The following is a 72,089-nucleotide window of genomic DNA, read 5'->3' as shown; positions in this document are numbered from 1 at the left end:
AGTCGGTTGAACTGGTTGTACCGGTTTCGAATAAGTAGCCGATATTTAGAGTCTGGTATTTTTAAGCGGTTTGCTAGAGCATCGAACCGTCTAAGCCCAATAGATTTTTAACATTTCATTGCAGCCTATATTTAAAAAAAAACTTTTAACCTAGTAGATAAAATTAAAATAAGTAAACCAATAAACGATATCATAAACCTATTCACACTTTTATTTTAAAAAAGACTTTGTTTGAAAATCAAATACTTTTACATTATTTTTTTATTATGAATTAACTTTTGAATTATTTTTATTATTGGGTCATGTACTTTTGGCCATTATTTGAGTTGAAAGTTGCTTTATATAAATATATAGGGTAAATTATTTAACCCGGTTGAATCTCTCAATACAATCGGTTGTGTCATTTTATAACCCAATCTAACATGAGTAAAATATCTGTTTTTAAACATTGAATGTAAACATCCTCGTATATATACGCGCACAAATCCTATGCGTGCACATGTTAGCATGTTTTTTTTAACCTTAACAGTTAATGTTTTTTTACCCCTATTTACTCTCTTGTTGGATTATTATATATTGAATTATTTAAACCTTTGTTGTTTTATTGAATAAATAAAACACATAATATATTTATTCTATTAATTCAAGCATCACATGTTAATGGGAAGTATGCTAGGCATTCACAATCCAATATTCGATCTCTGCCTCTATAATTAAATTAAAAAAAACTATTTTTTTCTTTTATTTTCTATTAAACAATATATTTTTTTATACTTTTATCATTATCATTTTTTTCTCCTTCACTTACAACCACTTACAATCACCTCTAAAATACAGAGAACCTCACTCACATAATTTAAAGAATGAATTGAAACTGCTCTAATGAGTAATATACACACACACACATATATATATATAAACAAAAATCAAAAATTCGAAATTGGTCGGATTTTCGGGTTTGAAAAGTAACGAATGTTACAGGATTAACAACTTTTTGAAATTTCGTCCTGAAATTAAAATAAAAATAAAATTCTAAAAGAAAACCTCTAATACGATTTAGTATTTTTAATAATTATATTTATATAATTTATTTTATTGTTCTGAATTAGTGAAATTAGTTATAATTTATTTGAGTTATCTAATGTTTTAGTTTTATTTGTGTTTTAAATATATAACTTTTTTAATATTAAAAAAAAAGAAAAAAAAAAGGTTTAGGTACGTACTTGAAAAGGTGGCACAGCTAAAGATAGGGTTTTAGGAAAATTCAAGATAGCTGATGGAGAAAATGAGATGGCAGTATATGATTTGTAGAGTTTCAGGGTAATTAATGAAAAACCCCTAGTGTCTTTAGAGATAGTTTGAAACATGAAACTGAAACTAGAAATTAAACTAATTTCATGACAAAACTAAGATATAAACTTGTTAAAAAGTGAGACAATTGAAGGTGAAGCACATACCTTGTAGCTTGCCACATGTAAGGTTAAGACTAATAACATCTCCGGTGAAGTTATTGCAAGTGATACCATTCCAACCACAACAATCTATATTTGTGTTCCAGTTTATCTTAATTTGATTATACATAGAATATCCACAATATCGACCTATATGATAATAGTCCACTTGTGATGTTTTATCGGAGGAAATGTTTTGTTTAAATACAAGTAAGGCATCCCTCTGTTCATCAGGGCATTTATGAATGCTACCGAAAGAAGATAAAGAAGAAGAAAAATTGATAGAAGAAATGGAAGAAAAAGGAGTAAACCAACTTTGAATTACACATTGTCTCTTACTATACTTGCTAGCTAGCTGCTATGAACATTCACATTTCATTTATAGACACAAACGCTTACAGTAGTATTTAAATTAGAATTTGGTTGAATACTTCAACCTGCAGCTTTCAAGCAACTATTGACTTTTGGAAACTTGGACCTCCTCCATAGGCCTCATTTGGTTGTGGTCCAATTTTAGTGTTGATTTTTGAACATATGAAATGGGTGACACTGTTATGGGATATACATTTATGCCCCCATCAACTTTATGTTGGTGACATATCACCAGACCATTTTATCCTTTTTTTTTTTACTCTAGCTCATCTAAAAAAAATAGTTTAACCTCTTTTAACCCCCACTAATTTAAATTAAAAATAATTCTTAAATTATTGTGTGTGAGTGTAGATGATTTTAAAGCCGTTAATTAATTAACATATGAAGTGAGTGGTGTCCCACTTGCTAACCTTTGACAAATCAGCTTTAACGTTCTGGACGTTAAAGTATATCCCGAGACCTTACGTAAAATTTCGAAATTATAATTGACAAATTAATAAACAAGAATCTTTTTATGGAACCTTTCCTAACTAACTTGAAACTATTAAATGCTTAGGGTCTTCTAATAACACGTTAGATTCTTTCTAACTGTGGTAAATTATATGAACTTTGTGTATGATTTTATCAGTATATTACATATACATATATTCAAAAACATTTACAGATTGTTTTCACTTTTTACGTTTACTTGTGCTTTTGATTCGTTGTTGGTTGAACTTAGCAGCTCAGCTGAATGGTCAGTTTTACCGTTTATATTTTGGTTTCTAATTGCTTACATGTTTATTTACTTTTACTATATTGAAACTTGAAAAAAATAGACAACTTCATTAATTATGCATATAACCAAACCGAACAACAAACCCGCCGATTCATAGTAGTATATTTGAAGGCCTAAAGTATATTTAAGTGATTAAAGAGCCACTCGTTAATCTATTGAACAATGAGTTTTGTTTTTGTTTGTTCATTTGTTATAAACGCTTCTGGTCCAAACGATTCATTAGCAGTTTGGCAAATAATAATAATAAACGTATCCAAAAAAAATATGTTTAATAAGCTAATTGAGCTGGAGCTAGATCGAGCTTCCCATACGTCCAAGCGGCAGCGTTCCGCCATCAGCACTTCCTATTACCGGATGGTCAACCAGTTGACCTCTAGATACAATCGTATCAGTTTTTGGTGCAGCAAGGACTGGCTCAACAGGGGTTGGAGCAAAGTGGGTTTCACCGTGTATTTTAGGCTAGGGATCAACTGTTGTTGTTTCGGCATGCTGGAATGAGTCAACGGTGGTGGCAACTCCAGTAAGGTGCACGGGGACACCGTGTTCGTCGGTGAGTTAAACTTGGCGGCTGTAGTCATCGAGGGTTGCCGTATTCATCACAAATCACAAATGTCTGCCATTTTAACGACTTGACGTAGTGAAACTGGGAAAGTAATAATTGGAAGAAATTTGAAATACGAAAGGGACAACGGCATATTTCCTCATAGAAACTTCTTTAATTTAAACTAGGATACAACCAATGTAATACACAGGTGGTTAAAAAAATAAAACAAAAAAGTTAAATTTAATAATATACATAATAACATATCTTATAGATTAGTAAGAATAATTAGTATTTGTATTTTAAAACAAGTTAAAATGAAAAGTTGTGAATCTATACCAATTAAGAAAAAGAGAAGGCTAACATTAATTTATCCTAGTTGAGTTGGTAAGTCATAAACATTTTAAAAGCAATGCATATTTTTTATTTTATCATTCATGTAGGGAAAATTGTAAAAATGGAAACACTTGACACTATATGAAGTGTCTAATTGAATAACATACAAAAATATTGTATTGCTTTAATAATATAGGTAAATGTATGTTTACCCAATCAAAAATTTTAATTGCATATTTACACGTCCTTAGCTAATAAATTGGCAAATTTACCCATGTCAATTTATTTTATTAAAAATGAATTATATAATGATTATTTTGCCCTTACTTTTACTAAAACTTAAAAATTGACATAGCTACCCCTTTTTAACTTACTTTCTTTTCGTGTGCTTTTACTCGTTCTTGCGATTTTGGTACAATAATATTTTATTTTACAGCTACATGCGTATTTACTCTTTAAGTCCTTAACGACCTTGTGCTTTAGTTGTGTATATGATATTTAACTAATTAGAAATTTAGACGGGTATGCATGAATTTCTTCCTAAAATTAATTTAACAACGTAAATTGTTACTATTGCGATTTTTAATAACCGACTATTTGTAGTTTTGTACCAGATTGTCCCCTTTTTAAAGTAATTTAAAAAAATATTGTCAGTACAACATTCAAACAAGGCAACTCATTACATATCCTTACTAAGGCTGAGGGGTGTGGGGGGCGCGAGAGGGGGCGTGAGTGGGGGCTCCAGCCAATAATATTGTGACGTGTGGCAGAGAGAGAAACTTGATAAGATGGGTGTTGGTTGTGGTGCTCGCGCCCCGGGCCCTGGTGTGGAGGGGCGCGAGAGGGGGCGCGAGCGGTTTTTTTTTTTATTTTTTTATAAATGTATTAAAAAAACGTATTATTAAAAAAACTCATAAATTATTTAAAAAAACACACATTAATTAAAAAAACACATTAATATCTAAAAAAAAATTAAAGTACTAAAAAAAAACATTATTCTTATTCTTCGGCTTGGTCTTCTTCGATCAACCTCTTCCGGATACGTTCCTTTTGTTTTTCCATCAGCATTTGGTCGACCGGATTTAGGTTACTGAAGTCTCTTGTAAGGAAGTCCAAATCTCTCATTCTTTTTTTTTCCTTTTTGTCATTAGAGACCACCTCCATGGTTTTGTTGAATTTATTGAGGGATTCAACAAGATCGGCGATATTTACGGCTTCTCCCTCAGCCGGTTTTTTCCCCCTGGCGTCCCTTCCCAATGGCCGCCTCCTCGGCGGTGAAGACGTTTCCTCCCCCGCAACGTTTAGGTCGAATCCAACCCGGCAATCCGACCCGGCGGAAGTGCTATACGCTCCAGACGAACTAGTTTTAGTCCGTTTCGGCCCTACTTCCGCATCAAGGTCCGGCGCCACCAGCTCAACCCACTTAGAACACCTTCTCAACCTCTCCCACACCTTTACATCGTCCCACGTCTTCACCGTCCCATACCTCCGCAGGCACTCCCGCTTCCACTCTTCGACAGTGAAATTATAAACCGCCAAATCGTCACTGCCACTTGGTCTCATACGACCGGCGTTCCTGTTGAACAGATTAGTAAACAAGCTGACAAATTTTCTGATTTCGGTCCACCGACCCGAAATCATATCGGCGTTCCGCTCTGTACTCCCAACGAGGGAATAGAACGTCTCCCTAACCTTTGTCCAAAAGACCTTGCTCTTTTGGTAGTCGGCTGCAAAATGCATAAATAAATTTGTAAGTCATTTAACTTTTTTATTTAACTTTTTAATTAAAAATCATTTTTAAACACGTTAAAACAATTACCGCAACGCCGATCCTCAGAAATGACTATCCAAGCCCGACACAGGGCTTCCTTCTCATCCGATGACCACGGAGTGATTTTCCGTTTCGTCCTTCCAGTCGAAGCCGAACCCGACCCGTCCGTTGCAACTTGTTTTTTCCGGTGGACGCGTCTTCTTTGTCCCGCAGCTTCACCTTCTGGTTCTTGTGTCTCCGGAACAACAAAGTTAGGAGACGGTTGTATGTTGGATGGTTGAAAGCCGGATGATTGTTGCGACCCCGAATAAAACATCGCTTGGTCCGGTGCCGACCATAAATCGTCGTAACTGTAATCTGAATCTAGGTTTGGGTACCAATTTCCAGCCATGTTTTTAAAAAAAGGTTTGGAAGATGGGGTGATTTTGGGTTTTTTTTGAGGTTGTGGTAAGTATTTTATGTGATTTTGGGTGTGGTATGTGATATTGGGTTGATATTGGTTTATATAGAGAAAAAAAAATTTTTTTAATAAACATAAAGAGCCCAACGGCTCTATTTACGCATTCCCAGGCTCCCTCACGCGCAACCTCTCCCGCGAGACCCCTTGCGCCCGCCTGGATTTCCGCGCTCGCGCCCCTCTCGCGCCTCGGTGGTGTGGTGCTCTCGCCCCGGGGCGCGAGCGGATGGGCTCACGCGCCCCCTCTCGCGCTCCACACCCCTCAGCCTAAGCCAGTTGACAATATTTATTTTAAGAACAAATTTGATGTGGTTTGAATTAGGGAACAAGGATATATATTTTATGCCAAAAGGGGACCTGATGAGAAACCGAGAAAGTAGCCAAGTGTGATTGTGGGGGTCCTAACATGATCTTATGTGAACAATAGGAAATGGTCGTAGAAAGATACGATTACAAATGTTATGAGAAAAATAGGGAATGATGTAACATAGTAGAAAGATACAAATAACCAGAATTATCGAGTTCCATAAATGGCGGCTTAATGTCATCAAAATACTATTTTTTTATTGTTGAGTTTTTACTTTTAGTAATATGTATAATACTATATACAAGTCCTATGAGTAGCGGGTTCCATCAAAAGATTGTTTATTATTATTTTTTTTTTCAATTTCAATGTGGAAATATACATAATCAGACAACAAACTCTGTGTCAGCAATTCGAACGTTCAAAACCAGAATAAATGTTGACCACATCTTGAGGCGAGCGGTGTCCATACTATTGACAAATTCTAATTTTGATTTATATTATACTAGATTTTATCTCCATATTACGGAGGTTGTTTACATTATTTGTTTTTAATATTTATATATGTATATTTGGATTTTAATTTTATTTATTGTAAAAAAGTTAATAATTAATATACTCGTTTAAAAGCTATCTGGGTTTGGTGAGACCTTTACCCGTGAATTCGGGTCAAATGCGTGAGAAGCCTTCATTTACAAATAAAGTAATCTAATGGCTTGAGAGAATGGTTGTTTTACATTTTTCGTTTTTTAATATTTATTTTTTGGATTTTAATTTTCTTTATTGTAAGAAAGTTAATAATATACTTAGCGTTTGATGATGAAAGGGTTTCATAAATAAATGATATGTTATAACTCGTTCAAAAACTATCTAGATTTAGTGACCCATGACCCGCTTATATTTTTCACTATAAAATTTTTTATTTTTTAATATTTATTTTTTGGATTTTAATTTTCTTTATTGTAAGAAAGTTAATAATATACTTAGGGTTTGATGATGAAAGGGTTTCATAAATAGATGATATGTTATAACCTGTTTAAAAGCTATCTGGATTTGGTGACCCATGACCCGCTTATGTTTTTTACTATAAAATTGTTTATTAATTATAAATAATATTTTTTTCTTTTTAAATTGGATATTAAATTTTAGTATATTCCTATTTTGTAGGATTTTCATATCAAATAGTTGGTAAGATTAATTTTTAATTTAATGAGATGTTATAACCCGTTTAAGAGCTATCTGGTTTTGGTAAGACCCATACCTATGAATTTGGGTTAAATCAATGAGATGCCTCAATTTAAAAATCAGGAAATCTAGTGGCTTCCATAAAAGGGGGGAGCGGCCACATCGCGACACATAGGATTTTAAGGTTTTTATTTATATATATTATTATAGATGCATATGCATCTAGCAAGTAGAAAGAGAGAATGGGTGATTCAAAGCTGGTATCTCCATTTTCTTTTGAGTTAATGTCCATTTTCGTCCATGTAGTTTGCTACTTTTGTCACTTCACTCTAAAGTTTGAAATTTTGTCAATTTAGTTCTTATAGTTTTAAACATTAGCCAATTACGTCCTCTCGTCTAACGGCATCCAACTATGCCATTAGTTTTAGGGATATTTTTGTCTTTCTCATGTTTATTTTTTGTTAATGGTCAGTTTTGTCCCTGTGGTTTGATACTTTTGTTACTTTAGTCCAAAGTTTGAAATTTTGTCAATTTTATGTTTAATTTATTCAGTTTTTTTTTTTTTTTTGTGTATAGTCCTTAAGAGCATAATTCAAGCCCAAAACCATCGAGTATCGACCAAAACAGGTTTACGTTTACTCTGTCGATAACAATAATCATACCCCCTTGTATTTAGTTTCTAGACATTTTCTAAACTCTCCCCCATAGTGGAATTCATTGGTAAAGTGGTCAAGGTAATTTCCTAAACCGTACTATACCGATAAAACTAAAAGTCGTTTTTTTGGTTAATGCATAATAGTTATGGTTTAGAGATTAACATATCGTAGCAAACATCTTGGTCGAAATCAACATTAGGAGGTCGAATATCCCGCATTTCCATGTTTGCTCAAGAAATCGATACACTAGATCGCATGTATGTGTTCTTCAAATTGTGTTGTTGTTCTTGAATTCTTCATATCGACTACAATTCTAGTGTTGAATTCGACGAATTCAAGAGCAATACCACGATTTGAAGAACACACATGTGATTTAGTGCATCAATTTCTTGAGCAAACGTGGAAATGCGGGATATTCAACCTTCTGATGTTGATTTCGACCCAGATGTTTGCTACGATATGTTAATCTCTAAACCCTAACTATTATGCATTAATCAGAGAAACGATTTTAGTTTTTTTGATATAATTTGGTTTTAGGGAATTACCCTGACCACTTTACCAATGAATTCCATCATGGCCTGAAGTAGCAAAAAAAATGAATAAATTAAACATAAAATTGACAAAATTTCAAACTTTGGACTGAAGTAGCAAAAGTATCAAACCACGGGGATGAAACTGACCATTAACTAAAAATAAACAGGATAAAGACAAAAATACCCCAAAAACTAACGGCATAGTTGGATGTCGTTAGACGGGGGACGTAATTGGCTAACGTATAAAACTAAAAGGACTAAATTGACAAAATTTCAAACTTTGGATTGAAGTGGCGAAAGTAGCAAACCACAGGGACGAAAATGGCCGTTAACTCTTTTCTTTTTCTTCTTCTTTCTGTAGCAATTATAAATGCCCTAATGAACAGAGGGAAGTGTTGTATTTTCACAAAACATTACCTTCACTAATCGACCACATCGGTACCATCAATTATGGGCATGTTTGGCAAAAAGCTTTTAGGAGTTCTAGCTTCAAGTTTTTAAGAAAAAACTCATACTCAATATAAAACTTTGTTTGGTTGAAGAAGCTTCAAGCTTTTAAGTTTGGAGAAAAATCTCCATATTAAAACGCTACTACTAGTAACGCTTGAGAAAAAGTTAGAAGCTTTTACATTTGAATTTACAAGTTTGTTACTTTAACTGTAATCAACTTCTGTTTATTTTTATAATAGTTACATATTTAACCTTATTCAAAACTAACTACCCCCATTATTTTTAAAAGACCATAACTTTTTCACATGTTAATATTTTTTTTAAACAAATTACATCATAAAATTCTCTTTAATTTGAGTATAATATTGCTATGCTTCTTTAACTTAAAAAATTGGTATACTACGTGATTACCGGTTAGGATTGGCAACAAGTCGAGTCAGACGAGCTCGGGTCATGTGTAAGACCAAATTAGGGTCGGAACGAATCGATATAAAAAGGGTCAATTTAGTTCAGTTCGTGTCGGTACGGTTTTGAGTCAAAAGGGGCCAGGTCAAAACATGCTTCAGATTAAAACGGTGCCGGGTCAGATAGGGTTTTAGATAAAAGAGGTTGGTTTAAAAAATTATCTATTTGAAATTACTGTATATTTCAGCCTTGTTTCTTGATTTTCATCACCGGTTACACGCTTACTACCTTTGCACGAATTACACGTTTGCATTTGGGTTATGTGTGCACTATTATCAAATGAATCACATACCGACACTGATTATGCGGTTGATGTTAAGTTGCGAGCGCACCGCGCGCGCACCCAACTAGTTTTATTAAAAGCTCCAGCTACTCTGCCAAACACCTAAATATATCTAAAAAGTTACAGCTAACAAGCTACCAGCTTCTAGCTACCAGCCACCAGCTTTTAGCTAACAGTCACTAGCTAGTTTTGCTAAACATACCCTATATACAGAGTATAGAGATATGATCAAATAGGAAACGTATTTTTTGTGAGAATGATATATACAATTAGAATTCAGTTAATACATTAATTAAAAAGGGTATCATAGTAATTGTGATCTAAATTCTATTTTCATGGAAGACCTTAGGAAATGTTTGGTATGCGGTAATGGAATGAGCAAGAGAATGGAATAGATGATGGAATGTAATGGACATAGGAATGAAATGAATCATTACCATTCTGTTGTCCTGTTTGGTTACGCTATGAGAATGAATGAGTTATTAATTTTGTGTTGTTTGGTACATAGGAAACAACAAAGGAATGGAATAATTTTCATTAAATTTGACAAAAATAACCTTGCTTCTAAATAAAGAAATTTTTTTAACTTTTATAACATTATCCATTTAAAATTTATAATACCCTTTAGTATAAAAAAAACACTTTTAACTAATACAATTTTATAATCATTCAAAATTTCTCAACAAAATTAAAATCATTCACCAAATGGTTTCCATCCATTAAAAAAACGTAATCAAAAATATGCCAAGCTAAGAAAAATAAAAACAATCTAAAAGTACTGATATCATGTCAAGCAGTATCTTCAAGCATGTCCCTTACCCATTCAAGTTTGCGTTCTTCATCAACCTTAAAAAAGATAACCATCAACTCCTCATTCTGTGTGAGCCTACATACAACCTTGTTATACTGGCGAGTAGTCAAACCCACAAATTTGTTCATCTCTGCCCAAAGTTTGTTAAATAGTTCCTCTCTATTGCTTTATGTTCCAAAAACTCTATTGAATGTATCTGTAGCCCCCTAATCTTCGAACCAATTATTTCCACCGACTCTTTCAAACTGTTCATTAAAGGATCCCAAATGTTGCGCCTTTTTCTCTTACGCTGTACACTTGATTCTTCTCCAGATGCAACATATGAAGGATTGTTTGGCGGCTGGTCAACACATATATCATCTAAGCCATCCCCAGTTGCATTTTGTTCTTCTATATTTATGTCAGATATAATATCAACAGCAGTTTGCGCATCTCTACCAGTTGCTCGATCCTTTCCAAATACAACACACAAGTCCTAGTAGTGAGGAAATTTCTTTCTTCTCCATTTTGATGCATTTTTATGCACCTAACAGCACACATCATCATGATTAGAGACTCAGAGTTAAGAAAATATATAAATAATAATGTAAAAGAAAATACTACATAAAACAACAAACATATTCACACATTACCTTTATATAAGCTTGCCAAACAGGTTGGGGAGTGTCGAGCATGTCGTTATTGTAAACCCAACCAAAACCACTTGTATTATTCCATGCCAGCATATCATGAACGGTAGACCAATCACTCTTCATTGTCTTTATACGCGATTCTATATGTGGCTTTGCTTTTATGCCAGCTCCAAGTAGTAAGTTTGCAAGTTGTAGCTCCACTACATTATAGAATCCAGGTTTAAACCCGTTATCGGATTTGTAATTGGATCCTGCATTAAGCACATCAAGCATGGCTGCAACAAGCTTTTCATCTTCATTTTCATTTCATTTTCTTTTATTTTTTCCTGGATCCCTTTCAGAAAAAAGTTGTAATTCCATACCGTCACATCAAAAATTAATGTTGTATAAATAAACAAAAAAAAAACATTTCAATGTTGTGTAAATAACAACATAAGATGACAAACACACAAAAACATCAAATTTATTATAAGAAAACCTCCATATAACAAACAGTACCAAAATAACATAACTAAAAACACACTAATCTAGAGAATCATTGATGTCTAGATGTATTAAACATAGATATTGCAAAATTTTTCTTGAAGTTTGTCCATTCATTCGAGGTCCCAATTGTTGTAATATGTTCCACATGTGAGCCAAGATCTTCGTCATCCGCGTCATTATTTCTGTCAATAAATTCATCATCATCAAGAGGATCATATGCCATTTCTCTTCGAATAAAGTTATGCATAAGACAACATGCAAGTATAATTTTATTTTGTGTTCTGATTGGATAGAAAGAGGGACTTCTAAGTATAGCCCATCTTTTCTTCAAAACGCCAAAACATCGTTCTATAATGTATCTTGCTGCTGAGTGCTTCGTGTTGAAATACTCTTCAGGCTTTTCCGGTTTTCATCCATTTAGCCAAGTATTCAGATGATATCTTTGACCTCGGAATGGTGCAAGGAATCCCTTTCCATTGGTGTACCTGGCATCAACAAGATAGTAGTTATTTTTAGGAACTTGCTATCCGTTCTCTTGGATCATAGCACTACGAAGTATTCTGCAATCAGCAGCAGACCCTTCCCAGCATGGTAGTATATAAATGAACTGCATGTCAGGGGTGCAAGTAGCAAGTACATTAGTTGATTTATCTCCTTTTCGATTACGATATCTTGGCTTGTCTTCCGCTGGTACTTGTACACTTATATGTGTCACGTCTATTGCTCTTAAACATCCCTTGAATCATTTCCATCTTTCATCTGTTGAAGTTTCTAATATTGGCTCCAGCTTCTTAAAAAATTCACTTTCAAATCGTATAACATTTAACACATTGTTGAAATGTTTACTAAAAGTCTCTCCATATGCGCGAAACTGAAACTTCGCCACTCGATTCTTCACATGGTGTGCCAAAACGTATAGGAAAATTGCAACTTGTTCATCTACTTGGAGATACTTAGACGCCTTCAACATTCCATCCCTCTCCAACATATTACAAAGTGTCACGAAAGTTGCCCTATTCATTCTTAGTTGATGAATACATATGCTATTTTCATACACCAAGCTATGCATATATTCTTTTCTCTCAGGGTAGAACATCTTGTAGCGATTTCTAGTTGGACATATATCCAAACGAATATTAATAACTGTTTGAACAGCTTGAATATACCAACAAACCATGTCTAGTATAAGCCACAACTCACATAATGCAACCAGTTTCTTTTTTGTTTTTTTGTCTTTTCAGTTTAAGTCTAGACACAGCTGCAGTAGTATTAAACAAAACCAACATGTGAAGAGTGATATACAGGTAACAGACATAGTTGTGTGCAAGTGCAACTAAAAAACCTTATAACAACTAAAAAAGTGACTAGGCTAAATAATAGTCCAAGATCCAGCAGCAAGCATAAACATGCAGATTAAATGTGATTCAGGTTATTGAAACAGAAATGATAGTCCAGGTTCCAACAACAAGCATAAACATACTGATACATTCTAAGGCTGAGGGGTGTGGAGCGCGAGAGGGGGCGCGTGAGCCCATCCGCTCGCGCCCCGGGGCGCGAGCACCACACCACCGAGGCGCGAGAGGGGCGCGAGCACGGCTTTCAAGGCAGGCGCAAGAGGCCTCGCGGCTGGGAATAGCGTGAAGAGAGCTTGGGAATGTTAAATATAGCCGTTGGGCTCATAATTGTTCTTCTTTTCTTCTCCTCCTGCTACACACAGCTTTCAAAACCAGCTTTTCTTTTGCTTTACAGGATACATGTTTTTATATATTAGTTGTTACATTAATATTCCTACATCAATACGTACATATTGTACCTGCATATATATAATATATACATACACAAAAAGACAAAGCCTAAGAGATTAAACACAAGCCAAGACAAGTTTACACACAGTCCAGTGTGTAATTGTGTGTATTCTTTAATAATACGTTTAAGCACAGTCCAGTTTTTTTAATAATACGTTTTTTGAATACATTTATAAAAAAATAAAAAAAAATCCGCTAGCGCCCCCTGCTCGCGCCCCTCCACACCAGGGCCAGGGGCGCGAGCGGGGGCTCCAACACCCATCTTATCAAGTTTCTCTCTCTGCCACACATCACAATATTATTGGCTGGAGCCCCCACTGGCGCCCCCCACACCCCTCAGCCTAAGTATGCAGATGACCGAAACCCATATTTATGTTATGACAATACGAAATAACATAGTCAAACATCTCAGTTGACCCACCTACCCACTTCTTGGGTCTCTGTATATGGCAGATGCTATATGCAGGCACAAAAATAGAATGTAATCTTCATAAAATCTTAGTCACTCTTAATGATTATAAATGACTTTTGAAAACATATTGGATAGGCTTGTTCACGAGCCAAGCCGAGCCTGAGCCAAGGCCAGCTCGAGCTCGATATTCAATTGAGCTGAAAATAGGAGCTCAAGCTCGGCTCGGTTTTAAATCGAGCTAGCTCGGCTCGATTTGGATCGACTTTACCAGTAATAACTAATAATAACAATTGGTGATTGATAGCAACAACTGAGCGTATTGGTGACATAATGGTCGGTGGTGGAAAAGGCAGATAAGTAGAGCTGCGTGCGACGGTCGATCATCGGAATAAGCAGAGCGGCGTGCGGCGGCCGAACATCGGAATAAGCTGAGCGGCTGCGGTGTTCGTGAGTGAGATATTGAGAAGTGAGATTAGGGTTGAAAAAATGTGACGATGAATAGGTGATAGGGGTTGTGGGCTTGTGGGTGGGTATTTGTATATTGTATTGGCCTGAGAGAGGTAGCCCATATGTTAAATAATTGGGCTAGATAATTATATGCATGTTGTATATTATATATAATAAATTAAAATAAAATAGTTCGAGCCTATCGAGCGAGCTCGAGTCGAGCCGGGGATAGCTCAGGCTCGGCTCGGCTCGATTACAATCGAGCCGATTTCGAGCGAGCTTTTTTCGAGTGAATTTCGAGCGAGCTTTGAGCCGCGAGCTTTTTGAACAGCCCTAATATTGGATATGTAGTAGAAAATGCATGTTGAGTATTCGTAATACTTTGTTTTATGAATGTAGTTATTTATTTGATTTATACAAGTAACACAATCAAGAATGTAAGTATCAGCAAATAAATATATAAATCATAAAATTTACATAGCAGATTTAAATAAAAAGATATCATTAAAGTATTGTTGGTTCAAATTATACAACTATTAAATGAGTAAATAAGTGGTTTGTGGTCTGTTTGATACCGTGACACTCATATGCCGAGTCGAACCCAACATGACATTGTTCGTGTTCGTTCATTAAAATTTTAGCAGACTAACAGATGTGTCACAAGTAAAGAAATCATAGTCCAAGTTCCAACTCCCAACAACAATCATAAACATACCGAGTGAATTCATGAATAGGTGACTAAATCAAACATCAAAACAAATATTATATTCAATGAAATTAGCATTTTGTTTAATATACCAACTTGAATTAATAGCAAAGAAAAAATTGTTGATCACATATAATATCCAACAGCGACATTCAACATAGAACTATGCAAATAAAATTATAACAATAAAATAATCAAATAAATTAGCTACAGTATCATTCCTATTTGTTCTAGAATTTAAACTCAATATAAATCATAATAAATATCAGGAAATAGAAAAATTGATAAATAATTCATAAAATTATATGAATTGAATGAAATCAAATTTAAATTACTAACCTCTGGATTCAAGTAGGCGAGTTAGGGTTTCTGGAGTCAAAGTTCAACTATGCAACTATGAGTAATTGATCAGCAATATATAAAATAGTTCTATTCGTAATCAATTCCATGTTTAAAGGATCTGAATCACTGAAAGAGGAATAATCGTTGTGTAATTTTGGAGGGAGAACCAATTTTGGGGGGGAAATCAAGGATGAGATGGAGAAAATTTTTGAATGGCATGGGAGGGCAAAATAGAGAAACCACCATGATAAATGGGACTGAATGAAAATAAAAGGAGGGGGTTGAGAGGAATGAAATTGATATGTTTAGAAGGAATGGGATTCCATTTGGTAATAGATGATTTCTTTCATTTCTTCAACCAAACATACTAATCTTTATTATCTTTGAATGAATCATTTCATTCCATCCTCCATTACCCCTTACCAAACACTACATTAGTAATTGAATTCCTTGTCATCTTAATACGTATTTGATGAAGCAATTAAACAATATGTATCAAGATTCAAAGCATGGACATCTTTGTTATCAATATTTCACTTGATAATTCTTCAAGCTTTCTATTTGTTAATGAATGAACAGATTCTTCCACACTATATTAATTTTAGGTTTATGCAGTTCTCTATTGAGTGAATACGATGGTGCCAACGGAAATCAAACCTTAGCGTGGAATTCTTTATTAGCTACTGTAATCGATTTTCCGAGTTTATAACTACGGATGAAGCATATTATAACAACAAACACTCCACTAATATATATATATATATATATATATATATATATATATATATATATATATATATATAATTGTTGATATCTTTCAAACAAATATGAAACAAGCACAACTAAAAGCTCGTGTGACACCCGGTAATTCTCGTTAATCGGCATGAGCATTTGTAAAGTTTGTACAATTGTCGGAATTTGATTTTTCAAATTGAGGGGCTTTGTAGTAATTTTAAAAAGTCCATTTAACTAACTTTGGGAGCAAGGGATTGTATAAGCCAAAGTTGAGGGGCTGATTATGTAAAACCCTCAAAATGAATTAACCTTGGTCGCCCATTCTCTTTTTGCGATCAGACAAAAAAAGGCCCCCCCCCTTCAATTTTCTTCTTCTTCATCAAATTCAAGGCCTTAGTCAACTAATCCCAGGTTAGTACTATGGTTTAGAATGTCTTTTTCATTCCTAATTCGCTGTATATACTTGTTAATTAATCAAGTTCTTCGTTTAGGTCAACTTCTGTCACACCCCGACTAGCATAATGCGGAAGCGTAAAATGGGAATGTAACAGACACATCTGGTATAAACACATTGTTTATAAAGAAACATTACAAACTAATTTACATTATATTACATCTCTTCGTTCTATCATTGTTTTACAGTCTAGGTGGTACAAACAAAACTAGTTCGTTAACTAAACGTTCTTACTACTAACATCCTTGCCTCTATTCATATAGCATCAACCGCACACATTGGGCAAATAACAGATCACCAAATCATTCCAATTTAGGTACACCTGAAAAGCAGTTTAAAACGGGTCAACTACTAGAGTTGGTGACTTTCACGAGTTTCAAGAAATCAGTAATGAGTATTCACAAGTCAGCACTTGTAATCATGAAATAAGTATGTATGTATGTATGTAAATGATGTATGTGATGTAATTATGCTAAGCTACAGTGAAGTCTGGACTGTTCGTGCTGCGTGCCTCCATTTCCCACGCTCAATCAACCACTGTGTCCCATTTCCGCCCACATCATGCCCCGGTAGCTATGTCTAACACTACATAGCTGGTTCGTAAAAATATGGACATGTGCAAACGGGATAATGTCTCAGCAACCGTGCTGGCCCCGCCTGGGTTTGTCAAACCAATAGTACTATTCACAAGCCACCGGCTCGAAGTTAATCACTGTGATCGTGGGGACTTTCGTGTGTTAGCACTTAGATAATTCACATCATCACATGTTTCAGATAAGTATATAGATATAAGCAAACATGCTTTTCACCCCAAAAGTTCGTAAAACATTTTAAAAGTGGGGTCATGAAACTCACGGTTTAGTAGATATTCAGTACTGTATCAGCTCGTGGTTTGTTCGGTCCGCTATCAGTAGTTCCTATAATCAATATTATAATAATATTAATATTTTAATATTATTAAAATCTCAATACTAAATTGGGCTGTATAACTAATCTGGGTGTAGCTGGAACGCCCAGAAAGTGGCAATAGGCTTAGGTTGTGATGTTGTTCAATGTCTAATACTTAAAACTGAATTTGGCTCAGATTCCCGTTTTCCCAGCTGGGCCAAGTTGTTCGTTTACGCGTTCAGAAAACAGTTATAGGAAAATAAGCTTGGGTAAATGTATTGGTTAACAAAATGATTAAGTTATAAAGAAAGATCACATACTGGGGTCCCGGATTAGCCACGGGGCCCGTTTCCGTTTATTCAGTTTGATTTAAGAAGAAACGCGCACAATCCATCCGGATTGTCCAGGTTTTTCATAGAAAAGTTCGTTTTTACTTCATTAGTTCAAAAATATGATTTTTGATCACTCTTGGTGTTTTGATATTTTCGCAGGTTCGTTAGTCGCGAACTTGCCGGTTTTTTATAAAAACTGAATTTGTTTAATATTCACATTAGCATAATTAATTAACCGTTAATCATTAAATTATGAAAATTTAACCACTTATTAATTAAAATATGTATATTTTTATAAAAATATTTCTGGAATTTATTTATTGATTTATTAATTTATAAAAATTCATTTTATCAGCCATATTTCGCCTGAAAATCGTCCGTTTACCCCAAACAATTTCCAAAAATTCCACAAAAATTCTCGAATACTCAAATCATGTCCCAAATCAACCTGTATCAATTCCAGAATGTAAAAAGCTCGTGCGATATTCTTTTCGGTCCAAATTCAAACGAACGCAAATAAACAAAAAACCTTTAAACTTCTCCAAATGATCCCAACATTCATATGTGATCAAAATACATCAAATCTGAGTTCCCAGAAAATTTTCATAATTTTTGAAGTATTTTAGCTATTTTTCCCAAATAAACGTCCCAATTCGGTAATAAATTCGCCAAATATTCTCGGATGGTCGAAAAATTACCAAATTTGAATAGGGACTCATTGACATGGTCCCTGATGTCCCTGAAAAATATCAAGTCCTAACAATATGTACATCACAACCTTAACCTAAATAGCCCGTAAGCGAGTGTTTCGGTATTACCTTAGCGGGTTTGGCTCGTTTCCGACTTTTTAATCAAGTTTTCAGGTTCTTGTGCTTCTAAGAAAGCTAGGTATAAGTCCTATATCACAAACCAAGCAATTTTTCATTAACATAACAGCCCTTAACTTAGGGTTTCGGCTAGTGCACAAAAACGAACTTTTGAACCGTAAAAACGCCGTTTCAACCCTTTAATCCGTGTTTATGGCCAAAAAACTATCAAAACAGGTTCCTTACCATGTTTATGATCAAAACATGTTTATGGACCATTTTTAGGATTTTTACACGGTTAGGAATGATTTTTAGTAACCAAGACATGTTTTTATGGTATTAAACGAGTTTAAACAAGTATAAAAGCTACTTATTTGAGCTCCTTACCTTAGGGTTTGAAGGTTTTCTGGAAAATCAGGTTTAGAGCTGCTTGGACCTCAATTTTTATCAACTAAAATGAATAAACAAGCTTCCAAAATAAGTTTTATAAAAGAATGGGGGTGGGGGTGGGCTGCGGCCGGGATTCCTTATGGGCCCCCTTTTGGCTGTTTTGGCCCAATATTCTGATTTCTCAAGCCCAAATATGAAAAGCCCGGTCCAAATTTAGTTCGGGTTCGGTTTTTGGCGCGAAAAACTTATCGGGTGCGTTAAACAGCACGAAAACAAGTGTTTTTCGGCTAGTTTTGTGTAAAATTATAAAAACATACTATATGTTTGTAAAAATCAAAAATATTTTCAAGGATCGCTTAAAACATTTCAAATAAGTGTTTGGTAAGTCTTTTTCGGCTTAACGGATGATACAATGCTTGGTTTGTAACTATCTTTCGCGTTTAAATCTATAGCGGGTAGTTAAACGAGCATATTTTCGTTTAACTTGTTTGCTATCAAAATAAGGCTATATTTCTAATATTTTAGCTTGTATAGATCGTATATCACTTATAGATGGCCCCCCGAGATATCTGGGTCATAACCCGACCCGTTCGATTAATCGTTCGTTTGTTACGCAAAAGGCGTTTATTTGCTTAATCGGTAAATACGTACTAAGGTGTACCCTGTTTTGGCTCAAATGTCACAAAACCGAAGGCTGTCCAATTGAGCTATTTTCGGAGTTGAAAAATTAAGGCATGTAAATTACATCATACTAAAATATCATGACCATTGGAATTGTTTTGTTTGGTCAAATGTCATTAGTTTGAAAACTAGGGTTTATCGCGTGTGTAACTGTTGGAATTTGCATGTTGTATGAGAGAATGGCCAATCCAATCAGTCCATGTAGTATTATATTGATATAATGGAAGAGAAAAGTGATTTTTGTTAAAATGGGGCTGAATTGGTTGTGATTACTCGATAGGGCCGTTAGAGCGTGAATTCTCGTTTAATCTTTAATTCGTGTGTTGTACAAGGGAATTTGCAGACCCAATAAGCTCGTGTAGTATTATAGGGTTGTATTGGCTGTAAGAACATTAAATCTTATCAACCCGAGGCTGATTTTGTTAGTGATTACTTAAACAATTGGTTAACACATGAATTCGGCACAATTAACTTGAAGGGGGTGTAGTTTGGGACCCTTTGTCCCCGATTTTAATTAAGGAGAAGTTTTTGTCTGTTAAAGGCTTCAGGGGGGCTGACGTAAATGAATTTAAGTGTGGGGGAGGCTTCGGGTCGATCCAATCATGTTAGAACGTCTTGTAGAGAGAGCGAGTAAATGCGGCCTAGTTAGTGATTGTCGTGTGCTATAACTTGGAAGCATTTTGATTTTGAGTGATTACATAGCGATTCTCTAGCTTTTTGGTAATTGTGTGATTCATATCAAGTGAGTTTCATGATGCCCCTTTTTAAATACTTTTATGTTTTGGGCTAGCATGCACATCTTATTACATTATTACCCGTTTAAACAGTTTGGATGATGTTACATAGACTTTACTATATTTGCATATTATATATATATATATATACATACATACATATATATATGGGGAAAGTGAATTTGAGGCGGTTATGTATCTAACCTTAGATGTGAAACCCCAAAACTACGTAGTTTTGATAAATAATAACAATTAAACCTAATTAATTTTTAACCAAATAATAACAATTAAAACCTAATTAATTCAGACTTCTCTATGTTCATACATAAGTTCGGCGGCATAATTTCTTCATGGATTCACAGGTAACCATTAATTCTTACATTATTTTAGTCCATCGAACAAAACTATGCTCATGAGATCAGATGAAGTAAACAACTAAAACTGCTTTGGTGTCATATATTGCATTATTCGAAGACGCAAAAAAAAAAAATCTTTCAACTAGTAACATCTAGGGAGTAAATTCGATACCGGTACCAATCGGTACCGATTTGATACCGTTTTTACCGAATCGGTACTAAAGTTTTGAGTTTCAAGATCGATACGGTACGGTACCGGTATTTCCCAAATTTTACCTTCAATACCGGTACCAATATTTTGTGTTTTTTGGGATCGGTATTTTTGGTACCGGTGCGGTACCGAGCTCGTCTCTAGTAACATCTGGGTAGTAAAGTGAAATTAACTTGATATTATATTTTGTTTTGCATTTAGGATATACAAACAGTGGATTTGGAACCTCAACTAGAGGAGGATGCTACTGAAAAAGATTAACTGTCGGTTCAGATGTTGGAATAGAGGAAAATAATGATGTAAATGTTGGAATTGATAAAAACGACGACAATAATATGAAGGGAATGGTTTTCGATAATCCTGATGAGGCATTTGAGTTCTACAACGTTTATGCCTTTTTACATGGATTTGGAATACGTAAACATACAACCTATAAAAATAAGACAAGTGAGCCTTATCGAAAGAAACATGTATGCAACAAAGAGGGTTTTAAAGATTTGAAGTCTAAAAGCTCTAGTGATGATTAACCCCGACAAATGAAGCAAACGACATCTTAAATTTGTTGGTCATGTACGCGACATCAAAGACAAGAACGTCCCCAAATTTTACATACGAGTCTCTTGATCTCCCATCAGCCCAAAAAAATATTTCTTGGAGACCTGTCATCAAATAAATCGACAACAAAATAAAGGTTTTGATCTTCTAGCAATTTTTCTTGGAAATGCTTAATGAGCCCATAAAACTCCTTACCTCTGTATTGTTTTCGTTCCTCAGCCAAGATATCAGCACATTGTTTTGATGTAACATCATTTTCAATTGGACTTTTCACGGTATTTATAACCTTCTTAATTTGACAAGGTTTCAACCCGTTTTGACTAAGTTCCGACATTAGAGATTTGCAAGCCATTGATCGGTGAAACTTTCCATGGGAACGATATTTTATTACTTTGGTTGGATTAATAATTAGCTCATGATTGTGTACGTCGTTAAGCAAATCCACTATCCATGTTCCATCTTTACCTTTTGAAATCAGAATAAATGCCTCACATCTGTTCCTTAAATCCCTACGACATTTCTTAGCATCCCCACTAGAGCTTTTAGACTTCAAATCTTTAAAACCCTCTTTGTTGCATACATATTTCTTTCGATAAGGCTCACTTGTTGTCTTATTTTTATAGGTTGTATGTTTACGTATTCCAAATCCATGTAAAAAGGCATAACTGTTGTAGAACTCATATGACTCATCAGGATTATCGAAAACCATTCCCTTCATATTATTGTCGTCGTTTTTATCAATTCCAACATTCACATCATTATTTTCCTCTATTCCAACATCTGAACCGACAGTTAAATCTTTTTCAGTAGCATCCTCCTCTAGTTGAGGTTCCAAATCTACTCTTTGTATATCCTAAATTCAAAACAAAATATAATATCAAGTTAATTTCACTTTACTACCCAGATGTTACTAGAGACGAGCTCGGTACCGCACCGGTACCAAAAATACCGATCCCAAAAAACACAAAATATTGGTACCGGTATTGAAGGTAAAATTTTGGAAATACCGGTACCGGTACCGTACCGTACCGATCCTGAAACTCAAAACTTTGGTACCGATTCGGTAAAAACGGTACCAAATTGGTACCGATCGGTACCGGTATCGAATTTCCTCCCTAGATGTTACTAGTTGAAAGATTTTTTTTTTTGTGCCTTCGAATAATGCAATATATGACACCAAAGCAGTTTTAGTTGTTTACTTCATCTGATCTCATGAGCATAGTTTTGTTTGATGGACTAAAATAATGCAAGAATTAATGGTTACCTGTGAATCCATGAAGAAATTATGCCGCCGAACTTACGTATAGAAGTCTGAATTAATTAAGTTTTAATTGTTATTATTTGTTAAAAATTAATTAGGTTTAATTGTTATTATTTATCAAAACTACGTAGTTTTGGGGTTTCACATCTAAGGTTAGATACATAACAGCCCCATATTCACTTTCCCCTATATATATATATATATATAGGATTGGTATCATATGAGAACCATATTGAAATTGTGAACTTTAAGAACTATTTTGTACCACAAAAAAACTTTTTTTTAAGAAAAATAAAAAAAATTATGAAACAAAAAAAAATCAAGGAAATAAAAAAAATTAAAAAACCAAAAAATTTTATCTTTCATTCTGATTTCATAAAAAAATAAAAAAAATATATCAATTTAGCAAAATTATACGTATATGTATAATACGTATTTTTTAATTTTATACATGTTATTTTTTATACACATATATGTACAATTATAATAAATGATAATGTGCATATGTGTACATTATGTAAATCGAGATTAAATAAAAATATACATATGTGTATAATTAGTTTTTTTTTTATGAAATTGGGATGAAAAATAAAAAATTTTGGATTTTTTACTTTTTTAAAATTTACATTTTTCTTTTTCATTTTTAATTGCCCAAAATAATTTTCAAAGATCTCAAATTCAAAAGTTTCTTTTAAGATTCTCACTCACTATATATATATATATATATATATATGGGGGAGTGGTTTTTTGATAACCATGTTGAGTCTTAAGAACTTACGAACTCAATTCTAGGCCACACATTTAAATAAATGAATTGGAATATGTGGTTGAGATTAAATCTGACAAAAAAGTCAAACAGGAGAGAGAATAACTATGTACAGTGATTACACAACTTTAAACGTCCGTTACACACATGTAATAAGTTGACTCGGTGCGTAAAAAATTCTGTAATTTTTTTACGTATATGTAACCTACATATATTACGTATGTGTAAAAAAATTTAAAAAAAAATATTTTTACACTGAGTTCTTTCGAGTTCTTAAAACTCAAAGGGGTTCTCATTTGAAACCTCCCCTATATGTATGTGTGTATATATATATATATATATATATATCTACCTATTCTAATAAAGTAAAATAAATGTGGACACTTGTCATGTTTTGGTTAATTCTCATAATTTTTTCCCTCCAAAACTAATATACCCTAATATATGTAATAAATCAATAATTATTCACTTTCTTTTTACACTATATTTATATAATATCTTTATATTTTTATAAATATAAATATTAACATATTAATTTACTATATATTCAAATTACTTGGTGAATTCCAAAAATTAACAACAAATCATGTTTCTCAAATAAAAATTGTTTCGGGTTTTTTTGTGGAACTTAAATTTGATTTTATAGGTCAAAAGTTGGTTTATAGATTGTTTGGTACAAGTTAACTACATTTTGGTCAAAATTTGTTTGGGTCAAAAATGAAAATTTTGAGTATTTTTAAAAGTTTGAGAATGCAAAATAGATTTATCATCAAATTTGTTACGAGTTCAAAGTGTTGACTTTAAAATGTCAAAAGTATGAAAGTTAAAATTTTAAACATGATTCGGGTTTCAAATTTATTTTTAAGGACATTTTTTGAAATAATCAAAAGGTTCGGGATTTGACAAACTAACTATTTCCCCTCAACTATTAAAATTTAAGAAAACATTGCGAATACTTTCGACATGCCAACCCCATGCCTATCAATGCTTAACTTTTATCAAATTTGCAATATTTATGTCAACATTAATTTTTCTTTCAATGGTGATCAGAACACTGTATGGGAAGCATGACATGCTAAACTATGCTCAAATGAAACAAAAAATTCACAAAATTGAATGGGTTAACATGTTTTTTATGTTGGCATTATGACAAAGTCGAGAAGCCCTCTGAAACTTATCAAAATATTTTTCATGGTGTGGCTCAGAAAAACATAGTTCTTGAAGAATATCCATTGTTACAATTTAATGTTCTACTTTCCTTTGATGGGTGGTAAATTGATAAATATATCAATAAAGGTAACACTCCTTTTGTATTTAGTCTGAGTGGTTAGAACTACTATCGTATGAGAAGTCTTATTCCGAAATTAGTTCATAACCAAAATTCTTTCAATTATACATATATGACACCGAGAATGAATTTTTCAATAGAAAGAAGCATTCTCGGGTACGTTTTTGCACGGGCATTTTATTATTAAGTTCATTTAAAAAAATCATTTTGTGATATAAATAAAATCAATTTGATGTACACATTGTATAGATACAAGCATAGATGTAATACAATTTTTTTCATATACGCTATGTAATTATTTTTTTACTTATAATTTTATAATTTGAATTATCACGTGTGTGACACGGGCTCTAAAACTAGTATGTGTGTGTGTGTGTGTGTGTGTGTGTATATATGCACACACACATACATACTTTTTACTATAAATTTATATATATTATTGATTTAACCTAATATAACTTCATAAATAAATTAATTAAGTAATAAAAAAATGGTTTTACTCGTTTAAACAAATCAATCTGTTAAGCTTTCAAAACAAGTTTTTGTTATATATATATATATATATATATATATATATATATATATATATATATATATTGTTAACTTGGCGTTTTGCATGTTTAAAAATCATAAAATAACTTGTAGTAATATATAAATTGATTCCGTTTTAACTCACTTTATTACTCTACTGTAAAATATAATTAACGTCTTACAAATCCCAAATCCGTTAAGCCCATCATGTCATGCCTTGTTTGTTTATATCATTAGAATATTCATTTTAGTTATGCCTTTAACACTAGGCTTATCGTCGAGACTCCTTGTGGAATTAACTAATGCGTTCACTTTAATCACCTTCCCTGTCAAACCCCAACATATGCGGAAATTTCGTGGCACGAATTGTTGGTTCACAGCCCACAAGGCACTAGCATACAATATTAGTGACAATATCTAATTATTTTATTAAATTCAAATCAAGTATACAGTATTCAAAAGAAATTACAAATAAAACTAAAACAATTAAAATAATAACATCTTGTCTTTTCATTAATAACCTAAAGTTTTTTCTAAATGATCTTCAAACACTTCAACCATCCAAAGAATAACCTGCAATATGCGTACAAAATAGATGTATTTGTTAACAACACATGTTGAGTAAGTAATCACCAGAATTTTGACACTAATAATATAATATGTAAGAAATATGCAAATCAATATTGTGAGTGTCAACAATTAAATATTTAACAAATAATGAGCAAATAATTGTTGTCAGTTGGTCATTGCCTAGTGAATCAGACTTTGGCTACTAAGACATAATAAATATAAATAAGGTGTTGGTTTACTATTGCCTAGCGAATCGGGCTTTGGCTACTAAGACATAATAAATACAAATAAGGTGTCGGATGACCATTGCCTAGCGAATCGGGCTTTGGCTACTAAGACGGGTATGATCATACTTTAATGTGATTATGATGGACCTCTCCAAATGCGATAAAATAAACAAGTAAGCAAATAAGCGAGTAACATTTAATCATGCAACACAACAAATCATGATTTGCTAGTTTAAATGAAATAAATGAATTGAGATCATAATATGTTTAATATAATATGGTACGCATAAAGTCCCCAAAATGGTTTTAAAATCAGTAAAACAGGGGAGTGATTACTCACCTTAATGATTGGTGAGCTAATTGATAAAATACGAATAAATAACGAATCCCGAGCCTTAAGAGAGCTGAATGATCTGACACGAATTGACCTGGAACTTTGAGACAACAAACTAGAATTAAAAACGAGAATTAGCCACTGGAGTTAGATCAAACGCATGTGTAAAACCCAAGTTATGAGGTTTTTAATTTTAAGCGAGCTGGTACTGTTTAGAATCTGAACTTCGAGTTGGGAGTCGAGTTCTGACCAGTAAACTCAAATTTTCAAAACAAACATAAAAGTCTTCTGGTCCGAAAGCTAGTTTTGACTAGAAGATAGAGTAATTGAAAAACCATTTAAATTGACTTTTATGCCCTTAAACGGGTCGGAATCAAATTGACCAAAAATCCCTCAATCACTGAAATTGATTGATAGCTTTTGTTAATAAGATGAAAATACACATTTTATCAAAAGACAACTTACCCGAAAAGATTAAGGAACAAGGAGATAAACAAGGTCAAAATGTCTTGAACACCAAAGTCAAATTAAATGAAGAACTTGAATAAACTGACAATGGAGGAGAAAATTTTTGAGATTTACAGAGATGGTGGCTGATTTACAGATGTATTTAGTGTTTAGGGTTGCGTTTTGATTAAGTATTATGGGTTATAACTTGTTAATGATGTAATTCACCCGATTAGAAAACGAAATAAACTATTAATGACAAATTGAGTTTAATAACTAACAAAATTCATTTTTGTTCTTTAGCGAATGAACTTGAACATGTGATAATATTATATGACTTATATTGGGGCTTAAATTTTGAGATTTGGGTCGGTTTAGGAAAGATTTCAAATTAACAAATGAATAAACGAGTAAAACGAACTCAATCTGCTGCAAATGTCTCCCCATGCCACGTAGCCACAGTAGGGGGGTCTCCCCGCATGGCGCGGCGTGGAGGATCTTCAACATGCTTCAAAATTAATAAGTTTGGTCCCCAAAGTTTATAAAATATCATTTTAGCCCTTTTTAAGTGAATTTAAAGTTTCTTAAGCATTGTTTGACGAATTTGAAAGTTGCAAGGGAATAAAATAAGTTTAATAAAGTTAAATGCTAATAAATTTAAGATTTTATAAATACAAAAGATCCAAATTACATTCTCGAGTCGTGTAAACGAATATGAATAATATAAAAAATTCGAGATGTTACATTCTCGTTACCGCCGTTACGTCACCGTCTACCTTATTCTAAAAGGTGAGTAAGCACATCCCCTTTTCTCCATTTTGTTTTGGGGGCATTATGTGTACTAAAAACTATTATTATATTATTATTTCACTCAAACACAATTCTATTAATTACGTGGTTGTGATGTTGCTCGATTAATTGTTGATTGCTATATGATTTATGTTTTCACTGCTTTATAGTTGGTTGGTATCTCATCCTCATCCTCATAGTATGATCATACATCTTCGAGTAGACATGTCCAAATCTAGTGGCATGTTCAAAACGACATACTTACTGGTTGTGAACTTATCCGAGTAAACATGTCCGAATCTAGTGGCATGCTGAAAAGATACATCTATTTGTTTATATTAATTAATGCTATTCACTAAACCAAGAAATTGATTTATTTCTTAATATTATCATCATTATTACATCAAATTGTGAATTACTCGCTCAACATGTATTGTTGACAAATTAATATGAAGTGAAGAATTAGTTTGAACTTTAGGCTTAAATTATAAAAGTCTAAATGTTGTATTAATTTATTTTTAATTTGAATTATTTGTGTACGATTGTTGTGAATAAATAAATTTAGATATTGACACTGGTTATTATATTTGAGCTATGATACAAATATTGTCATACCCGGGCATGTTCTGCCGTTAGATTGGAGTGTGACAGATTGGTATCAGAGCCGAAGGCTATAAGATAGGTGGTTAGGCTTAACGACCTAGTAGCATGCTTAGGTTCCTATGTGTGCACCCTATGTGAATAAATACATTTAGTGTCTTTGAGCTATGATACAAATATTGTCATGCCCGGGCATGTTCCGCCGTTAGATTGGGGTGTGTCAGATTGGTATCAGAGCCGAAGGCTATAAGATAAGTGGTTAGGCGTAACGACCTAGTAGCATGCTTAGGTTCCTATGCGTGCACCCTATTTGCTTAAATTATTTGTTCATGGCTTAATTATATTTAAATGTTCTTATTCATATTATTGTACACAAATAGCACACATAACTCCGAGGCTATGCCTCACTCTCAAAATTATTTTCAAACATGGATCTATTATTTTAATTTTCAGAAATTCCTTAAGAATTCCCACAATTTAAAATTTTTACTCTCCTCTCCTTAAGGATGATTCGTGTGATGGATATGTAGTAACTACAATGGTGACACAAAAGTAACGGTGGTGACACCGGCAGGGCCGCTAGGCATACCAAAAACTGAATACAAACAAAAATATAAAACAGATTAGGATGATATGATTTCAAAATATGAAAAATATTTAATAGTTTTCTATTAATATGTAAACGAACATGAACGAACATAAACAAACTTAAATGAACGATCATTGAAGAATGTTTGCGAGCATAGATAAACGAATGATGCATGTGTTCATGTTCGTTCGTTTAATTAAATGAACACAACATAAATGAACTTCCCGCCGAACTGTTCACGAACAAGCAAAATAATTAACTCCTTTATAAAACTTCAGCATTGACGTTTTAGTGCTAATTTTAGCTTGGCATCAATATTGTATTTGAAGTTAACTATCACCACTAATCGGGTATTTGGGTTAACCCGAACCCCGATTTTATTTTTTTTTTCAAAATTGAACTCAAAACCCAACCCTATTAACAATTCGGGTTATTCAGGTTAACCCAAATAACCCGATTAATACTTTTCTATCCTTTTTAACCCGACCCTAGTTAGTTTATTTGGGTTTGGGTGGGGTTAATCGGGTTCGTGTATTATGGACGCCCCTAATCCCAGTGTCCTGACATTTCTTGTAAAAAGGAAATTTATAGTAATCAATAAGGTAAAGAATCCCAAAATAACCCTTTTTTTTCAAGATTCCATAAAAGTCGTTCCAAATCTGTCGACTCAGACGACTTTTGAATGGAAACGTCAGCTCAGACGACTTTTATGAAACCTGGCGCTTTTTAAATTCGAGTTTTTGAAACCCGTCTTTTTTTTTATCAACTTTTACAAAACCCATCGTTTTTGTAATTGAGTTTTTGAAGCCCATATTTTTTATCAGCTTTTATAAAACCCGTCGTCTTTTACCAACTTTTACGAAACCCGTCGTTTTTGAAATTCGAGTTTTTGAAACCCATTGTTTTTGCCCAAGCTTTGAATTTTTTCAATATTTAATTATTATAATTAATTTCATGTGTATTTTATTTTTGTTATCACTTTTGAAATGCAAAGTTTTATAAAATTTTGAATATACCTTTGAGGTGGTCTTATCTTTATCTACATGTCGATATAAATTTTACTCAAAACAAAGTTAGGTTAAATTTATATCGAAATGTTCAATAATAACTTGACCCGACTCGATTTTGATTAAAATTCATGTCGGCAAGTAGATAAAAATACACTCGTTTCAACGGTATATTCGAAATTTTATAAAACTGTATATTTCAAAAGTTATAAAAGAAAACAAATATAAACGAAAATTAATACAATTAAATATTTAAAAATAAAACAAAATTTCAAAACTTGGTAAAAAAACAACAAGTTTCAAAAACTCGAATTTCAAAAGCAACGGGTTTCGTAAAAGTCGTCTGAGCCGAAGGATTTGAAACACGCGCCATATTTGGATTGGCTCAAACAAAACCAATCGGCGAAGACGAATTTGGTTCAATCTTCTGCCAACAGGTTTTTGAGGGACTTGTATTAAATCTTGAAAAAAGAGGGTGATGATCGTCGTTCTAGCCATGCAAAAACCTAATTAACCTAAGTAGCTAGGGTAAGTCAAGTATCGTATTCACGAGTATGTGGTTAGTGTAACATGCAATCACTTTCAAAAATTATGAAGTAGCTATTAAGAGTGATGATCACACTAACAAGTTTTGATTGAAACAAGTACACTTAAAACAATTTTAGCAATTAATGAGAATAGAATCACAACCAGTGTTCAAGCAAGTAATCATTTAACACATTCACGTTATTGAGCAAAAATACTTATTAATTGACAAATATAGTTTACTAATAAATCCTAATGGTAGACATCAACAATCGCTAACACACGGCACTGGTTATCAAAATTCTCTATCAATGTAACTCAACTGAGGGTAATTGTATGCTTCATTGACTCAAGAATAATCAACAAACCCTATGCAAACAAGTATCACTGCAGCTGTCAAACTAAACGTCCTGATTGAATAAACCTAGACCGGATGATTGAACCAACAATACTAAACATCAAGTTGCATAGATTATCAATTAAACAACCAACTATTATCCAATATATAACATGAACAGAAACTGAAGTCATACAAACCCTACACCCAGGAATGATTCGAAGGAGAACCAGCCGCTCATTGGCATATTGATTCTTGATTATGATGATTTGTACGGAGCGTCTCTGATGCTATGGTCCATCTTTTCTTTTAATATTTTTTTTTAATTTTCCTCTTGTGATCCGAACCAAGTCCATATAATTTATACTAAATTTTGCTCTCCATAAATGGTGACATGACTTTGACTTGTATGTAACCATCAACATAATTTAAGTCACATATAAATTAATGAAGTCATGCATGTTGTTGTTCCTGAATCGCGCATGCATTGAATCAGATCTTCCCGATACTCCAAAGCATGCTCATAAATGTCTCAACTTAATATCTTTAATGCTCAATGACCTGAAATATAAAAGCGCGCTTGAAGTACCGTAGTTCAAACAATAAACTAAATAAAAACAATAAATGAACATATATTAATACATGATTTATACCCAACCATCAGAGGATTATTTTGATATGTTCTCTCCTATATTGGCTTGTTTTGAGAATTTTTTCATTAATAATTCATTAAAGGGAAAAATCTCAAAATGGCCCAATCCCAAAGGAAGATGGATGATCCCAAAATAGCCCTCTTTTTTGTAGTTTCCACAAATTTCCATCCAAAATTCATCAACGGAGACAAATTTTGAACCAAATCCGATTTTGCCAACAAGTTTTGTTTAAGTTGATCAAAACCAGTCACGCGTTCCAAATCTTTTGAACCAAATTCGTCTTTGCCGACGAGTTTTGGTTAAGTCAATCAAAACCAACCACACATTCCAAATGTGTCTGCTGTGACAACTTTTGAACCAAACCCTTTTTGCTCCGACGGGTTTGGTTCAAAAGTTGTCTCAGCCAACATGTTTTGTTTCAAAAGTTGTCTAAAGACGGATTTTGTTCAAAACTCATTGGCGAAGACGGATTAGTTCAAAACTCATTGGCGAAGACGAGTTTGGTATAAAACTCGTCTCACTGTGGTTTTTACGGAATCTCCCAAAAGGAGGGCTATTTTGAGAATCTTTCTCCTTAAATGGACTATTTTCATTGGCAAACCTACTTAAAAATAGGGTCTGCCGTCCCTTGTTGAAAATTTTGTTTTTTAGTACAAATATAGCGTAAAATCTCGACTGACCTAGTGAAAGTTTGGCCACAGCCCCCATGAAAGTTTGAGGCCAACCCAAATAAAAAAATAAAATGAAAATTTTTGCTAATATAATTATATAAATGTAATATCAATAATTATTCCAATTAAATTTGAGTTTAATACCAATTTTTATGTCCAATAGTCAGCCCAAAACCCAATTCATTCAAACTCTACCATGTATTTAGCCCAATACCCAATCCAATTCTAACTTGTTTGACATGATATGAGCCATTTAAAAAATTGAATTCTTTAGCAAGTCTAGTTCAATTGATGGTTTAGATAAAGAAACACCATTCATTTGCATTGATGCGTCGTTTATTAAAGTTAGCTCTCGTATTACTCGTCACAACCACAAGTGTGAAAGATGCTTTTCGACAATGAACTATGTGAAGTCTTATTTGCATAATCGTTTTGGTAACGAAAATTTTAGCGATAGTTTTTTTTTATTATTGAGAAAGACTTTTACTTAAGAATGTTAAAGTAGATGATGTAATGGATGTAATGTTTAGATTTCAAAAGATAAGAACTCTAGTTATTAACAACTTTATATGTATTGCTTTTTAATTATGCATTTATAATGAAACAATTTCACGTTTTTTTTTGTTATCTATTATTTTTACATGACCCAACCTGACTCGACCGGATCACAATTAAATCGGACCAATAAAAAAATTATATAACCATTTGACCTGACCTAAACAGTCGAACCGGACCGAAAAAATTCTGACCCTTATCAGAAAAATTTCTAGGTTCATCACTGACTATTTTAGGAATTTTTCCTTCAGTGAATTGCATTACGCTTTCATAAACTTTTCCAGTTTTAAATTTGAGCATAAGTAAATAACTTTATTTTAATTTAAGGATAATAACAATAAATCATAGTAAAATTTCAATTGTTTTTTGAAAAGCGGCAAACAATTAAGAGCATTAAAAGTAATTATGAATATCAATGGAACTTGAACCAGCGAAATGATACTAAAATTTGATATCGAAATCCAAAGTTCTTAGGCCTCGGAAGTTACAAAATGATCTAGTATAAATTTTAATCCTACTTATGGCTTTAGTTATCACTAGCTTTCTTCTTTGCATATCAAAGAGTTGGCATGGCATCTCCTAGCACCATCTGAAGAAACACTAATCGGACCCCGGGCAGATTACAGATAACCTGGGGGTTAGATGTTTCCCACGAGGGGTTAGACCCGGCAAAGATGGTTCTTCTGATAACCTGCAAAACAGACACCGTGAGCTCGTCACTGAGAAGGGGGGGGGTTCCTCCTTGTAACCACCCTCCGGCGTGAGAATCAGACTAGATTGCTCTTGAATATAAATGTATATTAAGATATTGCTAGAGCAGATATCAGGTATAATATGTAATACGAGATAGTATATGATAAGATGATATCCTAAGATGATCATACCATTTGGGGTATTTATAGCCGAAGGTAGGTTTCCAAGAAGGTGTAGCCGGCTGAATAGTATTCCTGTTCTACCAACTGTGGCCTACGCACGTGCCATGCTGGTAGTTGGTGGGTAGGCAGCGGCTGACAGTGACCAGGCCTGCTGTGTACTATTCCTTTTCCACCAACTGCCGGCTATACACGTGGTATGACAGGAGTTAGTGAGTAGGCAGCGGCTAATAGTGACATACAGTACAAGAGCATGCTGCTCGCCATACTGTTGTCAATAAGCTGTCGTATCTTTGGTCAGATCTTTTGCCCATACCTCGTCAGGTACAGTACAGAAGATCTTCCCGTATCGTACGGACTGGCTTATTTGGGCGGGAGTATTCCCCCTCCCGCCTTTGTGCGGGATTGCTCCCGGCTTTGCTCATTCCTTCAGGTGACAACTGAATTATTGAGAGCTAAGTGCCTTGTGCGTGTAGCCTTGCTGCGCGGGTGGCCTTCCCTGATGGCTTGTATCCGCAGCTGCGGGAACAGGCGGAGTACTTCACCATTGGGAGGCATTTCCTGCGGGAACAGCTTGCGTACTGCGCGTAAGGACGTCACGTCTCTGAGCATGGTGGGTCCTGCGGATCCAGTTGGTTTCTGCGCAGACGTCTCTCTTCAAGGTGAGTCTTGCGGGTCCAACTGGGCTCTGCTGGGACCTACCTCTTCAAGTCCCCCCAGTCCAATGTTCTTCTCATGAATGTTTAATAAAGTGAGGTGAACTTTTGGACTTAAGCAAAGGGTTTTGAAAAGGGTTTAGTTTTAAGGTTTTCCATGGGGATTCTTCCCGCGGAAGTCCTTATATCACTTGCAGAAATTCCCGACTTTCCTGCTTGATCTTTGGGTATGATGCGGGTAGGTCTGTAACCTCCTCGCAAGTCAGGAGCGTTGAGTCCCACTTGTGTGGATTCTCCATGAGGTTTTGGTAGTTTTGAACATAGTGATCAATTATGTTTAAGCCATCAATTCCATCTTGGAGCTTCAAACAATGTAGTTCCCGACATTCCCGCTATGCGGGGATGTTATTCCCGTTTCCGCAAGCATTGCCCAGAAGATCCTTCTTGGTTTCAATTCCCTGCGAAGCGCTAGGTATGTGAAGGGTTTTGCCTTAACACTGTACCCGCGCTCGTCTTACGGTTACTTTACTTCCAAGGTATTCCTTGCGTCAATTCCCTGCGGGTGCTAAGTATGTGAAGGGTTTTGCCTTAACACTGTACCCGCACCGTCTTATAGTTACTTGGTTGACGAGGTATTCTTGGCTTCAATTCCCTGCAGGTGCTAAGTATGTGAAGGGTTTTGCCTTGACACTGTACCCGCACCTGTCTTACAGTTACTTGGTTGCCAAGGTAAGGGGTATTTTCCCGCTTACTTTTGAATCTTTTTGAAATTTTTTGAAATTCGAAGAGTTGGTGAAAGGATAAGAACAGTCCAAACCTCTGAAACGTCGTGCGACGGTTTCTTCTGACTGTGTCAGGACGTGCAGGAAGTTATGGTGACGTGACAGTACATGGTCATTCCAGACGCTTTTTCAGGCGCGTGGGCGCGATTTTTCGGGCGCGTGGCCGCGAAATTAATGGTACGCGTCCTTTCAACAGCTGTTGCCAGCTTGCTTTTTGCCACGTGTCATAGTTTCATTGCACCTTCGATTTCTCTCTCTTCCGCATTAAATTCATCGCATTAATTGCGATTAGTATATAAAGGGGGAGAGGGTTCTTTGTAATCCACACTTTCACTTTTCTCTTCATCTTCAAAACGATTTCTGGCAAATACTCATCTTTTTCAGTCGAGCATTCTCTTGAAATCGTTTTCTTCTTTTATCTGCAAGATGTCTTCTCACGATCTCGAAGCTACAGCCCAGGAGGCTGGGGTTTATGCCGATGACAAGAGTACTGCTGGCGAGTGCCAGTGTGCTCTGCCTGTCGATCTGTATCAGTACATTGTCAGGAAGTTCATGCTCGAGTCTCTCGAGCCTGAGTTTCCCGAACCTCATCAAACGGTGTACGATGCCCCCAGAGGCAAGATCGGGGTATATGCTGCATTCTTTGTCTACGGGAATCTTAGGTTCCCATTGACAAAGTTTGTGTACCGTGTCCTAGAGAGGCACGGTGTGCACCTGACCGAGGTGCACCCGATGGCGATCGCGAAGATTCGCCATTTCGAGTGGGTGTGCCGGATTCTGGGCATTGAGCCCTTTGTCGACCGCCTGATGACCTTCTACTCTTGGAGGTGCATCCAGGGGTGGTATACCCTGATAACCCGGATAAAGGGTTTGAAGATTTGCGCAACCGAGCGCAGTCTTCGCTCGTGGAAGCGGGAGTTCTTCTTCATCTCCGCCCGTGCCATCCCCCTTGCCATGAAATTCAAAAATGGGCAAGCACTTCCCAGCCTTCACGCCTCCAACTACCAGGAGGCGGAATGGTTCTCGAAGATATCCCGAGTCCAATCTCCGGTTTACCGGTTTGCGGAGTCCGGGATGGTGATGCTCGGGATGAGCCAGGTGTGGAAGGATGCGGATGCGCAAAAGATCCCAATCGTCCTTGAATACGGTTCGAACTCTGTTCCTTACGGTATGCTCTGTTTCTTTTTGTTGATTTATGTGACACCCGGTAATTTCCCAATCCTATAAACTAAGTAATCAACCTAATAATTAGGTGATTGTGAATTTTAAGCGCGCCATGATAGTCAGCGCGGGCATGTTATGTGCGCCCTGCGCGAGCACGCTATGTTAGAATCAGCGCGGGCATTTGTTATATGCACCCTGCGCGAGCGCGCTATGTTAGAATCAGCGCGGGCATTTGTTATATGCGCCGTGCGCGAGCGCGCCATGTTAGTCAGCGCGGGCATGTTATGTGCGCCCTGCGCGAGCGCGCTATGTTAGAATCGGCGCGGGTATTTGTTATGTGCACCCTGCGCGAGCGCACCATGTTAAGAACCTGCGTGGGCATATGTTATATGCGCCATGCGCGAGTGTATTGGTTTTATGTTTCCATAACTTAATGTTGTCATTGGGTTGACCGTCTCGCACGATGCTAAGGCTGGTGCATCCCAAATCGTTTATGCGCGTGCGGAAGGGGAACTAACCTCCCCGCATGGCGGGAACATTGAGAGTTAGTTTGTCTGAAGCTCCAAGATGGAATTGACTTCAACATAACTGATCACTATGTTGAAATACCAAGACCACCTGGAGAATCTACAAATGAAACTCAATGTCCCTAACTGCGAGAAGGTTACGCACCTACCCGCAACAAAGAAATGTCCTTCACGCAGAAAGCTATGCGCACAAAGTTATACGCGCAGAACACTTAGCCTAATCCCCAGATCTAAGGGAATTATTCCCGCCCAAAAGGAAACAGTTGCGTGTTTCAGAGATTTTCCACTTTTTACTGTACACTGACAAAAGTACCTGAAAAAGCATACTGTAACATGAAAAGTCAACTGTCAGCCACCCTACTCCCACCAACCACAGACCTGCATGTCCTGTCCAAATCAAATCAAAATCTTTTATCCACTACTCCACTTTTAAATAAATAATAATAATTTCCATACTTTATTATCATTACACCTAGATATGAAAAGATTACAATCCCCTAAAGCAAGGGATTGTGTTCCCTTGAGTTTGCCTATAAATATGTAACCTAAATTATCACCCAAAACACACTTCAAACTTCTCTCTTAAGAACTGCAAACTTGCACTAATCATCTCCCAAGCATCCATTGTTTTCATTTCCGATCCTGTTACTAGGTAAGCCGAGAATATAACCTTGAGATCTACTTTCCAACCCTTATATTCTCCTATTTCTTGATCTTAATATATATACTTGTTATTTAATCGTATACTAGACCTTCAATTCCGAGGCCAACACCAAGAAAACCCGAATCTCGATTAATCCCTTAACAAGAACCACAGGTGAGTCTCACAGCCCCTATTTTCACTGTTTTCACTACTTTTAAACTGTTTTCGGGGCGAGGGACACGTACTTAAATAATGTTTTATCATGGTATACTTACAAGCTATGCAAGCGATTATGTGTTTAAATTATGTTTCATGATGAGCAATGTGAACGGTTATCTATGGTTTTCGATGTATGTGCGCTAGAATTCGAGTAAGTGATCACTTTACCATTGGAACTCGAAGGGTAGGGACCGCTGGTTTGATCCACCCACTCGTAGGGGTCGCACCTCTTTGCATGGACGAGTGCCTAGTATGGTCATGGGGCAGTACTATGGGTTTGAGCCCGCTCGTAGGGGTCGCACCTCTTTGCATGGACGAGCGCCTTGTTTTCCGGCACAACGTCCGCGCGTAACCCGCGGGACGGTATTATTGATTAGCTCGTAGGGGCAACGCCTCTTTGCATAGACGAGCACGGTTTTTCAGAAATGTCCACGCGCAACCCGCGGGACGGTATTACACTATTTTAGCTCGTAGTGGCAGCGCCACTTTGCATGGACGAGTACGCTTTCCAGAAACGTTCGCGCGTAACCCGCGGAACGGTTCTACCAGTAATATGTTCAGATCTATGTTTTCATACGGTTTATCAAGCATATGTTTAGACATGAAATCAGAAATGTGTTTCAATATGATTTTCGCCAAGACTATGACGCGATACGATTTATCAAGTTACTAAAACTTGTGAACTCACTCAGTTTATACTGATTCAAATGTTTTACGTGTCTTTCAGGAGATAACTAGGTAGCGCATGGAGTAACACTTAGAGCACCTCACGCTGAACATCTAAAACTAGCTTTTTGGAAGATTTTAGTTCTATCCCTTCGATGCGCGTGGTTGTTTCCGCCGCGCAAGGGGATATGGCGTGGAAATCTTCAACAGTTTTTATACTTGGATGTTTTTATGTAATTTTTTTAAACAATGTAATGTATTTGTATTAAACATTTCACGCGCAATGAAAATCTTACTTTGAATGTTTGCAATGGCCCGTGCTTAAGTATCAATCCCCACTCGCGCGCGCCCGGCTGTTTCCGCCGTTCAGGGCCGGGTGTGACAGATTGGTATCAGAGAACTGGTTATAGCGAACTAGGAAAAGAAGTTTTAACCTAGACTATAACCGTTGGGGAATCGCATGAAATATTTTTCAAAGAAAATATTTTCAAAAGAAACTATACACACACTTAGGAACACGGGTCACACAGTGTCTAGTGAATAATGATAAGAACATTATGTGCTCAGAGTACATGCGCTAAGTTTGATATATTTTCACTCTTTTAAAGCGAGAATGCCTCCAGCTAAAGCCAAGGGAATTACCATGACACCCGAGGAACTCGCGGAAATAATCGCGCAAGCGATCGCAACACATGAGGCCAGCAAGGCCGAATCTAGTCAGGGTCGTCAGAACGAGACCCCAGAACCCGAATCAGGAGCCTTGGACAAAGGGTGCTCCTATAAGACATTCATGGCCTGTAGGCCTTGGCCATTCAAGGGTACCGAAGGGGCCATTGGGCTCTACAACTGGATTGACAAGATGGAGACAGTTCTCTCCATTAGCGGATGTAGTGAGAACCAGAAGGTCCATTACGCGACCTGCATGTTCCAAGAGGCAGCTTCATCTTGGTGGAAGCTTCAAGTAAAGACCTTGGGGCGAGAAGCTGCTCTTCACAAGACCTGGGAGGAGCTGAAGGAAATGATGATAAGAAAGTTCTGCTCTCGCGCAGAAATTCAGAGTCTGCAACAGGAATTCTGGAACCACACCATGGTAGGAACGGATATCGACGCCTACAACAACCGGTTCAACGAGCTTTGCCAGTTGGTGCCAGACATGGCAAACACGGAGGAAAAGAAGATCGAGAGGTATATCTTTGGGTTACCTCCTGTTGTTAGGGTTCCGCTCAACGCCGCAGCGCCTCCAACCTTTGATGAGGCGGTAGCGCGGGCCATCACCCTTACAAGGGATACGGTCCGTGCGGGTATGTTGACTACGCGCGGAAACGAGCAGCGAACCTCTGACTCCAAGAGGAAATGGAACTCTCACCACCGAGGGTCCGACTCCAAGCAGCCACCGTTCAAGAAGCAGGAGAGCGCAAGGGTTTACGCGATCCAAGCCGCGGAGCCATCAAGGAAAGGATACAGCGGGCCTCGCCCATGGTGCAGCAAATGCAAGTATCACCACGAGGGTGAATGCGCAAGAATCGAATGCGCCAAATGTGGCAGACCAGGACACAAGACGATGAATTGCCGTATCAGAGAAGCTGGAGCGAGCGACAACTGCTACGCATGCGGGAAGCCAGGGCATTTTAGTCGGGATTGCCCGCAAAAGGGAAACCAAGCTCGCGGGAGAGCTTTTGTGATCGGCGCAGGCGAAGCTAAAGAAGAGCCGAATGTGGTAACCGGTACGTTTTTGCTTAACGGCCATTTTGCATCTGTCTTATTTGATACTGGCGCTGACCTAAGTTTTATATCCGTCGAGTTTAAAGACTCCCTAGGCCTAGCAACCAGTAGGCTAGACACACCTTATACTATAGAACTAGCCAATGGTAGGCAGTTATGCGCGAACGAAAGAACTGAACAATGTGTAATAATCATGGGAGGTCACGGGTTCAATATTAACTTGTTGCCAATAGACTTGGGAAGTTTTGACATTGTAATAGGTATGGATTGGTTAGTCGAGAACCACGCGGAAGTTATTTGTCATGAGAAGCAGGTTCGGGTCCCACTGTTGAACGGAGAAACCTTGGTGATTCAAGGGGAAAGAAGGGGAGTTGCGACGAAACTGATTTCGTGCCTAAAGGCGCGCAAGTGCCTATGGAAAGGGTGCTACGCTTTCCTGGCGCATGTAGTAGAGAAGAAAAGAGATGAGCGAAGAATTGAAGACTTACCAGTAGTGCGCGAATTTCCAGAAGTTTTTCCTGAAGATTTGCCCGGATTACCGCCGCCGCGACAAGTCGAGTTCCGTATTGATTTAGTCCCAGGAGCTGCGCCAGTAGCTCGAGCGCCTTATTGACTAGCTCCATCTGAGATGCAAGAGCTATCCAATCAGTTACAGGAACTATTGGATAAGGGTTTCATACGCCCAAGCTTTTCACCTTGGGGAGCTCCAGTACTGTTTGTTAAGAAGAAGGATGGTTCGTTCAGAATGTGTATTGACTACAGGGAGCTGAATAAGCTGACAGTCAAGAATCGGTACCCCTTACCGAGGATTGACGACTTATTTGACCAGTTGCAGGGATCCAGTTATTATTCGAAGGTAGATCTACGGTCCGGATACCACCAACTTAGGGTCCATGAGGAAGATGTGCCGAAAACAGCCTTCCGAACTAGATACGGCCATTATGAGTTCTTAGTGATGCCTTTCGGGCTAACTAATGCGCCGGCTGTATTCATGGATCTGATGAACCGCGTGTGCAAACCATACTTGGACAAGTTTGTGATTGTATTTATAGATGATATTCTGATTTACTCTCGGACCAAGGCCGAGCATGAGCAACACCTGAGATTGATTTTAGAATTGTTGAGGAAAGAAAAGTTGTATGCGAAGTTTTCCAAGTGTGAGTTTTGGCTTAGAGAAGTTCACTTTCTCGGTCACGTTGTAAACGAGAAAGGAATACACGTTGATCCTTCCAAGGTCAAGGCCATCGAAAACTGGGAAGCGCCAAAAACCCCAACTGAGGTGAGGCAATTCCTAGGACTAGCTGGCTACTATCGACGCTTCATTGAGAACTTCTCCAAGATAGCTCTACCTCTGACCGCGCTAACTCAGAAAGACAAGAAGTTTGTTTGGGGCGAAAATCAGGAAGCAGCGTTTCAAACGTTGAAACAGAAGTTATGTAGTGCGCCAATTTTGTCTCTGCCCGAGGGGACGGATGACATCGTCGTTTACTGCGACGCTTCACATCAGGGACTCGGATGTGTCCTTATGCAGCGAGACAAAGTCATAGCGTATGCCTCGCGCCAACTCAAGACCAACGAAAAGAACTACACAACGCATGATCTGGAACTTGGAGCGGTTGTCTTCGCGCTAAAGATTTGGCGCCATTACCTCTATGGTACAAAGTGTATAATTTTTACGGATCACAAGAGCCTTCAACATATATTTGATCAAAAGGATTTAAACATGAGGCAACGAAGATGGGTTGAATTGTTGAATGATTATGATTGTGAAATAAAGTACCACCCTGGAAAGGCGAATGTGGTAGCAGACGCGCTAAGTAGGAAGGAGCGAATAAAAACACTACGAGTCAAGGCTCAAAGGTTGACCATTCGCGCAGATCTCTCTACCCGCATTCGAGACGCTCAGCAAGAAGCCTTGAAACCAGAGTTTGTTAAAAACGAATCCCTTGGGGGTATGATTAAGAGTTTGAAACTTAAAGAGAACGACACTCGATATTTTGCTAACCGCATATGGGTCCCTCTCAAGGGAGGATTGCGCGAGCAAGTATTAAACGAAGCACACAAGACGCGGTATTCCGTACATCCTGGCGCAGACAAGATGTACCAAGATGTTAAAACGCTGTATTGGTGGCCCAATCTGAAGGGCGCCATCGCGATGTATGTCAGTAAGTGCCTGACGTGTTCGAAGGTAAAGGCTGAATACCAGAAACTATCAGGGTTGCTTCAACAGCCAGAAATTCCTATGTGGAAATGGGAACAAATCTCTATGGACTTCATCACCAAACTGCCAAGGACACCTGGGGGTTACGACACGATCTGGGTTATTGTGGATCGGCTAACTAAGTCAGCGAACTTCCTGCCGATCAAGGAAACCGATAAGATGGAAAAGTTAGCCCGATTATATATTCGAGAAGTAGTTTCAAAACATGGAATCCCGGTGTCCATCATTTCTGATAGAGATAGTCGGTTCACCTCAAGGTTTTGGAGATCGTTACAAGGGGCTTTAGGTACTCGTCTTGACCTGAGTATGGCATATCATCCCCAAACGGATGGACAAAGCGAGCGAACAATCCAGACATTGGAAGATATGCTGCGCGCGTGCGCAATCGATTTCGGAGGTAGCTGGGATACTCATCTCCCATTGGTTGAATTTTCTTACAACAACAGTTATCACACAAGCATCAAGGCTGCGCCGTTTGAAGCTTTGTATGGGCGCAAGTGTAGATCCCCACTTTGCTGGGCTGAAGTGGGTGACAAACAAATGACTGGTCCAGAATTGATCCAAGAAACAACAGACAAGATTTTTCAGATACGGGATCGCCTTAAGACAGCGCGCGACAGACAGAAGAGCTACACAGATGTGCGAAGGAAACCGTTGGAGTTTCAAGTAGGGGATAGAGTACTTTTGAAAGTCTCTCCATGGAAAGGAGTCTCCCGTTTCGGCAAGCGAGGAAAGTTGAATCCGCGCTATATTGGACCATTTGAGATCCTGGGAAGGATCGGTCCGGTTGCTTATAAACTCCGTTTACCCGCCGAACTCAGTGGAGTTCATGATACGTTTCATGTGTCCAACCTCAAAAAGTGTTTATCTGACGAAACGTTGATTTTACCGTTGGAAGAGATTCACATCGATAAACAACTGCACTTCGTAGAAGAACCTATAGCAGTAACCGATTGGAAAGAACAAAAGTTACGCAGAAGCAAAATCAAGTTAGTAAAGGTTCAATGGAACTCAAGGCGTGGGCCTGAATTCACTTGGGAAAGAAAAGATCAAATGCGCCAGAAATACCCACACCTCTTTCAGAGCATGGCTTCTGCCAGCAACGTCTCCTAAATTTCGGGACGAAATTCTCTTAACAGGGGGAGAATGTGACACCCGGTAATTTCCCAATCCTATAAACTAAGTAATCAACCTAATAATTAGGTGATTGTGAATTTTAAGCGCGCCATGATAGTCAGCGCGGGCATGTTATGTGCGCCCTGCGCGAGCGCGCTATGTTAGAATCAGCGCGGGCATTTGTTATATGCGCCGTGCACGAGCGCGCCATGTTAGTCAGCGCGGGCATGTTATGTGCGCCCTGCGCGAGCGCGCTATGTTAGAATCGGTGCGGGTATTTGTTATGTGCACCCTGCGCGAGCGCACCATGTTAAGAACCTGCGTGGGCATATGTTATATGCGCCATGCGCGAGTGTATTGGTTTTATGTTTCCATAACTTAATGTTGTCTATTGGGTTGACCGTCTCGCATGATGCTAAGGCGGGTGCATCCCAAATCGTTTATGCGCGTGCGGAAGGGGAACTAACCTCCCCGCATGGCGGGAACATTGAGAGTTAGTTTGTCTGAAGCTCCAAGATGGAATTGACTTCAACATAACTGATCACTATGTTGAAATACCAAGACCACCTGGAGAATCTACAAATGAAACTCAATGTCCCTAACTGCGAGAATGTTACGCACCTACCCGCAGCAAAGAAATGTCCTTCACGCAGAAAGCTATGCGCACAAAGTTATACGCGCAGAACACTTAGCCTAATCCCCAGATCTAAGGGAATTATTCCCGCCCAAAAGGAAACAGTTGCGTGTTTCAGAGATTTTCCACTTTTTACTGTACACTGACAAAAGTACCTGAAAAAGCATACTGTAACATGAAAAGTCAACTGTCAGCCACCCTACTCCCACCAACCACAGACCTGCATGTCCTGTCCAAATCAAATCAAAATCTTTTATCCACTACTCCACTTTTAAATAAATAATAATAATTTCCATACTTTATCATCATTACACCTAGATATGAAAAGATTACAATCCCCTAAAGCAAGGGATTGTGTTCCCTTGAGTTTGCCTATAAATATGTAACCTAAATTATCACCCAAAACACACTTCAAACTTCTCTCTTAAGAACTGCAAACTTGCACTAATCATCTCCCAAGCATCCATTGTTTTCATTTCCGATCCTGTTACTAGGTAAGCCGAGAATATAACCTTGAGATCTACTTTCCAACCCTTATATTCTCCTATTTCTTGATCTTAATATATATACTTGTTATTTAATCGTATACTAGACCTTCAATTCCGAGGCCAACACCAAGAAAACCCGAATCTCGATTAATCCCTTAACAAGAACCACAGGTGAGTCTCACAGCCCCTATTTTCACTGTTTTCACTACTTTTAAACTGTTTTCGGGGCGAGGGAAACGTACTTAAATAATGTTTTATCATGGTATACTTACAAGCTATGCAAGCGATTATGTGTTTAAATTATGTTTCATGATGAGCAATGTGAACGGTTATCTATGGTTTTCGATGTATGTGCGCTAGAATTCGAGTAAGTGATCACTTTACCATTGGAACTCGAAGGGTAGGGACCGCTGGTTTGATCCACCCACTCGTAGGGGTCGCACCTCTTTGCATGGACGAGTGCCTAGTATGGTCATGGGGCAGTACTATGGGTTTGAGCCCGCTCGTAGGGGTCGCACCTCTTTGCATGGACGAGCGCCTTGTTTTCCGGCACAACGTCCGCGCGTAACCCGCGGGACGGTATTATTGATTAGCTCGTAGGGGCAACGCCTCTTTGCATAGACGAGCACGGTTTTTCAGAAATGTCCACGCGCAACCCGCGGGACGGTATTACACTATTTTAGCTCGTAGTGGCAGCGCCACTTTGCATGGACGAGTACGCTTTCCAGAAACGTTCGCGCGTAACCCGCGGAACGGTTCTACCAGTAATATGTTCAGATCTATGTTTTCATACGGTTTATCAAGCATATGTTTAGACATGAAATCAGAAATGTGTTTCAATATGATTTTCGCCAAGACTATGACGCGATACGATTTATCAAGTTACTAAAACTTGTGAACTCACTCAGTTTATACTGATTCAAATGTTTTACGCGTCTTTCAGGAGATAACTAGGTAGCGCATGGAGTCACACTTAGAGCACCTCACGCTGAACATCTAAAACTAGCTTTTTGGAAGATTTTAGTTCTATCCCTTCGATGCGCGTGGTTGTTTCCGCCGCGCAAGGGGATATGGCGTGGAAATCTTCAACAGTTTTTATACTTGGATGTTTTTATGTAATTTTTTTAAACAATGTAATGTATTTGTATTAAACATTTCACGCGCAATGAAAATCTTACTTTGAATGTTTGCAATGGCCCGTGCTTAAGTATCAATCCCCACTCGCGCGCGCCCGGCTGTTTCCGCCGTTCAGGGCCGGGTGTGACAATTTAGAATCTCTTCTAACTTCTTTCCTGTTTATTTCAGAGGGGAACGACTTGCAGTCGCTCCTGTATCCGCGGGAGGCTGACAGTCCCGTTCGGATGGGTACTCGTGCTCTAGATGAGAACGAGTTGCCCATCCTTGAACAAACGGCGGATCGGTTCGTGGAGGTCTACCCGCTAGGCCACGAGATCCTGAGCGCCAGGCGGCCAGGTAAGGCGTTATTTAACCCTCGACCCCTCAATGCTGAAACCTCTGCCGGCATTCCTCTAATCTTATGTTCTGATGAGGAATCCGCAGATGGTCCTCCGTTGGTGCGGAAGAAGAAGGCTGCCGGCGGGAAGGGAAAGGAGAAGGTGGCCTCCACTGCCGATCCGGTGCCTCGGTCTGATTCAGAGGCCGAGAGCGAGGAGGTGGCGGGGAACCCAGGTGGTGATAGGACCACTGCTCCGGAGGCTGCGACTGTCACCTCCGGAGAGCCCCGGATGACGACGGTGACCGGCGTGAAGAGGCCGGCTCCATCGGGTTCATCCCCGCCTGTCCGCACTTTCAGGCTTAAGAAAACCCGTAAGTACAAACGTTATTTTATTTTTAATTTCATAGCTTTCCATCATTCACACTATCTTCTTTGTGCAGGCGTGGATGTTGACGCATTCCAGGGTGGAGCGGGGAGGAGTATCTCTCCGCCCATGACGGTAGGCTTGGTCAGCCAACCTGAGGCGACGACCCAGGCGGCTGCGCCTGCTTCCGCTGGTTCAGTTGCTCACTCCGTAGAGCCAACTGTTCCAGCTGTGATGACATCACCGCCGGCCGTCAGTGCCATTTTTACCACATCTTTCACTGAGCCGGCGGTTACTTTTGCTGCGGATTCCGCAGCGGCGACCGCGGTGGCTTCTACCATGCCTCCGTCATCGGCAACGACGGCCGATCCTTCAGGTATGCATGGGGCTTCCCGCCAACCTCTGCCTCCTTCCCATCTATCTGACCTCTTGGACGGATTTCCCTTGGGTTCAGGTGATGGGTTTGGCGGCTATCGGCCTGTTATTGACCCTACAGGTGCGTAGGGTTCTTTTGGCCTTTTTATATTTTTATCATCTTTTCCTAACTACTTTTTGTTTTTTGCAGTGTCGGATTCCAATGAAGTGTATGTTCCAAGATGGAACATCCGCCGAGGAACAACCCTTCGCACACCTGTGGAGTGCGTGGATTGGGCTCGTCACGCAGCTCCCAGTGGTGCGTTGGGGGAAGCCATGGCTAGCTACCAGGAGCGTAGGCTAACCAATGAGCTTCGGGTTCTCCTGGCCCGGATGCAGCCGCGTGTCGAGCTGCTTTGTCGTGAAAACGACAAGTTAAAAGCAGCTCGCATCCAAGAAGTAGCTCAGGCGCGGGCTGTCCGGGAGGAGAACTTAAGGCTTACCGCAGTGGCTGCGGAAAAGGAGAAGGCCTTCAAGGCCCTCGAGGTTGAAGTTCAGGCCCGGCTCGAGGCCCATTCCAAGGCTGCCCAAGCTGTTAATGAACAGCTTCGGCTGGCTAAGGAAACTGCACGGAACGCAACCGAGAGGGCCACCAAGGCTGAAGCTGTTGCTGAGCCTCTATGTGTGGAGAATGAGGAGCTTAAGGCCAAATTAGAGGCTCTCCAGCAGGCTCATGATGCCTTGGCGATGGAAGACGCCAAAAAGCTCCTGGAGATCTTGGACCAGAGGGGGGTGCTTGACCATACTGAGCGGAAGCTAAAGGGCGTCGAAGAGGCTGCGGCTAAAGAAGTGTTTCTTGCCAACCTCAATAAAAGTGAAGCCGAACGCGCCCGTAACGAAGCTCAAGCTGCCCTCCAGGAGGCTCTGGTTGCCAAGGAATGGCTTCTTCGAGAAGCGTTGTCTCAGGTATGTTTAGCTTCATGTCTTCACGCTTTTCTTTGTAAATAGAAAAGGTTTTGATACTTGTATTCTCTTGTAGGTTGTGCATCGAGTCTTCGCAGATACGTCTTATGACGATGCTATGAGCGCAGCCCTCAACGCTTCTCATGAGGATGGGGAAAAGGCCAGCTTCCTGCTTGGTCTAGGGTTCGTTGAAAAAGGCATCCCGCCTTCCAACTTCCCTTTATTTGATGTGGATACTGAAGCTGTATACGACCAAGCAGTGAATCAGTATGCCGCCTTCCCGCATCCGGTGGTGGAGAAGGTGAACCAAGTTGCTGCTGCTGATGATGGGTTAGCTATCCTTAAAGCTTTCCTTGAACCGCCACGCTCTACTGATGGTGCTGGTCCAAGTGGAAGTGGCCCTGAAGCTTGATCCTGAAGATCCCTTCCCACTGCTAGGATAGATTTTGCTTGTATAGATTTATATTCTTGTAGGCGGGTAGTTACCCGGCCATTCTTGTAACGAATATTATGAAATATAAATCTTTGTGCGGGTAAGATCGCTATTTTCACTGGATTCCTTGCTTTATAAACGTTATATGACTTGCATACTTTAGTTTAAATTAGCAATTTTCCAAGTGTTTAGAATAAGTTAACCTTTGAACGTGGTAGATAATAGGTTGAAGTTTTGCTTCCTCTTTCGTGATTGTGCGGGTAGGACCGTCACTTGCACTTAGTAGGATGGCTAAACTTTACCTACATCTGACCTGCGTGGAGGTTTTCCTCATCTTTTTAGAAATTTCTAAGTGTTTAGGATAAGTTAACCTTTAAACGTGACAGATAATAGGTTGAAGTTTTGCTTCCTCTTTCGTGATTGTGAGGGTAGGACCGTCACTTGCACTTAGGATGGCTAAACTTTACCTACATCTGACCTGCGTGTAGGTTTTCCTCATCCTTTTGTTAGAAATTCTGTTTTGAATAAGTTATCCGTTCGACGCGCGGTTGTTAATAGGTTAGTGTTCAGTTTCCTCTTATCATGATTCATGCGGATAGACCGGCACTTTCATTTAGTGGGATGACTGAACTTTACCTTTAACTGACCTGCGTGAAGGTTTGCCGTTTTTTGGGTTTATGCGGGTTTTGCCGCCTTCCCCACGCAACGACTTTTCACGTAATTATGCGGTGAAAACCGGCATATCAGTGTTGAAAGTTCATAAGTATAAATGTAAAATCATCAGCGTCGATGTTCTAAGGAGAATCATTTCCATTAGAAGTGGCTCTGGGCCTTTTCTTTACAAATTTGGAATTGATCTACATGCAAACTGTGTAATTGAGCTCCCTTCCATGTTGTTGGGATGGGAGTGCCATCGAGCCGATATGCACCTGGTTCGGGATCTCGTTCTTTACGCAGCATGTAGTCTCCACATTGACGCTGCAATTTTATTCGTGTTTTCCCCAGCTGGGGTTCTACACGCATCAGCCTGCTCAGCGTTCATTGCGCCACGAGGTGCGCGAGCGTCCCATCTCTGACAAATGCTTCGACCATGTCCTTTACGTCTATGCATTCTTCAGTGTTGTGGCCTTTTGTCCTGTGAAAGTCACAGTATTTGCTCCGATCAGCATTGTGACGATGTCGGATTATTGGAGCCTTTGGCCATGGGAGCTCCTCAGTGGCGAATATCTCGGTGACGCTTTTGGTGAGCGGCGTCCATCTGGAGTTCTGGTTTGACTGTACGTTATCTCTTCCGCCTAACCGATGTTGCAAGCCGGATGAGGTGTCAAAGTTTACCCTTGACTGCCAAATGCCTAGCTTCCGCTTTTTGTTTAATCGGGCGGTAAGGACGTTGTCTTCTCTTGTTTTCTGGGTGTAGAGATTTGTGCTCTGGGGGAGATCTCTACCCAGTTGCTTCTCCGTTTCCGCAAAGCGTTTAGCTGCTGTCATGATGGCATCCCATGTGGATGGCATGCCATCTTTACCCGTTAAGGTGCGGATGAGCTCTGGGTCGTTCGCGCCCTGGATGAAAGCAGCGCGAACAAGATCTTCGCTAATGTTACCCAAACTTAGCTTCTTTGAGTTGAAGCGAGTGATGAAGTCTGGCAAAGATTCATCTTCCTCTCGAATGCATTTGAGGATTGTCCATTGCTCTTCGGTATACTTTCGTTGTTGGCTGAAGTGTTGGCTAAACTTCTGTTGGAAGTCTGCCCAGTCGTAGATGTGGTTGACCGGTAGACGATCGAACCACGCTCTAGCTGGCCCAACAAGCGTCATTTGGAACATGTAACACCACGTAGGTTCCGTCCAATTGCTGACGGTTGCCCCCGCTATGAATCTGTTCAAATGATCGTCTGGGTCAGATATACCATCATATGTGCCTATGTTGGACATTTGTTTGGCACTTTTTGGGGCAATTGCTTCCGCAATGTCCCTTGCAAATTTGGACGTTCCCGCATTTGCAACAGTTGGTCTAAATGTTTTGGAGAAGTCACGTGGGCTTCCACCTGGGTTTTTTGGTTTGAAGGCTTCCCCAAAACGCCTTCTCGGTTGGGAGTCCGTTTCTTTACGCTTCCCTTTCGCCTCATGACGAGGGTTTGCGTCTCTATCGGATTCCTCCGAATCATCGTCCAAGTATTCTTCGAATTCGTCAGCCTGTTGGACGGAACGCAAGCGTTCGTCCAACTCAGCTTGGAATTCCTTCTGACGTGCCTCCGCCCATGCCTTAACTTCATCGAGTGTTTGGCGGGGGAGCCTTGTTCGTTTCTCTAACTGGGTATCGGTGAATCCCAGTGAGCGATTATTTACTACACTTGCCCCAGCTTGGGTAACTGGGGTAGTGTTCGTAAAATTTACTTCACTTGCCCCGGCTTGGGTAACCGGGGTAGTGTTTGTAAAGACTGTGTAGTCGCCGGTATTCCCCCCAGTAGGTGGGGTTGTGGTTACCGGAGTTTCTTTAACCATCTTTCCAGAAGTTTGAAAAAACTGAAAAGAAATGAAGTTCTAGCTTTTATGCACGGATGGCGCCAATGAAGAAACACTAATCGGACCCCGGGCATATTACAGATAACCTGGGGGTTAGATGTTTCCCACGAGGGGTTAGACCCGGCAAAGATGGTTCTTCTGATAACCTGCAAAACAGACACCGTGAGCTCGTCACTGAGAAGGGGGGGTCCTCCTTGTGACCACACTCCGGCGTGAGAATCAGACTAGATTGCTCTTGAATATAAATGTATATTAAGAGATTGCTAGAGCAGATATCAGGTATAATATGTAATACGAGATAGTATATGATAAGATGATATCCTAAGATGATCATACCATTTGGGGTATTTATAGCCGAAGGTAGGTTTCCAAGAAGGTGTAGCCGGCTGAATAGTATTCCTGTTCTACCAACTGTGGCCTACGCACGTGCCATGCTGGTAGTTGGTGGGTAGGCAGCGGCTGACAGTGACCAGGCCTGCTGTGTACTATTCCTTTTCTACCAACTGCCGGCTATGCACGTGGTATGACAGGAGTTGGTGAGTAGGCAGCGGCTAATAGTGACATACAGTACAAGAGCATGCTGCTCGCCATACTGTTGTCAATAAGCTGTCGTATCTTTGGTCAGATCTTTTGCCCATACCTCGTCAGGTACAGTACAGAAGATCTTCCCGTATCGTACGGACTGGCTTATTTGGGCGGGAGTATTCCCCCTCCCGCCTTTGTGCGGGATTGCTCCCGGCTTTGCCCATTCCTTCAGGTGACAACTGAATTATTGAGAGCTAAGTGCCTTGTGCGTGTAGCCTTGCTGCGCGGGTGGCCTTCCCTGATGGCTTGTATCCGCAGCTGCGGGAACAGGCGGAGTACTTCACCATTGGGAGGCATTTCCTGCGGGAACAGCTTGCGTACTGCGCGTAAGGACGTCACGTCTCTGAGCATGGTGGGTCCTGCGGATCCAGTTGGTTTCTGCGCAGACGTCTCTCTTCAATGTGAGTCTTGCGGGTCCAACTGGGCTCCGCTGGGACCTACCTCTTCACCATCCGAGCCGAAACTATCGACCCGACATTCTCCAAGTATCATGTCAACTACGATGGTAAAACAATCGAGACAATAGTCACCAACAAAGCCAGTGTCACCGAGAAATAGGTTAAAGATATTATGTTGATCCATTCCAGTGACCCAATGGTAGTTGTTGGTCTTGATGTTGAATGGCTCTCTCCCACATCACCATTCATCACCAATAAAGCAGCCACTCTTCAACTTTGCATTGACACCAAGTGTCTCATCCTTCAACTTTTCTACATGGATGAGTTTCCACACTCCCTCAAGCGTTTTCTTCTCAACCCCAGGTGTGTGTATATATATATATATATTACGAGCTACGCGTATGTACTTTTGTGAACTACAACTTAAGTTTTATATTTATTTTTTGTTTTGTTTAACTTTAATAACATATAAAAATTAAGAAAAAATAGAATTAAGAGCTTGATTTTATATGTTATTAAACCTTTTAATTCAAAACCAAAAATATATTTGTTAAGATATTAGTAGATTAATGTTTATAGTTAGTGACAATAGTGAAAATAATTTATTAAGTATTTATGCTGATCTCTATATCCACTTGGTCACTTTCAATTTGAATCTACTTTAGGTTCACTTTTGTTGGGGTTGAAGTTGAAGACGATATAGCAAAGATCAAGAATGAGTATGGATTGGATTGTTCTAGAAGTGCAGATATTCGTTCGGCGACTATAAAGAAGTGGCCTAGGATGTACTATAGGAAGCCGGGATTGAAGCATCTTGCGAGGGATGTGGCGAGTCTGCACATGGAGAAGCCGATGCATGTGATCAAGAGCAATTGGGAGGCACGGGTGCTTGCTGAAAATCAAGTGGAGTATGCATGTATTGATGCTTGTGCTTCATACAAGATCGGTCATAAGCTTTTCCTTGATTAAGTGTTGGTTTTTAATGTCTCCCAATATTATGGTTTTATGTTTCATTTGCATGTCTTAGTAAGAAGGGGCCTATGTACTGTTTTGAAGCCTATATGGTTGACCGTAATATCATGTTTGAATTCTCTTTGCTTTCTTTATATATTTAGTACAACTTTTATTTTTAATGTATCTGCTTTTGGATTATTAGTTTGTGACAGTAATTCTTTAAGTATTTCGATCTACCTAGTAATTAAATGAATGTAAAGTACTCCAAAATTTAGGAACTTTTGCTCTCTCTGTTATAGTCATCTCTGGTTATATAGATGTCAAAGTGCCATGAATGTTATATATAAAAAAATTATAGTACTACCGATTTATCTTACCTTTTGAAATTTTTGAAAGAACTAGCTAGTGTCTAATTTTAGGTCTTTGAGCTCATGTTTGAATTATATCTCTGAAGATAGTCAGTGGCGGATCTATGGGTTATCCAATAGGTGCCCGGGTTACCCCTCAACTTTTCCGGTGAAGTATAAAATTAGTGAAAAATTATGTTTTTCTTCTTCTTTTGGTGTATTAGGATACCCCTGAACAAATATTAGGATACCCCTGAGAAAATATAAAGAGAGAGTGTGGAAGGTTTCATCCGATTTTATTTTGTTTTTCCGGCGGCCATACACAGTTGCAAGAGGATGAAGATGAAGTTTTGTTTTGTAGTGTATTTATGTTTACTAAGTAAAAAGTATATAAGCATTCAAGTTACCTTTATCCTTTAGTGTCCTTTCATATTTTAATATTTATTAAATTAAAATCGTAAAATATTTAATATTAATAACATGAGACATAAAGAGACAAAAAGTTATCGGTTCATCAATAATTTAGATTTCTAAATGTTATTTACTTATATATTTGTTGGTATAGTTTATTTAGTTAAGTGTACTTGTTTTATTTATATATAAATTAAATATATATTTATATTTCATTTAATTTTTTACTTTATTGTTTTATTTTATGTTAAATATATTTTTAAATCACAGGTAAAAAAATATAAATAAATATATATTACATTTTTTGTTTAGCCACAGTTTGATACATTTTTATTGTTATTCTTTTATAACTTTGAAATAATGGTGTTTTCTATCTCTGAAATAAGTTGTTATGACGTATTTATTTTTGTATATGTTTTGATATAAATTTTATTAAAAATAATCAGTTTTACGTTTCGACGTAAATTTTATTCAAAATAAGTCAGGTCAAGATGTTGTTACAAACAACTAGAGTCGTTAGAAATTAAATCCATTGAAACATAAAAATTAGGGGCCCATTTTTCCACTCGTGTAGGGCGGGCCTCCAATGGCTCTTGAATTCTCGATGACGGCCTTGTATCAATGTATAATAAAAAATTGGGTTACCCCTCAAATTTTATCCTAGATCCGCCACTGAAGATAGTTCCAATAAAGCCTGATTAAAATATTATGCGTTATGCTGGCGGAGGAGTAGACGGAAAAGGGAAACAGGTTTTACCGAATGTGCACCTAAAAAAATAATAATGTTTTATATTCGTGCATTTTGACATTGCGCCCGCAAAAACCTTTATATTGAATCTTTAGAGACATTGGCAACAAACATTAACCCGCATTTTAACTTATATTTATTTGTTAGGCAGCATTTATTTTGTAACCCCATAATTATTTACCATAAACCCACAACCCTTTAACAAGTAACCATTAAACCTAAGGGGCTACTTATCCCTTTCTAGCAATAAAGTAGGTCAAATTTGTTTTGCGTAATTGTTTTGGTGGTAAACATTTAAGTAATTGTTGCATCTGTTTTATTGAAAAAGATTTGTTTTAAAAAGTTTCAATAGATGAAGAACGGATCCGAACCGGATTAAGGTTAGATCTGCGCTCCAACCGGATGGGGATTTAGTAATGTGGTTAGGTCAGATAGATCGGAAACAGATCGAGATACAGCAAAACAAATCAACGTGAGCTTGTTACGAGAAGGATGAGATGAGAGGTCTTCTCGTAACCATCCTCCAGCGTCAGAATCAGTGACCGTTTCTAGATAAAGTACTGAATATAAGTGATTGATGTATTATGGGTATTGAGAATGAATACCTCTTAATGATTATGAGAGTATTATAGCCAGGGGTCAGAGAGAATGATTGACCGAGTTGTCCCTATCCAAAAGATGCTTCATTTTACCTAGAGGGGCACGTGGCCAATTTTGATAAGGAGTAACAGCTGGCCATGTGCTAAACCGTTGGGGAATATCCAGCTGGCTCTTCTTTATTAGCTAAACTGTCACATGCTCTCTATTGAGAGGGTAAACGTCACTATCTAGGAATCTTTTGGTTATCGACTGTTTTTCCTTACAAATGTGATGTCATTCTTTCTCCTACCTGCGTATGCCTCCTACAAGCTTCCAGAAGAATGTTCTTGCACTCACTTGTTCTTCAACCTGCAGGTATCTCCCGCAGTTGTATAATTTTGTTCATTCACTCGCCTTGCGAATGCCTCCCACATGCTTCTAGAATTATTGAGAGTATTTCCATTTTTGGGTGGATGTCTTCCGCAGGTGCTGTACTTGGCAGGAAATGATCCGCGGAAGCATCTAATGGGCTAAAAACTTCTGGGCCTGTTTCGTTGTTATATGATCCTACCTCTATAATAGATGACATAAAGAATAGATTTCAGAAATTAAAACATGCAGAGGGCAACTTCAATGAATTTCTAAAGGGAAAATTCTCAAAATAGCCCATTTTAGAGAGAGAAGTCCCAAAATAGCCATTTTTTCCTCAAAATCTTTTATAATTTGGACTGTCAAGACGCATTGGGAAAAGATAAAAATAAAGACGAGATTTGGGGAAATAATGTCGATAAAGTCCAAATTATTTGTAATTTTTGAGCAAAAGTTCAAATTTTTCAAAAACTTTTTTACTCAAAAAAACCGTTTTGAGAGACTATTTTTTTATATTTCCTACCTTTCTCGTCCATATTTTTAAATTATTGGAAAAATATATTTTTGACAATTATACTCCAAGATTACAAATAATTTGGACTTTATCAACATAATTTCCCCAAATCTCATCTTTTACCTGACTTTCTTTCGAAATCTCGTCTTTATTTTTATCTTTTCCCAATGCGTCTTGGCAGTCCACCACCCTAGCTTTTCCCAATCGATCTCCATCATCACTCAGGGGGTGTTTGGCCTAGCTTTTCTTAACATGCTTATAGCTTTTTTAGCTTTTTTTTTTTACAAAATAAGCTTAGTTTGGTGTTTGTTTTAGCTTTTTAATCTTATGCTTATAAGCTTATATAAGCTAATTTATAGAAGCTAGTTGGAAGATGGTTTTTAAGCTTATTTGTGTAAAGGTGTTAAGTTACCCATTTGCCTTCAAAGGAAATGGTTTAATCCATTTAACTTTATTTCAATCCTGTTAATTTTTAACAAATCAATTAGTAATTAATACATAATTAATGCATATTGTTCATTTTAACTCGTGAAAAGCACATTTAAAGTGTCATTTCATCCTAACCTATGTTAGGCGTTATAGTATGCCCAATGGCCTAAGAGGCAAATGGTGGATAATTAATAAGAGACAACTTATTACTGTAACAATTTAACAACTTATTGACGCATAATTAATAAGAGGTAAATGGTGGATTTTCGGAGAAGAGGCAATTAGTTGATCGAATGGTTTCACCCGCCGTGAAGCGCGGGGTCGAAATACTAGTTGTAATTTATATATTGAAAGTTACCCAGAGTGTATTTTAAACCATAAAATCTTATTTCAAGAGGTTTAATATTAACTCTTAGATAAAAACAGTTTTCGGGTTACGCCCGTTATTTACATTTCTTGTGTTTTATTAACTAACAGTTTATAAGATTTAAACACTTCAGGCTTCAAAGCCTGGTCCTTTAATTTATTTGCATGAAAAAAAAATTATATGGAAAGAATATGGTATGCAATAGCACCTAATATCCATCTATACTTAAGACACGAGTACACAACGTAGAATAGATTATTTATACATGAGTGCAGTTAGAGATATGATTGCAGGAGATCTAGCCAAACAAAGATGAATGTTTATTGAATATTTAATGTATTTTTGTAGAAATTTTGTTTCATTCTCTATATAAATTTATCTAAAAATGATGGTATAACTCATAAAAATAAAATAGATACATATAAAATATAAGTTATGTGATAATATGTAACAATACCCCTTTTGGTTGTTTTCCTAATATAAGCTAAATAAAAAAAGCTAACACAAACACTTGAAAAATAGCTTATCAGCTTATAATCCAAACACATAAAAGAAAAAAAGCCAGGCAAACACCCCCTCACTCTCCTCTAAAAATGCTTTCTCAATCTCACTTTCTCTCTCTAAACATAAACCCAAACCCTTCTTCTTCTTCTTCATCATCATCATTAACAACCACCACCACCACCCTAGCTTTCCCTAAACCCCGCCGTTTCACCTCCATGACCATGGCCAATGGATTCAGCGTTACTGATTCTGACCTTGACCACTTTGCCTCCGTCGCACACAATTTAGCTGACGCCGCCGGTGACGTCATTCGCAGCTACTTCCGCAACAGATTTGACGTTCTTGATAAGGAAGATCAAAGTTAGTTTGTTTGTTCGTTCATTTTATTAAATTATTCTTCTTTTATAGGGTTTGGGTTTATGTTATATTATATTATTATTGTAAGGTCCGGTGACAATAGCGGATAGAGCTGCAGAGGAAGCAATGGTTTCTATCTTGCAACACAATTTGCCTTCTCATGCTATGTATGTTATTGAACGAACAATTCTTATATTTTATACTTCGATTAATTGATTTAAATTTAGAATCTTGCTTTGTTTCTCTTAAACTAAATTAGCATTCAAGGTATCATAGGTTCTTTTTACATGTGCTTCTTAACTATGGAAAGCCTAAAATTCTTATGATCATTGTTTCTGATGCAATGCATTGCATACTAACCAATTTATAAAACAATCTTGCTTTGTTTTCTAATAATATGATTTAGCATCCAAGGTATCATAGGTTTTTATGCGTGTGTCTTAGCTGTCGAAAGCCTAGAACCTGTATGCTATTAATGATTTTGATACCATTGCTTCTGATGCAATGTAGATTGACCAATTCAAACCGGAATCTTGCTTTGTTAAGTGATTGATATAAGCTTTGTTTATCTTTAGTTGGCATCATGTTTTTAAAGCATTATGGTCATACATAGCTAATCGAATGCCTGAGGCTTATATTTAGGTGTTTTAAATGGAACATATGGTTGGCGTTTTGCTGGAAGTCTTGTTTCCTCATCCTTATTTGTAACTAAAAAAACTCTGTAGAAACAAGAAAAGCCAAAACTGTGTATTTGATGTCTTAATACTTGTTTGAATATCCCAAGTAGTTCATCTTGCTGCTCATATTCAAAAGGAAACTGCTTAAACAATAAACAATTGCAGTTTTGGAGAGGAGAATGGTTGGCAATGTAAAGAGCAATCTGCAGATTATGTATGGGTTTTAGATCCAATAGACGGGACCAAGAGTTTTATCACAGGTAATTTTCTGCTATGTCACTTATGAAATTATTAGCCATCTATTTCAAAACCGATTCAAAGCGGTCGCTTTTGTGTTAGTCAGGCAAACCGTTGTTTGGAACCCTCATTGCTTTACTGGAAAGAGGTAAACCGGTATGAATGATTATGCAAATTGTTCTGTAACTTTTGACAGGGTATAATCATTTGAATGTTATATTGAATCTTGTGTATGCTAATGATATTTTCTTGATTAATATCAGATTCTTGGCATAATTGATCAGCCCGTTTTACGAGAAAGATGGGTAGGTATAACTGGAAGAACTACTAGACTAAATGGAGAAGAAATATCCACTCGCAGCTGTTCAAAGATTTCACAAGCATATCTGTATGAATCATTCCAACTGTTTTGTTTCATTTGTAATATGCAATTTTGACATCTTGTGCCTGTCTGTTTTACTTCTCGTATATTGTCTGTTGTATTTAGGTATACAACTAGTCCACATCTATTCAGTGGAGATGCTGAGGTGGCCTTTGCTAGAGTCAGAGACAAGGTATGCTGAGTGGCAAGTGCTTCTCTTAATATGTATTCAGTATTCTGGTCAAATTTTTTAATATTTATGATTCAGGTAAAAGTCCCATTATATGGATGTGACTGTTATGCATATGCACTTCTGGCTTCTGGGCACGTGGATCTTGTAGTCGAGTCGGGTCTCAAGGTGAGATCTTCACATCATTATGTTCAATCATCTTGAAGATTCTCAATTCTATAAAGGAATAAAAGAGCTTACTCATACACACATTGCATATTATGGTACCATTTTATTGACATTTAACGTGGGCGATGTTTTTCAGCCATATGACTTCCTTTCACTAATACCAGTGATTGAAGGAGCAGGTGGAGTAATAACTGATTGGAAGGGGGACCACCTTAGATGGGAGGCGTCTCCCAGCTCACAAGCTACAAGTAATATTACTCTTTTCCTCGATTGCATTTGAGTTTTGTAACTTGGTAAAAACTAAGCCTTGGCTAAATGAGTGGCTTGATAAGGGTTTGGGTCAAAACAAATTTTGAGCAAAATGGTTCGGGTTAAATGGGTCGTTTTAGAAAGGAAAAAGTATCAAAATGTGTTTTCTCTATATATTTGTTAAATTATTATTTTTTTAAAGTAAATAAATAAAAATAAATGGGCTATATTAGTCAAACTAGGTGTGGAAAATTTTGATTGATTTGGTTTTATTTTGGTTTTGTGTTGTCATATGTTTCCAGGTTTTAATGTAGTGGCAGCTGGGGACAAACAAGTTCACCAACAAGCCTTGGATTGTTTAGAGTGGCACTGACTTTTAGCATTTATTTTCTGGGGAGATATCTGTGTTTTAGCAGAGTATGTGCTGTGAAACATCTGCAAATCTGATAGGGCATTCAACTTAAGTTATTTAAACAAGATTTTCTTTGATTTTGGAACTTGTATTTGAAATAATCGCACTACATGCGTCACTGCTAATGTATAAATAATTTGCCCGGGACAACTTTATGGTTATGGCATTAGAGATCTACTCTTTGTGACAAAAGATGTCATGGATCACACATGTGCTGAAACTTCAATTTATTTGCGTAGTGTTCGTAATGACGGGTGGTCATGTGTTACTTTTCACTTGCATGTCTAGAAATAGAAATAGAATCGTCTCTTTGGTGTTGGTTAACTGAAAATTATTAAATGTTTGCTAGATCTTTGGCGAATTGTGTTTCAGGATCATCGAACATAAACCATGTACCCTCACTAAGTGTAATAGGCAACATGCGCCTCACGTATAGCCTTCTCGAATGTGGCTTCTTTATATTCAGTGACATCACAAGCAGGCTGTAATCGCTTGAATAAGCTGAACAAATTGTTCCAACTCCTAAATTGTCTATTTAGGGAACCGAATTATCTAATATAAAGACAAATATAGGACTGATAATCCATGTCGCATGATCAAATTATTAAATAGACCTTATATTTGTTTCAACATCGATTGGTCATTTATTTATGTTTGAGCAATAGGTAGATATGGTGCAGCAATACCCTAAAAAAAGATGAACTAATACACGAGGTTGATCATAGGAGCTTATGTGGCATATCATCAGCTTTTATTGTAAAATGATGAAGAGTTCAATGACACGCGAGTGAAAAGTGATATGTAAGGTGTAGATGATGCAATTAAACACGCATTATGTGAATAAACAACTAAAACTCTAGGTATAGAGAATTTCTTTTTTCTTGACATGGCTACGGGATCGAAATTTCATGATTTTTATCTTGCTTTTTATTCACATTTATTTATATCAATGCTAGGCTTTTCAAATATGATTTGGGCTTCCTTCATCCATGCTCGTCCAAACAGCCTCTAGCCAATGCGGCAATGAGTGTTTAGCCCTTGCACAAGGGTTTGAAAAAGCTAGTCCCATTTAGAGGTGCACAAAAAACCCGAATCTGGAACCGGACCCGAAAAAAATACCCGGAACCGGTTTTTTTTATACCCGGGCTTTTAATACCCGACCCTACCCGTAGGGTACGGATACGGTATGCATTTTAGTACCAATACCCGTACCCGGAACCGGGCCCGATTTATACCCGGTAATACCCGAAAACCGGAACCGGTTCCATACTCGGAACTGGGCTTTTCCAATACCCGAAACCGGAAAAAACCCAAAAATAGGGTTTTTTCAATACCCGGAAATAGGGTATTCAAATACCCGGTTCTATACCCGACCCGAACCCGATGCATAGGGTATGGTTTTTAGAGACAATACGCGGACCCGAACCCGACCCGGGTATTGCCAATACCCGATTTTTCAATACCCGGTCATATCCGAACCCGGGTATTCGATTTGTGCACCTCTGGTCCCATTGAATGAACTTTTTTTTTTCAATTTGACTCATAGGATTTAACTTCTTATGCACCACGTGTTTTATTGACTTATATATCACCTTTGTATATATTTTTATAGCAAGTTAATTCAAATTTTTATAACTAATTTCATTTGGTATAAAAAATTTGATTATGAAAATGAAAAAGTTAAAGTTGCAATGTACTTATGTGAAAAGTTGCAAGGATGTTTGTATGAGTGAAGAGAAGATACGGATTTGACGTTTGTGCAAGTGTTTTTTTGCTTTAACCCATGTGTGTGCGCGTGTGTGTTTGTGTGCAACAAACAGCTTAAAAGAGAATACAACCGACGTTTAAAGTTAAACCACCATAATCATTTTCTAATTTTGATTTAACAAACATGAGTAGTAGATAGTAAACTGATTCAACAACTAGCTTAAGCGATTTAGATCATGTTTTTTCATCATTAAACGGGATAGCAATTTAAACTGATTCAACGAATAGAATAGCTTAAACGAGAAAATAACACAGGTATGAAATTTAAACTGTCAAAAGACACCGCAATCCTTTTGTGTTCCAGGGATCTCTCAACACGACAACTATGATTGCTTCGCATGCACTTTGAATAGAAACAACTCTCTTACCCCACATTAGAAGCAAATCATAACAAGCTAATTCCAAATCCAAACACCAAGAACAAACATACATCTGTCCCAGTAAAGTGTAACAACCAGATACAGCTCTAACCGCTTAATGCTTCAACCTCTTAATCTTTCCCAAAATCAGCACTGTAGTGAGCACTCGACTCCAGCTTCTTTGCCTCGTTCAGTTTCCTCACCGCCTAAAAACATTTTCAAAACAAAGTCACAATCATTAAATAACCAGAATGAAACAATATCCATTCTAAATTTCCTGAAATATCAATTACCTTCATGAAATCTTCATGGATAACATAATCTCTCTCTGCACGGATTGCAGACATACCAGCTTCAGTGCACACATTGCGAAGATCAGCTCCATTGAAACCCTGAAACAAACACCATGTGTCAGAATTTCATCAAGTAAACAATAAGATATGTTAGTTATAATTGATGTTTTTTTCACCTCAGCAAGCTTCACAACTGCCTCATAATCAATTTCACCATGTTTAGCAATCCCTGCAGCATGGATTTTCAGAATTTCCATTCTTGACTGCTCGTTTGGCAGTGGGATCTCTATTTTCCTATCCAGTCGACCTGGACGAAGAAGCGCCGGGTCCAAAACATCCGGTCTGTTTGTAGCCATTATCATTTTTACCTGTAAAACATCCATTAGATCATGAAGCTTGTATATAATTTTAATTAATAGATGTGTTTAGATATATCAATAACATTTAACCCACTATCTAGATGTGGAAGTTTCAGACCCATTTACTTGTGTATGGGTCAAAACTCAGGCTATGTGTCATTTTAAGATAACTTACTAAATCAATAAATCAAATTATTATTGAAATAATAAATTGTTTGTGATTATATTTAGAAGTTATTCAGTTTCAGGTCAATCTGACTTCAGACCAGTTCAACTCAAAGTAGGGGGGGGTGCGCGCATGAAACCGAAAAAACCAATCCGTACCCAAAAAAACGAACCGAAATAACCAAACTCAAAACAAAAATCAATGGTTTGGTTTTATGGATTTGTAGAAGCCAAAATTTTAGTTTATTTTCGGTTTTGCATGTAACTAAAACCACACCAAATGTATGTACTTTATTTTAAATTTTGAATGTTAAGTAATTTACAAGAATTTTATAAACAGTGTAACCCAAATATTTTAGCACAAATGACAAATGTAATAAAATCATTAATTAACAAAAAGATTTAAGCCCAAATTTAATTATTTTGGCCCTTTTTCTTATGACACAAAAATTTCAAGCCCAATCAGTAAAACCAAACCAAGCAGTTTTAGGTTTTTGGTTCGGCTTGAGCCCAAAACCGATCCATGCACACCCCTGTTTACAGGAATATGGAACAAGCATTTGAGACCAAATTTATATCAAACCTTTCCAAGCTGATCAAATCCATCAAGCTGATTCAGCAACTCCATGAGTGTTCTTTGAATTTCACGGTCGGCACTCGTGCCCTCACTAAAACGACGCCCACCAATGGCATCAATCTCATCCATAAATATGATGCAGGGCTGAAATAACCAACAATCATAACACTGTTGGGTTCGTAGGCCTTGTTGGCCCGGTTTATTATATGAAGTCAAAAGAGGAGACGGGTGTGGGCGGTCGGGCCCAAGCCCGGCCCGGTTTAGATTTCTTGCATAATAATTTACTAACCCTAGTTCAGTCTCTATATAAACAACATTATGTACTTGTAATATTGGTCACTCAATAAAGATATACCTAGTTGCCACCCGTGGACGTAGGTCAGTTTAGACCGAACCACGTTAAATCCTCGTGTTCGTTTACTGCTTTCGTGTCGTGTTCAGTTTCGTGTGTGCGTTTAATCCTAACAAGTGGTATCTAGAGCTTAGGTTCAGATCACGCGAAGAACACGTTGAACCAGCCGAGTCGCCGCCAAATCATCCAGCCGCCGCCACCCTACTGCGCTAGGGTTCCGCCGCCGCTGCTCCGCCGCTACAGTTCCGCCGCCGCCGCTACAGTACCGCCGCCGCCGCTACAGTTCCGCCGCCGCTGATTTGGGTTCCGCAGCTGCTGGTTCGTTTTTTCTGATCAGCTCCGGTGAAGCATAGTACGAGACATGAAAGTTTGAATCAAGATCCTATTTTTGTTGAAAAACAGTTGTCAAGTCAGAAGAAGCGTTAAAGAAACGGATAACCAGTTGCCAACCGCGTTTGTCAGGTTTTATCGTTTCAGTTTAAAATTTCAGTTTCTGATTTACAGTTCGTATTTCCGCTGCGGTTTAAATAGGTTGATTTTTAACAGAGTTCAGTAGAACAGTCGTTAAGTTCAGGCTCGTGTTGCTGTGTCTGTCTCTGTTTTTTTTATCCAGTTTTTTCGTTTTAGTCATTGTTATGGCAGAAGACGGAAAGGTTTCGATACAGAAGTTTGACGGACAGAAGTTCGGTTGGTGGAAGATGCAGATTGAGGCACTACTTTGTCAGAAAGACTTGGATGTAGTGCTTGAGGATGAAAAACCAGAAAAGTTGTCAGAAGCAGATTGGAAGAAGTTAGACAAGAAAGCTAGGGCTTGTATTACATTGTCGTTGTCGGAAGATGTGGCGTTTAACGTCATGAAAGAAACCACAGCCCGTGGTATGATGGACGCACTATCCAACATGTATGAGAAGCCTTCGGCAGCGAATAAGGTCTATCTTATCAGAGAGCTAGTGACAACACGAATGAAAGAGGGTGGGTCAGTTACAACTCATATCAATAATCTTAATTCGATCTTGTCCCGCTTAGTGTCAGTTGACATTAAGTTTGATGATGAAGTTCAAGGCCTCTTGTTATTATCCTCTTTGCCCGACAGTTGGTCGCAAACAGTGACTGAAGTTTGTAGTTCGTCTACAAATATTACTTTCGATGGGATTCGAGATCTGATTCTGGGAGAAGATTCAAGACGCAGAAGTTCAGGTGAATCATCAGGCAATATGCTAGTCACAGAAGGTAGAGGTAGGGGAAAACAGCGAGGCAGTGGGAGCAGGAAGAGGAGTCAGTCTAAGACTCGTAAGGATATTGAATGTTGGGGTTGTAAAGAGAAAGGACACTTCAGGAATCAGTGTCCGAATGGTAAGAAAGAGGTGAACGTTACAGAAGACGACACAGATGACGGGGTCAGTAGTGATGAGGCTTTGGTTTGTAGTGTTGAGAGTAGCGTTGATGTTTGGGTGATGGATTCTGGTGCATCGTTTCATGCCACTCACTGTAGTGAAACGATGAAGAATCTTAAATTTGGGGATTTTGGAAAGGTTCGACTAGCGAATGATGATATTTTAGAGGTTACGGGTATGGGAGACGTTGATTTGATAACTTCAGCCGGTACTTCTTGGACTTTGAAAGACGTGAGGGTTATTCCAAGTTTGAAGAAACGTTTGATTTCAGTTGGGCAGTTGGATGACCAGGGGCACGATGTTAAGTTCGGGAATGGGCAGTGGAAAGTAGTCAAAGGGAATCTCGTTGTTGCTCGTGGCAAGAAAATGGGTTCGTTGTATATGGTCGATATGTCATCGAAAGGAGTGGATCCAGTTTTGGTGAAAGACAAAATCCGGTTCACAGAATCTCGTGGGCAGAAGAAGGTTCGTTTTGCAAGTAACAAACCCAGAGCCAAAGTGAAGATTCAGGATGAACGAGCTAGGAAGGTTAAATCAGTTGGGGGACATCGTGACAGTGGGAGCACAGGTCGTGTTTCAGTTACAGTTCCAGGTCGACAGTGGATTAAGAAAACCAGTATTCCAGCTGTAAAAGTCTCTCCAGTGAATTACTTGCTGAATATGGAGAGTGTTTGTTCTCAGGTTATCTCAGGATCCGGTAGTTCGTTACAGTGGGAGCCGGTAGGGACAGAGAACGGGTCAGGGGCAGTTTTAGCCGTGACTGACGTGTTGGAGCTCCGGGGAGCTTCAACGGGCCTTCAGGTTAATTGATGAGAAGGCGGTGGCAACTAGAAGAAGTTTAATGTTCAGATTACAGAAGTACAATCAGGAGTGCAGACGAGAGTACTCAAGGCCTCCGAGTGGGAGATTGTTGGGTTCGTAGGCCTTGTTGGCCCGGTTTATTATATGAAGTCAAAAGAGGAGACGGGTGTGGGCGGCCGGGCTTGGTTTAGATTTCTTGCATAATAATTTACTAACCCTAGTTCAGTCTCTATATAAACAACATTATGTACTTGTAATATTGGTCACTCAATAAAGATATACCTAGTTGCCACCCGTGGACGTAGGTCAGTTTAGACCGAACCACGTTAAATCCTCGTGTTCGTTTACTGCTTTCGTGTGTGTGTTCAGTTTCGTGTGTGCGTTTAATCCTAACAAACACTTGCTAAAATAAAAAAAAAATAACAATGTATCCAAGAAAGTTATGTAGTACTATAAAATGGCAATGGAAGCAGTACTTAGTGATCACGAGCATAACTGAACATTTCCCTGATTAGTCTTGCACTCTCACCAATGTACTTGTCAATAATGGCACTTGACACAACCTGTATTAAGTTTTGCACAGAATTTAACATTCAATTTTAAAAGAATAATAATTTATATATAAATGAAAAGAACCTTTAAGAAATTGGCATCTATATTGCTAGCAATTGCTCTAGCTAGTAATGTCTTGCCAGTACCGGGAGGTCCATAAAGAAGAACACCCTAATCACGTAAAAGAATATGCATTTTAACTTCCATGATAATTGCATAGAATTGCTCAAAATAATTCAAATTTTAAAGCTATCAATATGTACCTTGGGCGGTTTAATTCCCACCCTTAAAAAGAGCTCTGGGTTCATCAAAGGCAACTCTATGGATTCCCTGAGCTCCCGAATCTGATCTGACAGTCCACCAACTGCAGAGTAACTAACATTCCCAGGGTCTTCATGAAGCATGTTGTAAACAACTGGGTCAACCTTAATATTGTTATAAAAGTTATAAAAGTGTTAGTTAAAACAATAAAACGTACAACCACTTGTTAAATGATCGGAGTTTCATAAACTAACTTCACGAGGGAGTGCTCGCATGATTGTGAGAGTTGTCATGTCAAGAACCACTCTAGTTCCAGCAGTTAGTTTGTCCTTGTCCACTTTACTACGACATCCAACCACGTATCTTGGACCACTACTTGCTTTAACTATCACTGTAATAATATATATGAAATATATTAATTTGCCTATTTGAGATTTAGAACAAAAAAGTGAAAATGAAAACGTAGTGTATAATCAAATAATAAAAGAAGAATATTGGAGGTGTCAGTTACATCGTTCATTGTCCAGAGGTCTTAGCACTTCGCCTATGATTTGTCCAACACTTTGAAGAGACTTCAAATCATCTTCGGTTTTGGCATAATCCTTTTTTGTGCTTCGCAATGACTCTCTCGCTGCATACACAGATTTTGATACAGTTAAGTCACAATATGGAAAGATGTCATTGATAATGTTAACCTCAAGTAGTCACGTAATGCAAGAAACAAAAGCAACCAAATACAAACAAAAGGGAACTGCTTGGCTCAAGCTATGTTCTTGTAGACAAAGACAATGCTAATCTACAGCCTGACATGTTTAAAGTAATAATATAATACATGTGCAAATGCTGCTTTCTTTTTCAAGTTTTGCAGCAAATAACCTAGGAAAGATAAGAAATTGAAATACAAGAATTTCACTGGGACATGAAACACGAACGGAATGGAAAAAAAATATAAAGAATACAGAATGTATTTAGAATTTACAGCCAGGTAAATAGATTACTTGTGGAAAGAAAACCCATGTAGTAAACCTCAATTCCATTATGGAGTGAAAACACATAGGAAAGGTTTATGCATGTGATAGAGAACTGAATTTATGAAATATAAGAGTGATGAAATCAAATGTGTAAACTATATTATATTGATATATGTATTGAAGAAGATGACCTCAAGGATCTACAATGGATAACTAACCACCAAGGTGGTCCCGGGCTATGCCCCTCTCATGCTAATGCAATGAGCCTAACAACTTACCTAATATCCCCCCTCCTAAATGACTATTAATCCTTATTTATAGAAATAGAAATTACACTTACCCCCTCCCACAATTACAAACGACTATTAAGTATTAAGTAATAGAATAAGATCTCTATCAATACTTCCCCCATAACACAAGACTTGTCCTCAAGGCTTGATAGAAGACCCCCCAGCCGGAAGAATAAACCCGTCAGCACAGGAATCATCCATATGCTCCAACTGACAATGCATCCCCTCGAAACCATCCGATTCATCATCCCCGAGCAACAACACACGAAGTTTACCCTCCGGACACCTATGAGTTGGACCGTAGGGCTGTCCACACTTATAGCATAATCCTTTCTTTCTGCGTTCCTCCCACTCGGTGCGAGATAAGGAACGAACGACCCGATCACGACCGCCTACAAGCCCACCGGCAGGTCCATAGTTCCCAACAGTTTTGGACACCGTATTGCTCAGCGAACGATGCCCAAATCCAGAATCCAATATTGGCAGCCCCGCATGTTGAGCGTACCGAAAACGAGACAGCAACGTTCTGGAGTCCAATGGCCGAAGCAACAGCTCAACATCCTTAGCCAAGGACATCGCATCAATGCAAGAAGATGGATGATGCAAACGAACCCTTGGTTTGACATCATCCTTCAATCCCGCGATAAAATACCCGATAATTTGGGACTCCGGTAAACGAGGAACTAAGGACAACAGATACTCGAAATCATCTATGTAATCAAAGATTGAATCCGCTTGCTGAATAGTAGCTAAGTGTTCATAAGGATTCTGAATTTCTAATCCACTTAAACGTTGCAATAATTCACCCTGAAATTCCACCCAAGAGAGAGAATCATGAACCTGAGTGACGATGGTGAACCAGTGTTGAGCGGTGCCCACCATGCTCAATTGAGCCAATCGAATGCGTGATTCCGCCGGCGTGCCATTGATGTCGAAATAGAGGTTTGCCTTTTGGATCCACCCCTGAGGATCGAAACCATTGAACTCCGGTAACTTGACCTTCTTCACCGCCCAAGGCAAACCAGACGGTGCAACATTATCAGAACTGGGATCGAATGGCAGTTGCGATGGAAACCCACCATTTCCGGAAAGACCAGATCCAGATGCCGGAGAACTGATCGAACGTTTATCCTGTTGCTTCATCCAATCGAGGACGGTTTTCTGAAATTCATTTGATTCCGATCGAGCCGCAGCCAACGACGCCTTAATCTCGGCAACATCCTGCTGTAATTGATTGATGTGCTGGTCATGAGTATCGAGGCGAGCTGTTTGATTCACCATAATTGAGTATGAAATTGAAGAAATAAAATGGAGGAATTCGGAGATATAAACCGGAATGAGAAATTGGATTCAGATCTGATAATCAGAACGGGAACTAACTGGATCTGAGATCTGAATGGGAGCACATATCTGGAATGTGAAATTGAAATGAAAACAGGGTACGAACACAGATCTGAAAATTGGAGTTGAAAGGGAAGCAAGGCAGGTCGGACCAATGATAGAGAACTGAATTTATGAAATATAAGAGTGATGAAATCAAATGTGTAAACTATATTATATTGATATATGTATTGAAGAAGATGACCTCAAGGATCTACAATGGATAACTAACCACCGAGGTGGTCCCGGGCTATGCCCCTCTCATGCTAATGCAATGAGCCTAACAACTTACCTAATATCCCCCCTCCTAAATGACTATTAATCCTTATTTATAGAAATAGAAATTACACTTACCCCCTCCCACAATTACAAACGACTATTAAGTATTAAGTAATAGAATAAGATCTCTATCAGCATGTAAATAAGAACATGAACTTCTTTGATGTTAAGTTTGACTGGTGTGGAGCATTATGAGCTATGATAAAAATCATACTTTTATTTAGAACTTAAACCATTATACAAAAATGATGGAATATGTGATGAAACAAAATTTTCCCTTTAAAACAAGAACTAGATCAGGGAACTATTATGATAAATCATACGAGAGATTTAACGACAATAATTGCTCAATATTATAGATCAAGCTACCAAAACTTTATACTGGTAGAGAAGATTAATGAAGCAGATCCTAATTTTCGACTTCTCATCAGTCATCGTACAGGAAAACACGTACTAAACCATCCAAACTTAGATCATATCAATAGGAAACTTACTTCAGAAAGAGGATTCTGAGACAGCAGAACAACTAAGTTTGGCATGGTCAGTGTTTAACTGCACCTACTAACTTTCATAGAAATGGCATACAAATGACTAATAAACAAGGCCAACACCAAAACCGTTGCTGCACTGGATGAAGCTTCCCAGTGGCATCCAAATACATAATCTTGTCTATATACCCCTCTGAGATCTTAAAACTTACAAGCTCAAGTTCAAGAAAGAGAGTCACACTCTTTATCCAAACATATAAGTCAAAATTTCAAATTTTATAAATTCTTGTTTTGTATTCAATCAATAAACTCAATGCTATTTATTTACAACTAAAAAGAACATACACATACAAGAAAAAAGGCATGAAAATAATGGTAAATTAGCAAACTTTCAAGGTTCAAACCCTAAATCAGATAAATACACAAACAATTCATTCAAGACATGAAAATAAAAACATCTAATTAGACATATCAGATAAAGTGAATGAAACTACACGCCCTAATTATACTATACTGAATCGCATAAAAGTAAATGAGCGTATGAAATTAGGGGAAAACTGACCTGCTCGAACTCTGGAGTCAAGTTCTTTATGCTGAAGCATCTTCTTCCTGTACTCGGTGACTGCAGCTCGCCGACGAACCGCATCTTCGCCCTCGCTCGACATCGGATAACCGTGGCCGGTGGAACTGTGATGAGCTGATTGATTGATCTGTTTGCTTGTTGTTCAAGAGAACTGTTGCTTTAGCCAAACTGTATAATAAAGTTCTTTAATAGATTTATATTATTAGGCCCATATTTGAGGCCCAATTAGAGGCTGTCGAATGTAAAGCATCAACAATTCATGACACCATGGTTACCGGGGGGATAGGCTGTAAACGAACTGAACGAATTATACATGTTCATTCGTTAAGAATATAATATGTTCACGAACGGTTCAAGAACACTTACCGGACGAGATTTTATGTTCGTGTTCGTTTATTAAGGAAATTACTGTGTTCACGAACGGTTCATGAACACAAACGAACACAAATAGAATCGGCAGAGCCTAGAGATTGAGATCGATGTATTCATCAATGTGAATAATGAAAGCCTGTAAACGAATCGAATGAACACAAACAAGGGCATGCTCGTGTTCGTTCATTTAACTTTAAAAGAGCACGGACACTTAATCGAACAAATATTTAGGTTCATGTTCGTTTATTTAAAAATGGACATTTGTGTTCGTTTGTTTAAAATCTAAAGGAACATAACTGAACAAAGATAAACAAACATGTATGAACAAATATAAATGAACACAGATATAAACGAACTTAAATGAAAACACTTAAATAAACGCAAATTAACAAATATAAAACTTTTAAGCAGATGACCTATTTGGATAATATTTAACTATTTTCTATTAATACATAAACGAACATAAATAAACAAACATAAACGAACGTTCATGAACATAAATGAACGAACGGAACATGTGTTCATGTTCGCTCGTTTAATTAAACGATCACGAATTTTTTGTTCATGTTCGTTCGTTTATTAGATAAACGAACATAAACGAACTTCCCGCCGAACGGTTCACGAATAGTTCCCGAACGTTCGGTTCGTTTACAGGCCTACAAGGGGACAAGGGTGTTTCAAACCATGAAAACGTTTAAACAGGTTATCGGTTTTGTTTTACGGTCGGTTTTTTTAGCTAACTTATGGTCGACCGGTTCCAATATTTTCAAACCGTAGCTAACGGTTTGGTTTACGATTTATATTAAAAACCAACCATATAAAACCGGATCATACCGTAAGAAATTCTTATATTAAAGTTGCAAAATATTTCATATACACGCATATATGTATTAGACAAATGAATAAATATAATTTCTCTACTTAAGTTAAAGTAAATTTAAAATAAGAAAACCTATTTTTTTCATTCTTAATCTATATATTATTAAAAAAATTCACTTTGACTCATTCTTGTTGGTTGATTTTACTATATTACAAAAATAATAAGCCCTCATAGAATTTGTTACTAATAAAATAATTCAAAATTAAAATCATAATAATCATTTAATCTATATAATAAATATTATTAAAGACATTCTTTTTGGTTCATTCCTGTTGATTTTACTATATTCCAAAAAGGTACATTGGTTTTTAATGGTCCCAACTATTGACTTTTGGTCACTACTGGTCCCAACTAATAAATTGGCTACTGATGGTCCCAACTTTTAAAGTATTTGTTCCTAATGGTCTGCGACTAACAGAATCCTAACGCCATTAGTTTCAAGTCGTCGGGAAAACATTTTTGGCCGAAAAATTCAAATTTGTTGCCGGAAAACACCTCCTTAACACCGCAACCACCGCCAATTGACTCACCGTTAACCAACTACCACCACTTGAGCACCATCAACCGATTCCGACGATGGTTCTAAGGTTTCCGGCGACCTCAATAATTGGGGCTTTTACCAGAAAAGGGTTCCTAAAGGTCCGATGCGAAGTTACCAAGATGTTTGGGATGAAAATGTTGAGTTTTCGGGAAAAAAATTGAGTTTTTCGGCCAAAACCGTTTTTCCGGTGACATGAAACTAACGACGTTAGGATTCTGTTAGTCGCGGACCGTTAGAAACAAATAATTTAA

General features: G+C 37.9%; 2 protein-coding genes and 3 pseudogenes across 4 annotated transcripts; 2 read left to right on the top strand and 3 right to left on the bottom strand.

The window, feature by feature from the left end:
• Positions 1 to 10,371: 10,371 nt before the first annotated feature.
• On the bottom strand, positions 10,372 to 11,385 carry LOC143546973 (uncharacterized protein At2g29880-like; annotated as a pseudogene).
• Positions 11,386 to 21,323: 9,938 nt separating this feature from the next.
• LOC143546971 (protein FAR1-RELATED SEQUENCE 5-like) lies at positions 21,324 to 22,641 on the bottom strand. Its single transcript, XM_077038508.1, has 3 exons — positions 22,630 to 22,641; positions 21,561 to 22,218; positions 21,324 to 21,469 (listed from the first exon to the last, which is right to left on the bottom strand). The coding sequence occupies exons 1-3, from the start codon at positions 22,639 to 22,641 to the stop codon at positions 21,324 to 21,326; spliced, it is 816 nt and encodes a 271-aa protein (XP_076894623.1).
• Positions 22,642 to 27,526: 4,885 nt separating this feature from the next.
• Positions 27,527 to 52,270, top strand: LOC143546970 (3'-5' exonuclease-like; annotated as a pseudogene). Its single transcript, XR_013137685.1, has 3 exons — positions 27,527 to 27,578; positions 51,361 to 51,664; positions 51,967 to 52,270. The product of XR_013137685.1 is annotated as a 3'-5' exonuclease-like (transcript).
• A 4,342-nt stretch (positions 52,271 to 56,612) lies between these two features.
• On the top strand, positions 56,613 to 59,321 carry LOC143546958 (bifunctional phosphatase IMPL2, chloroplastic-like). The gene is made up of 9 exons (XM_077038497.1): positions 56,613 to 56,883; positions 56,969 to 57,047; positions 57,723 to 57,817; positions 57,901 to 57,950; positions 58,058 to 58,182; positions 58,282 to 58,348; positions 58,424 to 58,513; positions 58,650 to 58,761; positions 59,065 to 59,321. Exons 1-9 carry the CDS (start codon positions 56,613 to 56,615, stop codon positions 59,133 to 59,135), a joined length of 960 nt encoding a protein of 319 aa, XP_076894612.1. The 3' UTR covers positions 59,136 to 59,321.
• A 2,100-nt stretch (positions 59,322 to 61,421) lies between these two features.
• On the bottom strand, positions 61,422 to 70,150 carry LOC143546957 (26S proteasome regulatory subunit S10B homolog B-like; annotated as a pseudogene). Its single transcript, XR_013137683.1, has 10 exons — positions 70,025 to 70,150; positions 66,566 to 66,685; positions 66,309 to 66,445; positions 66,057 to 66,218; positions 65,878 to 65,964; positions 65,718 to 65,804; positions 62,701 to 62,838; positions 61,770 to 61,961; positions 61,594 to 61,692; positions 61,422 to 61,506 (listed from the first exon to the last, which is right to left on the bottom strand). The product of XR_013137683.1 is annotated as a 26S proteasome regulatory subunit S10B homolog B-like (transcript).
• Between the last annotated feature and the right edge of the window lie 1,939 nt (positions 70,151 to 72,089).

Source organism: Bidens hawaiensis, unplaced genomic scaffold, assembly GCF_021521415.1.
Source record: "Bidens hawaiensis isolate Kalapana, Puna unplaced genomic scaffold, B.hawaiensis_p1.1 tig00014524_1, whole genome shotgun sequence".
Classification (NCBI taxonomy): domain Eukaryota; kingdom Viridiplantae; phylum Streptophyta; class Magnoliopsida; order Asterales; family Asteraceae; genus Bidens; species Bidens hawaiensis.
The sequence above is the reverse complement of the archived record's forward strand: the minus strand, read 5'-3'. Positions and strand labels throughout refer to the sequence as shown.

Coding starts and splice junctions, on each gene's coding strand:
- LOC143546958 (XM_077038497.1), top strand. CDS start 56,613: ATGCTTTCTCAATCTCACTTTCTCTCTCTAAACATAAACCCAAACCCT. Junction 57,818..57,900: donor GACCAAGAGTTTTATCACAG/GTAATTTTCTGC, acceptor TGTGTTAGTCAG/GCAAACCGTTGTTTGGAACC. Junction 58,349..58,423: donor TTGCTAGAGTCAGAGACAAG/GTATGCTGAGTG, acceptor TTTATGATTCAG/GTAAAAGTCCCATTATATGG.
- LOC143546971 (XM_077038508.1), bottom strand. Junction 21,470..21,560: donor GGAACGAAAACAATACAGAG/GTAAGGAGTTTT, acceptor ATTTGATGACAG/GTCTCCAAGAAATATTTTTT.